The sequence below is a fragment of the Gymnodraco acuticeps genome, unplaced genomic scaffold (genome assembly GCF_902827175.1).
Source record: "Gymnodraco acuticeps unplaced genomic scaffold, fGymAcu1.1, whole genome shotgun sequence".
Classification (NCBI taxonomy): Eukaryota; Metazoa; Chordata; class Actinopteri; order Perciformes; family Bathydraconidae; genus Gymnodraco; species Gymnodraco acuticeps.
In genome coordinates, this window is record NW_022990266.1 from 1,532,619 (window position 1) to 1,604,707 (window position 72,089).

Below are 72,089 nucleotides of genomic sequence, written 5' to 3' on the forward strand. Positions count from 1 at the left end.
TAAAGAGGTTTTCTTCAGATGTTAACATTAACTAGAGTGTGTGATGTCACAGCTAGAGGGTAGAAAATCTTGACATTTGCCTTGATATATTATTTTAAAACTGCCATAATTCCCAAACCCTACATTCCTGAGACATAATTTTTCCTGACAAACGTAGGAAAACATCTCGTAGCTTGAAATGACAAATAATTAAGCAAAACATTTAAACAAAATGCCTCTTCAGGGCATGAAGTGACAAAAACATTCAACATTCCTCCATTAAAGCCCATTGTAATTTCAGGCTGATATTTCCTCACAGCAGCAGCCGCACACCTTTAGTTAAACTGCCAAAAAGGCCACATTATTAACCCGAAATTACACTTCAGATACTCAACTTCCTTGACATGCTTCACGTTTTGAAATTTCACAGATATCTGTTATGATTCTTCCACAAAACTTTCACATGTAAGAGGTTTATCTCTCATTCAGAACAATGGAAACCTTTGATCTCTACGGAGCTCGTTAGCTCAAATATAAACACCTGTGTAATGGAACACGATGATGTCATCACTCCAACTGACATGCTCAGAGCAGCAGACTTCAGATAGCAGTGTGCTAACAGTCCAGCCGTGAAGACATCGGGGTTGGCAGGACCCCAGGGAGAAGAGCAGTCGGCGGGACCCCCAACGGGACAGGACATAGGGTTTGCAGGACCCCCGGCAGAAGAGTAGTCGGCGGGACCCCCAACGGGACAGGACATAGGGTTTGCAGGACCCCCGGCAGAAGAGTAGTCGGCGGGACCCCCGACGGGACAGGACATAGGGTGCAGGACCCCCGGCAGAAGAGTAGTCGGCGGGGACTCCGACGGCACAGGAATTAGGGTTGGCAGGACCCCCGGCAGAGGAGCAGTCGGCGGGACCCGCGACGGGACAGGACATAGGGTTGGCAGGACCCCCGGCAGAAGAGCAGTCGGCGGGACCCCCAACGGGACAGGACATAGGGTTGGCAGAACCCCCAGCGGAACCTCCAACGGCACTTGAGTAGGGACTAGAGAAGGGACTCGAGAGGGAACACGAGAGGGGACTAGAGAGGAGACTCGAGAGGTGACTTGAGACGGTCGGTTCGCCGACAGAACACGGGGGGCTGGAGTCGGCCGGAGAGCCAACAGAAGACGAGGAGCTGGAGTCGGCCGGTACCCCGACAGGACACAGGGAGCTGGCGTCGGCCGGAGAGCCAGTAATGGAGCCGAAATCATGGCTGCTGGGACCGGTGTCGGTACCATATCTGCTCGGGGTACCATATCTGCTCGGGTGTATTTCCGTCGCATCCGTCATCCGTCATAGGACGTATTGTACGGCAACTCAAGAGGGCCATCATACACGGTCAAATTCCGAACATTTAAACATAGCCTACACTTCATTCTTTACTTTGTCCGTTATTAGAAGATTACACTTTTTCTCAGTCATGTTGTTTCCATAGCAACAACTTCAAACAGGCATAGCCTACACTTCATTCTTTGCTTTGTCCGTTATTATATGTAGAAGATATTACTTTTTTCTCCGTCATGTTGTTTCCATAGCAACAACTTCAAACAATAACAACTAGACGCAAAGCTAGCATCACAGCCACTGCTCCGTTTTCGGAGACTTTGCACACGTTTTTCACAAACATTTCCACACGCTAGGAGTACTTCCATTCGCTTCGTCTTGATCTGTAGATGTGATTTGATGTGTCGTGTGTCCACCAACTCCTCTCTAAAGTTCAGATATTTAATAAAATACTCATGGGAGTTTCCTGAGTTTTCATGCCCAAAGCCAAGCACTAGGCCCTGGGTAAATTAAGAGGCTGATCTCAGGCACTTTTGTCCACTTTCCCTGGTGGTAGAAACTCAAGCCAGACATCCCTGGAATCGTCTCAGAGAGTAGATGATCAGTGGGGCCTTGTTTTTACTGAATGATGTGTTTTTTTTATGGGGAATTCAAATATGAGCTTATTTTTTGGATTTTCGGAGACTTTGCACACGTTTTCACAACCATTTTCACGCTAGGAATATGGGAGTACTTCCATTCGCTTCGTCTTGATCTGTAGATGTGATTTGATGTGTCGTGTGTCTCCCAACTCCTCTCCAAAGTTCAGATACTATATAAAAATACTAAAAGGTAAATAAAACATAATGACAAAATAACAACCTGAAAGATATGTATTCTATCTACACATTTCGTAATTATCTAATCTAGTGACCTTATAAAAGTGTTGGCTAAAGTAACGCAGAATATATATATATTTTTTTTTTATTGTAAATAATTAGAAACATTATTTATGTGCACAAGTACATGGGACCCCACCATAGCACCCCACACATAACAAGCTGTCCCGAGTTCCTCCGGCTGCAGTTCTGCAGACGGCCGGTGTGTGGCAGCAGAGCGCTGGGAGCAGAGGGAGGTGAGTTGCGGTGAATTGCCGTACAATATAACGGATATGACGGATGGCGGATGCGACGGAAATATACCCGAGCAGATATGGCACCCCGAGCCGATATGGTACCTACACCGGTTCTGAAGCCGGAACCATGGCTGTTGGGCACGGAACAGAAGCATGGACCCTGGCTGTGTAAGCCAAGTAATGGAGCACGGAAGCATGGCTGTGTGGGCCGGTACTGGTGTACGGATCCATGGCTTTGTGGGCCGGTTCTGGAGCCGGAACCATGGTTACTGGGGCCAGGACTAAGGCTGGAACCATGGCTGCTGGGGCTGGAACCATGGCTGCTGGGGCCAGAACTGGGGCCGGAACCATGGCTGTGTGGGCCGGTACTGGAGCAGGAACCATGGCTTCTGGGCACGGAACCGGAACACGGAACCATGGCTGTGTAGGATGCTACTGGAGCACGGTACCATGGCTGTATGGGCCGGCACTGGAGCATGGAACCATGGCTGCTGGGGCCTGTACTGGAGCCCAAAGCATGGCTTCTGGGGATCGGGCTTCTAGCCTGGACTTGCGACTCCTTCTCTTAGGAGCCTTTTGGAGGCTCAGTGGACCTCCAAAAGCCAGACGAGTACCCGAGAACGGCTCCTGTACAGGAGCAGGAAATGGGGAAGAAGCAGGGGTTGACTCCAGACGGAACACACCGAGACGTATGGTGTCAGGTTGGGAATTGGGAGGCAGGGGGCTAGCATACCTGGAGCTAGCAGGCCGGGAATCACACATCTGGAGGAAGTCCATAATCCAGCCAGGTAAGAACTTCAACAACCATGGTTTCTCTGTTGCCAACCGGTGCGCCTCTACCAGAGTGGGGCCCTCTTCTGCCGAACACTGGACGCTCCCTTCCACCAATCAAAGCAGCAAGCCAAATAAAAGGTCAAATGTTGTAATTCTACCTCAAAAGGATCATCTGCTGGGTCCATTTGTGGTTGGTTCATTCTGTTAAGGTGAGTGAAGCAGGCAGGACCCAAATGCAGAATAAACAGAAACAATACCTTTATTTCAAGGTGTTTAAGGAACAAACAGAACACTACCTCGTGAACACAGTCAACAACAAACAATGAACCAACAATGACAGACAGAAAAACCAGAACTTAAATACACACAAGACTAATCACACAAACAAGACACAGGTGAGGAGGGAGGAGAAAACACAGGGGCACCAGGTGAACACAATCAGGTAGGAGGGAAAACAGACAGAAAGCGACAGGCAAGACATGGGGCGAAGACTCTTCAAAATAAAACAAGACAGAAAAAGACAAGACAAAACACAACACAGACAGATCGTGACATCCAGAGATGTACACAGTTTAATACTGGCAACTTCTTATTATGGGGAATACAAAAACGTCTTTTAAAACTACAATTCCCAGTAGAGACGTGCCATGGGACATGTTGTGAAACACACAATAGCCAGCATGTGTAGTTCTGGGAACGGGGTGGGGGACCCATTCGAATCCAGTTTTGGACAGTCTGCCGTGGTTTTCAAGTGCTGTTTGACGCTCGGCGTAACCCTCGGCGCACTGCCACTCAAACATCCAATCACAGAGCTTGAGGACTCATGACGGGGTTTGAACAAAGCGGAGAGAATACTTACTTCCGGGTGTAAAATTCTCTAAAGCAACTACTATGAGCTGCTCCGACCCTCGGTCCTGACGGACATGATATTGAGTTAGATTTATTTTAGATCTATTACCAACGTTCAGGGAGCTCTATGCAAGTCAATGAGACTCCCTGATAGTTGAAACTCGGCGCTAAATGGCCCCACCTTGCTTTGGAAAGTGACGACAAGGACCCTGACATAACGTCAACATAGGCCAAGTTGGAAGTGAGAATGGGTTGTCTTCCACCACAAAATAAACCAAAAGCAGCGAATAAGACCCCCCCGAGCATGGTTGCCCTTCTGGTTATTCTCCGCAGTGGATTTAGCAACATGTAGTTAATGTAGTTCTCCATGTCCACTTGTTGCTGATGGTTGTGGTAGAGGAGCTGTAGATTTTGCACTAACATCTGTATCATGGTCAGTAGCGTCTGGAGCACGAACGCAACCCTGTGATCCGCCATTGTTGTTGTTGGCGAAACAAATCAGCAATGACGCGGGTGACGTGGGGGTGAGCAGGAGAGGTACCCACTTACCCACTTTGGGAGTGGATTCGGGCTCCGAAACCGCGGCTCCGTAAACCAGGGGTCGGCAACAGGCGGACCGCGGTCCGGACGCCGACCTATACGGACCCTGACCTATAATCAATATATTAATAGGAGATTTCAATTTTGACGGGGCGATTCTATTTTAACCGCTGCCGACAGGGGGTGAAAGAGAAGAGTGAGCGATACAGGGAGAGAAACACAGAAGAAGAGACGAGAGCGCTGCAGAGAGAAGCGGAGAGGAAAGTGAGTGAAGAGAATAATTAGCGATACAGGGAGAGAAGCGGAGAGGAGAGTGAACAGGCGTGTTAGCGGCAGACAGGGAGAGACAAATAATTACACATGGCGCTCTCCAAAAAGAGGAAAGTGGATAGTGAGAACAGAGCTTTTAACCCTGAGTGGACTCATTCATGTTCCTCCTGCCCACTAGGAGCACAGAACCAGTGTGTCTCATTTGTTCAGAGACCGTGGCGCTCATTAAAAGTGCCAAAACGCCACTATGAGACAAAACACAAAGTGTTAGACCAAACATTCCAGTCAGAACTGAGGTCACAAAAAATAAATATCGTTCCAGCGCAGGCTAACCGAGGCTAACCAATGAGCACCTGCATGTGTGTATGAGAATGGCCCTGACACCATTTCAGCCCAGATTTAAACTCCTGGCAGGACAAGCTCCAGCTCAATTCTCGCACTGAATAAAAAAAGTGAGTGAGGGACTGCAATATACAGTGGTGACTGGTCATTAGGGGCAGCCCTACCTAGTGTCAGCAGAAAGTATTAAAATAATGATTACAACAAAATGCAAAAAATAAATTAAAATATTAAATATATTTTAAGATCATGTTTAATCATCTGATTCGTCTTTACATTGCTGATTTAGTATGTGTTCTTCTAATTAGTGTCTACAGTGTGTGCCTATTGAGCTGTTTGTTTTAGAGCCATGTGGGACAAAACCCGATCCTGCCCCTCCCTCTCACTGTCTAAGTGAACGGTGACTGTAAAAACTACACTGCGCATGCTCAGAGTATTTTCCTATTTAATGTGTGTGGCAAAAAATAATGACCATAGGGGCATAGAGCTGCCATCCCCACCATACGTCATCTCACATAATTCAGAGCTGATTGGCTGTAAGTACGTGTGCCGCGAAAAGTGTGGTGTGTGAAGAGCAGGTGAAGAGGAGGAGAGAGACTCGTCCTAAAACCAGGAAGTAAGCTGCGCATGGCTTCCCTCCACAAAAAAGCAATGAGATTTCTCCATAGGATTTTAGAAAATAGCTCAAAATAAGATCTGTGGGAAACGTAGCTGTTAGATAAATGTACGTTTTGTTCAGCCGGATAATATCCACATGTCCACCCTACTTTTATAATTTTCTAATCATAAATCCATCATTTAGATTTATGATAGACTTTTGAAACTACAAGAAGATAAGGAGGACTTTTACAAAAAAGTAATAGAGATTTTTGTCCAGAAGGATAGGCAAATGGACTTCAAGTCAAGGTAAGACCACAATTTTATTGAAAATGGGATCTTACTAAGAGAGAACAATTCAATATTTAAATGATACAATTACATTTTTTGGGTATCCTTCTGTTGAACTGTCTGTTTAAAATTAATTGAAGCATCAGACTAAAGAGGCTTTTGAAAATAATATTATATTTTGATTTAGGTCAAAATATAATATTTGTAAACCTGAAGAGTCAGTGCCAGTGCCTCACCAGCCATGAACCTCACTGCAGAAGCTTATAACACACTTAGAGTGGTTCAGGTCCTATCTGTCCAAGAGATCTTTCTCTGTTACGCTTGGTGACTTTACATCCTCTTCTGCCCCCTTATCCTGTGGAGTTCCCCAAGGTTCTATTTTGGGGCCTATTTTATTTTCCTTATACCTTCTCCCCCTTGGACTGATTTTTAGAAAATATGGCGTCTCCTACCACCTTTATGCGGACGACTCCCAATTATATCTACCCCTAAGAAAAAACACTAGCTCTCTGATGCCCCTGGTTGACTGTCTTAATGACATAAAGGCCTGGATGGCGCTAAACTTTTTAAATATAAATGAGAGCAAAACGGAGGTAATTGTGTTTGGACCAAATGGTGATGTCCGTTCCATTGACCTGGGTTCCCTGCAACAGTTTGCAAAACCCATGGTCACAAATCTGGGTGTCAAAATCGACAGTGCTTTTAAATTAGATAAACAGATGAACTCTGTGGTTAAATCCAGTTTTTATCACTTGAGGCTCCTGTCCAAAATTAAACCGGTTTTATCCTTTTTAAACTTTGAGCATGTAATTCATGCCTTTGTTTATTGTAATGCACTTTATGCCGGCCTAAATAAGATTTCGCTGGCCCGCCTGCAGCTTGTACAAAACGCTGCAGCGCGGCTGCTTACAGGAACCCGCAAGTTTGACCACATCACACCAGTTCTGGCTTCGCTCCACTGGCTTCCTGTCCATTTTAGAGTCCATTTTAAGATTTTATTGTTTGTTTTTAAATCTCTTAATGGGCTGGCCCCAGAGTACATCTCCGACCTCTTACAGGTGTACACCCCCTCAAGGGCTTTGAGGTCGGCTGATCAGCTGCTGCTTGTAGTCCCAAAAACAAAACAAAAGACCAGGGGAGACCGAGCGTTCTCATCGGTAGCCCCCAGGCTCTGGAACGACCTGCCCCCTCAGGTTAAATTGTCGCCCACTCTTGAAGTTTTTAAGTCCCGCCTAAAAACCCACCTCTTTTCCCTTGCTTACCAGTCAGTCTGAGCTATGTCTTACCTATTTGTATGCTTTTACTGTCTGTCCATAGCCTTTATGTGCCTTGTATTTATTCTTATGTGTGCTTTTTTATCTTTTCTTATGTGTGCTTTTTATCTATTCGTGTAATATATATTTTATTATAATGTTATGTTCATTGTGAAGCACTTTGGCAAACCCTCTGTTTTTAAACTGTGCTATATAAATAAAGTGGATTGGATTGGATATATATAGACATCGAAGTTTTTTGTGCCCCACCACTTTTGTACATATAGAAACGCCACTGGCAATATAAGAGGGAAAGAAAGAGAAACTTTAAAACTGTTCAATTGTTATGATGTGTAAAGACTGATATTGTTCTATCATCGTCTGAAACTAAGTCATGATGTGAAAATGTTTTCAAAGAAAAAGAGAAACTCAAGCTGCTGCTACATTTTATTTATCTAAAATTAAGCACTTTTAAGATGCACATATTTTCAAAAGCTATTTTATTTATTTTATTTTTAAATGCAGCCCGAGAGGAACATTACACATATCCACAGTATTTACTGTATATCTGTATAGTTCAATGTTAATTGACAAAAAATATTGTTGTTTATGAATTGTACTTTCTTTATTTGATTGGCAGTCAGTTGTTGATTACATGCAGACGTTGATAAAGCTCCAGCTACTTCAATATATATCACACTAATTCATAAAGCAAGTTAGACATTTTGAAGTTCCGGACCTTTGCATGGAGAGATTTTCTCTAACTGGACCTCGTTGAATTTTAGTTGAATACCCCTGGTCTAAACGATAGAGAACTGTAGCGGATACAACTGAAATCGTCTCTGTGTGGACGGTGCCTCAGTCAATTAAAAATAATCGAGTCAATTCAGACAGGAAGCTTCTTTTTTTTTTGTGCATAAATTCAGAATTTTTTTTTATATAGTACTAAGTTATAATATAATAAACAATATGCTAAAAAAGTACTAAGTTATAATATAATAAACAATATGCTAAAAAAAAGATAAAAAGTTACATAATTTTCAAAAATACAGATAAAAAACAAATCAAATCTACAAATCAAATCCTGTAGCAGTTCTTAGGATTTAGCAGCCCGGTATATATATTACAGTTATTAAAGATGGCATATGTATATAAAGTATATATTGCACATAAAGCACATACTGCACATAGTTTGACGGTATTTAACAGCAGCAAGTTACACAATGTTATAATCGGGAGATAAGTTTCCATTCATTTCGGCAAGCCTGGGCAACAACGATTAAAAGATTTCTTGCTCCCAAACCAATTGTGTATTTCATTACAAAAAGCAGTTATACCATACTATGTTTAGGTACTAATGAAGAAGTAGTGTGCGGTCTGGAACAGCAGTGCAACATTGTGGTTGCAGAGTGCTGTTCCAGCTACACAGGAACACTTTGCCACTGCAATCTCCACAGGTGTTCGAACAGTTCTTAAAACAAAATGTCAGTCATTTTACATTTAGGACACTGCTTCAATACAACACAGACAAATGAGAAAGCTGAGAGCAGGCTGATCAGGCAAGTAGTAGGTGTGAGAAAAGGCTAAACCATGTCAGGTTGTCAGTCACATCACAAACACAGAAGTTCTGCTGTTTGGAATACTGTAATTTGAGGACATTCAAACAGATACGCTTGTATAGCCCGTCTCAGCTCTCTCAATGTATTATCTTATATTATAACTACATAAAATAGTGTTAGTAGAACATTGAACAGCTTAACATAGATGTCGGGTACAAAACCAGAACTTACCTAACACTGGCCAATACAAATACCTGGACCCTACATGGATTATACTAACCATACAGTAAAGAACAGCAGCCGTCACAAACAGTTTCTGGGGTTTCCATGAAAGCAGAGACGGTTTTCAACCTCTCATTAAGAATATTTTATGAAAGCTAATGTGGCGGCACGCGGGGGGTGTTTGTTGGAAATCCTATTCAACTAAAAGCCAGACAACGCCACCTTGGGAATTGCACCCAAGGAAATAATTATTCCAAGTACCAACAAGGCACTCAGGTTCGTGATACTGAGGGGCAGGAGACGTGGTTCCAATTTATCAAACGTTTTATTTCTGGCATTAAAATATCATTAAAAACACCATAAGATCATTATACACACTGGAAATAAAGGGGGGGAACTCTTAATTCAGGGATGCTGAGGCTTACCAGTGGATGGAGGTGACGAGGGGTGAGAGGGATCCCAACAAAGTAAATTAAGGCACCCGTGATCACTACACACTCACACGAAGGAACACAAATCAGGGGGGAGCACAGGAAGCCACCACCGGGGACACCAGCACCACACCTTTGGCTCTCAGCAACTAAGAGGGGCAAACAATAAACAATTACTGGGATAAACAGTAAACACAAATTAATACACAGACCAACACATAAGATAAGTATAAGACAATAAAAAGTCAAGAATACTACAAAATACTGATTTCAAGTTACTGATATTAACTGAAATAAACAAAACAAATTTAAAGCAACAGGTTCGAAAAATAAACCAAAGAAACGGAAATCAACCTAACAGTCTACTTAATCTTGAATTAAATAAACAAAACAAACTTAACTCAATGAAATAACTAATCATGAACAGAGATTAATCGAACAGTCCGCGATAACAATGTTTAAAATATGGCCCTGTAATGAAGAGCAAAGGCACAGTGGTAAAAAATCGCGCTGAGCCGTGGATGCACTCCGGCATACTGACCGCCATGAAAACCAGAGACAAAAAATGCTCTGAGTTTCATAAAAGTCAGTCAATGCTTTCCAAAAGCACGAGCAGTGAACTCCAGGCCCACGTGACTGAACTCAAAATTGAAAGAAACAGACTAAGAAATGACGTAAGCTCCATGATCAAAACTGCCAAAAAGAATTTCATCAATGTCAAAACTGAGGAAACTAAAAATAAACCCCGTGAACTTTGGAAATTACTCAATAACCAGCTTGGCTGCAGTAAAAAACTCAAAACGAGATTTTCTAACTTAAACATAAAGACAGATAACAGGCTCATCACAGACAAACTGGATGTGGCCAAGTACTTGAAAATTGTTTTCACAAACATAGCCACAACTCTTGTAAATAAATTACCCTCCCACTCAGGGCTTTTTGGAGTAGATCACATCATGACCTACTACAAAAACCTAGGGGTACGCAAAGATGATTTCAGTCTAGCAAGGGTAACAACAGCAGAGGTACTCATTAAACTGAGCGCCCTCCAACCTAACAAGGCCACGACAATATCCCCTCCAAATTCCTCAGAGACACAGCAACCGCCATCTCACCAGTCATAGCTCACATAATTAACCTCTCCATAAAACAGGGAAAAGTACCCAAAGACTTCAAAATTGCAAGAGTAACCACCCTGCACAAAAAGGGCAGCAAATTGGACCCAGGCAACTACCGCCCTGTTTCTATACTTACCTCCATCTCGAAAGTCATGGAAAAAATAGTATATGAACAGGTCGAAAAGTACCTCGCGGAAAAGAAACTAATCTATGAATTTCAATCTGGCTTTAGAACATCCCACTCCACTGACACATGCCTTCTTTATTTGAGCGACCACATCAAACAAGAGGTGGACGAGGGCAAGTACTGCGGCATGGTGATGCTGGACCTACAAAAGGCTTTCGACACTGTCAATCACCCCATTCTGATTGACAAGCTAAAAGCAATTGGTTTTGATAAACTATCGGTGAGCTGGATGCAATCCTACCTGGAGGGGAGAGAACAGATGGTGGAGGTAAACGGTACTCTGTCCCCCCCCCTCCCAGTGAGCTGTGGTGTTCCACAAGGAAGCATATTAGGTCCGTTACTGTTCCTAATTTATGTAAATGACATATCAGCATGTGACTGCAACTTGTTCCTGTTCGCGGACGACTCAGCCCTGCTGGTCTCTGGCAGGAACAGGTTGCAGGTTGAAAAAACCCTCAGCTCCGAGCTCGGCAGAATCTGCACCTGGCTCGCCGATAATAAATTATCATTACACCTGGGTAAAACAGAGTCCATTCTCTTCGGTTCGAAACATAATCTCAGCAAATCCGACGACTTCTCAGTTGCAGTGGGCGACATTATTGTCACAAGTAAGAAGGAAATTACATACCTAGGATCTATTCTTGAGGCAAACCTCTCCTGTGACAAAATGGCATCCAATGTAATAAAAAAAGTCAATCAAAGAACTAGATTCCTATACCGGATCTCCTCTCTGGTAAACAAAAACACCCTGAAAACTCTGGCAGGAGCACTCATTCAAGGGTACTATGACTATGCTTGCACGTCATGGTACCATAGCACCTCCAAGGCGCTAAAAATAAAACTTCAAACATCGCTAAATAAACTGGTCAGACTACTGCTTGACCTCTCATCTAGAACCCACCTCACCTCTGCCCACTTTGACAACCTAGGATGGCTTAGAGTAGACGACAGAGTACAGCTACTTGCAATGGGCCTGGTCAACAAGATCCACTACACCTCTATGGTACCCATGTACATGTCAAAATTCTTCCCAAAGGTCAAGGAATACCATGATCATAACACCAGAGGGAGCTCCACCAATCATGTGAAACCCAGATTTGGCACAAAAAAGGGGGAATACACGTTTCGCAATTATGCCACATCAAGGTGGAACGCTCTTCCCACAACTGTAAAGGAAAGTAAAACTATACTTACCTTCAAAACCTCTCTTAAAGAGCACCTTCGGGGGAGAGCATTGCAAAACTGGCCCCGGTAATGGTACAAATCTCAACCTGTCGTTCAATGGACAGCTTCCCCCCCATCTATGTATATACTCGCATTTTAGACTCTGTTACGAACTGTATATCTGTAGACTTGGTATGTCTTAAATGTCCGGTTAGGATGTATTAGAACGAAATCTAAAATGAAAATTGTAAACAAGCAATCTGTATGTAAAAAAAAACCATCTGTATGTAAATTGTAAATAAGCCATCTGTATGTCAAATATGTCTTAAATGACATGATGAATTGGAAATGGGGGACCCTGATGTAAACAAGACGAAAGTCTTTCACTGGTCTGCATCCCCTTAACAATTGTATGTTTTGAGCTGTACTGTACTGTACTGTACCCAATATACAAGCTATCAATCAATCAATCAATACCAAGAGGCTGGTACAGACAATGTAGGCCAAGAGCAACACCCACCAGACAGTAGTGTAGCGGTGAAGCACAGTAGGGCAGGCAAGCCGGCTGTGCAGACAGACACAGACGTGGAGGGTAGACCAGCCGTCCAGGCAACAGTCAGGCAGGCAAGACACTCGTAAACTCAGAGCAGTCGTGAATGCAACACAGACGTGGAGGCAAAACAGCAGTCCTTTATCACGCTTCCAGCGCAGAGCCGATCAGGCCAAGTTCAGACAAACACACAGCAGGGGAGCTTCATTTACAGCGGCAGCAGACATGGGCTGCAAGGGTCGGTGCCAGCGGAGAAAGCATGTCAGCGGAACCCGGAAGTGGCCTTCGTGCCAAAGAGCAAGAGGGAGCAAGAGCGACACTGACCCCTCTTTATAAAGGTTGCCCCGTGTGGTGATAGGGCTGAACAGTCTATCCTGCTACACTAAGTTTGGGTTTAACTAATGTATTTATCATTTTACACCAGAGGGTTACAAAACGAAAATAAATCTGTAGCCCTTCATGCTACACACACAATGCTAGCTACCAGTTGATGTGAGCACATGTATAGTCACTATGTAATCTGTTGCAACACGTCAGCTAGCTGGGCTTATTTGAATCCTAAATCACAGGTTACCTACTCTTGTCACATCAAAACCCCAGAACATGAACCTGATTGAGGCTTTGAACCGATTAACACTTTTTATTTTCCTCCCTACTCTGAGATCGTGAGGCTTTTCATGCTTTCTCATGGACCTGTAACAGCTAGCCCTGACGCTCACTCTCCCTGAAGGTAGATCTTTGTTTGAAACTGGGGAATTGGATATCATTCATGTTATCCAAAAAAACGTAATAGTACATAATTAAAACGCTTTACACTGCATCAAGACTGTGAATTTGTCAAAGTTAGCCAGTAACTACAGCTTTGTTTGTCACTTACCTTCATAATTGTCGACGTACTGTAGCTACATCTTGAACCCTTTTTCTCTTTTGCTCCTCGGGGCTGAGCCTGCCGCTTGTACCAGCCGATGTACATCACTGATGTTAACCTTCGGTAGGTCTTGGAGACATCGAGTGTAAAATAGTGCCTATATAATAATATCTATACGCTATCTCTCTCGCTATCTATACGCTATATATCGCTCTACCTTCTACCGCTCTACTGTAGACCGGAAGTTTACAACCGCACACCCAGCCGCCGGAAGTTGATAGACGCCATCTTGTGCAACTAGCCCATAAGTACGTCATTTGGTAGAAATTGTAGAGGACCTAGACCATTTTTCTACTACATTTCCAATTAGCTCTATTTAATAGCACAACCAAAGTCTATAAGTCAATGCACAGCAGCTCAGATGAACATAGATGTGAAAACATATAAACCAGTGTCTACAGAGAATTTCCCCTCTCAAGTAGTTAAGTTCAGGTAAACAAATACACAAACAAAGAAAATTGGTTGTCTTCTCTTTACAAAATGGTTCAGATTGCTGTTGACAGGTTATATGAAGCCATACAGAAAGTAAATAGAAGCTTTATAAGAAACATTTCAGACGTTCTGGACACAACAACAAGTGCTTGCTTTGAGTGCTATGAACTGTATTTTAGTAATGCAGTACATCGTTGACATGTCTTCACAAAAGTAAAGAACTTAAAAAACTCCTTTTTATTGGTTTTAACATGGTTCATGTGATGTAAACTCGGCTGATAAGTTATTTGCTATGTTAGATTCTTATTCTTACTTAATTTCTCATCATACATTTGGAAACCCAACATGGAGTGAGAGGATGGGGGAAGCAGAGAAAAATGTAGGGACATAAACAGGTTTTATTTACAATTAAGAACATATGCTCATTATCTTTAAGGCTGTGTTATCACTGCAGGGTTGATTGTTTTTTAAACGATCACCTATACACTAGAGCAGGGGTATTGAACTAAAATTCAATGAGGTCCAGTTAGAGAAAATCTCCCCATGCAAAGGTGCGGAACATCAAAATGTATAATTTATGAATTAGTGTGATATATAGTGAAGTAGTCTGAAGCTTTATCAACGTCTGCATGTAATCAACAACTGACTGCCAATCAAATAAAGAAAGTACAATTCATAAACAACAATATTTATAGTCAATTAACATTGAACTACACAGATATACAGTAAATACTGTGGATATGTGTAATGTTCCTCTCGGGCTGCATTAAAATGAAATAGAGAAAATAAATAAAATAGCTTTTGAAAATATAAATATAAATATAAAAATATCTTAAAAGTGCTTAATTTTAGATAAATAAAATAAAGTGAGTTTCCCTTTTTCTTTGTTAACCATCATGACTTAACAGTTTCAGCCGATTATAGAACAATATCAGTCTTTACACATCATAACAATTGAACAGTTTTAAAGTTTCTCTTTCTTTCCCTCTTATATTGCAATCCCTCACTCACTTTTTTTTATTCAGTGAGAGAATTGAGCTGGAGCTCGTCCTGCCAGGAGTTTAAATCTGGGCTGAAATGGTGTCAGGGCCATTCTCATACACACATGCAGGTGCTCAGTGGTTAGCCTCGGTTAGCCTGCCCTGGAACGATATTTAGTTTTAATGTTGATCCTGGTGGACTGATCATATTGGGCTCTGAGACTGCTTCTTTTTTGTGACCTCAGTTCTGACTTGAGAGGGAATGTTTGGTCAAAGACTTTGTGTTTTGTCTCATAGTGGCGTTTTGGCACTTTTAATGAGCGCCACGGTCTCTGAACAAGTGAGACACACTGGTTCTGTGCTCCCAGTGGGCAGGATGAACATGAATGAGTCCACTCAGGGTTAAAAGCTCTGTTCTCACTGTCCACTTTCCTCTTCTTGGAGAGCGCCATGTGTAATTATTTGTCTCTCCCTGTCTGCCGCTAACATGCCTGTTCACTCTCCACTTCGCTTCTCTCCCTGTATCGCTAATTATTCTCTTCACTCACTTTCCTCTCCGCTTCTCTCTGCCGCGCTCGCGTCTCTTCTGTGTTTCTCTCCCTGTATCGCTCACTCGTCTCTTTCGCACCCTGTCGGCAGCAGTTAAAATAGAATCGCCCCGTCAAAATTGAAATCTCCTATTAATGTATTGATTATAGGTCATAGGTCGGCGTCTGGATCCGGACCGCGGTCCGCCTGTTGCCGACCCCTGCTCTAGAGTTTATATTGAGTTTTGAATGAATAACATGTGGGGTTTTATGACTTGATTACATTAAAAAACGTAACATTAAAAACATCAAACTGATGACTTCATTATGAGACCATCCACTGAACCTGTCTGAAAAAAGTTGGGTTTGCAAGTTATATTGAGCTGGCCAATTGAGCGAGGCTATATAATACATCTGTTTCTGTTAAGACAACCTCACGAAAAGCCAATGTTAATAAGCCAATTATAATTTTCTCGATAGTTATATTCTTAGTTGTTGTTAATATAAAAAGTTGTGAAATTAATTGTTTTCACGAAATGAGACATTTAGCCTTGTTGGCTGCATTAATATGCGCAGTGAAGATCTCTCTCTCTCTTTTGCACCTTTTAGTTAAAAGTAATACAACTCCCTATAGTATAGAAGTTACTGTCAAAAATACTTCTGCTTTATGAATGATCAATTAGAGCAGGAGTGTCCCACCTTCTCACATACTATTTGATCACATAAAGCCCTTAAAGAAATTGAACTATAACAGTTTTATAGCATGTAGTGAAACAAAATAATTATTTGTTATTATTATTATTAAAAAGTAGGTTAACATGCAACTGATTCACAATAACCCAAACCCTAACCCTAGGCTACTGCCATTCAACCATCTAAACATAAAATAATATTGGCAGTCAAGCAAAACTCACACAAGATTTTGTGAGGCACGCGTTATTATCAACTATATTTTAGATGGGCCTAGAACCTTTTTACTGTCCTCATTGGTGCTTTGTTAAATGAGAATAGCAAATTATCTGCTGAAGAGCAGTGCACAGTTTAGGAGCAAACAACCTGGAAACATGGGTACTTCTTTATGTGTAATCAAGTTACCATCCATGCTCAAAACCCTTAAAACAAATACTTATTACTAAATGTGCATTAGTCTATGTAATAATTTAGGAAATAACCATGACAGTTATTATGAGTTAAACACTGGGCATACATTCCGGCAGTGGCTCAGTCAATAGGGGCTTGTACTGTGAGCCGTAGGGTCGCCGGTTCAAGTCCCCGACCAGACCTAAATATGGAGTGTGCACTTCTACTTGGAGAGGTCCCAGTCCACCTCCTGCCCTGCCGTGGTGCCCTTGAGCAAGGCACCGGAAACCCTCCTTCCCCTTTGTTCCCCGTGCGCTGTACAATAGCTGCCCACTGCTCCTAGTGCTAGACTCCTGGTACTAGGATGGGTTAAATGCAGAGGCCAAATGTCACTGTGTGCTGTGTGCTCTGCATATGTGACCATTAAAGAGGGTCTCTTCTCTCAATGTCACAACTCTCACAGCATGATTAGATTATTGCCTTTTTCAAATGTAGTCCCGCCCACTTTAAACCAGTCAAGACTGCACAGTTAAACAAACAATACAGAAAATCTCCTTTAAAGAAGAATCGGGAACAGTTCAAACTTTGAACTGAAGATATTAGATGAGTATGAAAGAGTGAAAGTCCTCAGTATGTTGCCACTTTGTTGTACTTTCAAATTAAAGAAGCTTTGATACTGTTGGTAATCTGTCCATGAAAAGATCCTTGTCTCACTGTAATTTCCTTGTTCCCTTCTGGTCTTATTTTCTTTTCTTTTTTCTTTTTCTTCTTGTCTGTTCTCTTCTCTTTCTTCCATCCTTCTCATATTCATTTCCCCTTTCATCCAAGCCTTCTTCTTGTCCCAGAACTTCTTTCTCTTTTATTTGATTGTCGCTTCCCCTTACATTCTTTTCATTGTTGTCTTACTTTGTTCTTGTGAACTTCATAACTTTTTCTCTTCTCTTTTATCTATTCCTCAACCCATGTATTTTTCTCCACCCTCCCTCTGAACATACCCTTACCTGTTATGGATGAAGAGTAACATCAGAAGGGATTTACAAGGGTCTTGATCAATATTGTGCGTACTATCCTCTTGTACTTCTTCTCCCTTTGACTCTTACTTACCACTATATTTCCTGTTCTACCCTTCCCTTTGTGACGGGAAGAACCTTGGCCTATGTTTAATCTTAGTAGTTGCTGTAATGTAATCACTTTAAAGTAACTAAATTAAACTGACTTTACTCAAAAGCACGGAAGTAAGCAAGTGTGTTTTCCAAAGGGGAATACGTTTACCGCCGTTCAAGGAGAAGATAGTTGAAGTTGGTAGAAGCTGCTGCATGGAAGGTTACCTGATTTTGGAGTGAGAACAAGTTAGAACCTGTGATTGGGATCTGAATGAAGTTCACCTTTACATAGGCTATAATGTAAATTACACATCCTTGTATATACTTGTTATAATCCCATAAATAATCAGCCATCACAGTAAGTTTACAACATTTCTTTAGACATCAGTTTAGGTACATGTGAACTTCATCCTACAATAAAAAGTGGAAATTGTACACTTTCTCCACCAATATATGTCAGATGATGATGATGATGATGTTACTCATTGACTTTACTTCCCACAAGTTCAGATACATTTGCTTTCTTCTCTAAAAACCAATCTGAACTGAATCTGAATTTCTCTCTCCTCTTTTTACTTCTCTTCCTCCATCCCTCCTGTTTCTCCTCACCAATTATCTGTTTTCCCTCATTGTTCCAGTCTGATTTCTACATGCTGATGTTAAATAGGCGTTGCTGTTATTTTTAATGACTTGTGCATACTGTGCGGTGCCAGAGGCCTTTACCACACATGTAAATACTCCGAATAAAAAGGTTGGAACTTATGACTGTTGTCTGCACACTTTCATGATCACAGATCATAATGTGAAATATTCCTGGAATTGTTTATCTCTTCAAGATTCAAATCTGTTTATGTTTTCTTTGTTGCCCTTTTAAGTTCTTTAACATGTCGTCTCCTCATCTCATCTCACTTCTTATTTAACCCCGCAGGAACAGAAATGCATTTTTGCTTGACAGCGCTAAACAATTCATCACAGATATTTTTATTATCAAGTTTCAAATAAACTTCCCCAACAAAAAACAGCATGCTCCCACAATATTTTTCTACTGTTTTAATACATCTGTCAGACACTGACAGCAGTAAATCTTCCCAGCCCAGAATGCACTGCAGTAAGAGCCTGACAATCTCTCGGAGACGATGGCATGTCCATCTTTTCAAGAATATTTAATATTCAGCAGCTTGTTACCATGACTTTTAGTCACAATAATAAATACAAAACAAAATTGCAGGCAGACTCCTTTATTTGTCCTTCAGAATCGCAAAGCGGATCATGTAGAGAGCTGGATCCTGTTGCTCATACCTTTCCTGCAATTATAATATAAAGTTAACACATTTGTGGGATTTGTTGACTATAAGAAAAATACAATTACAAAAATACAAATAAACATCGGACTTATCTGTTCAGATCAGAAAAAAAGATCAGGGAACAGACCGTGATGTAATAATTTATCATAAATGGTTCTGCACCACAAACTCCTTGATACAGCAGAAATAGCATCAAACTCTTAAACTCTGCTCCAGAGTGAAGTGGTTCATTGTTTACCGATGCGGTTCAGCGGCATTTGCCAACTGCTGGAGCAACAAGTCCTTCAACTCATACGACCGGTGCAGGTTGCGGCCAGCGGGTCTGCGCTATGTTTAACCCGGCTACGCCAGGCGTTAACCCATGGCTGGCGTTCACCTAGGCCCGGCAGCGATTCTGGCATTCTCATCATGTTCCCGCGTTAATCTCTCATTTCATCCACAGATCTCCGCAGTCAGCCCGTAGGTAAGAAATGCTTCACATCTCAGTACTTCATACTTCACTTCTTTGGGGGTTCATCGGAGCGGTTTTCCCCTCCAGAATGATCATCCTGCAAACCGGGGCCTAATCGCCAAACATCATTTCATTCACTTGTTGTAATCCGTCAATCACTATTCCTTCATATTATTTGTCCCGGTAATAAACATGTATTTCATACATCACGTCTCTCCTGAGTGAAATGAAGCTTGGCGCAAGTTCAATCAGGGAGACCAATATCCTCTGGTGTTACACGTCATTTCAATACTCTCTCCTCTCCCAATAAGTGATCGGGGGCGTTACTCCCTAGCTAGCCAATCATCGCACCCGCTAACCCCTTTAAATCTGCTCTTCCCTCTCTGTCAGTTGTCATTTCAGGCGTCAACGCACAACCCTCCTCCACCACTTCGCCTCCTGTCTCCTAATACAGGGCCAAGCTAAAAACCTTCTCCCTTCAGACCAGACCGAACCACTTATCACCGCCACCAGTGTCTAGACCCCGGGGGGTTCATCGGAGCGGTTTTCCCCTCCTGAATGATCATCCTGCAAACCGGGGGCCTAATCGCCAAACATCATTTCATTCACTTGTTGTAATCTGTCAATCACTATTCCCTCATATCATGTGTCCCAGTAATAAAAATGTATTTCATACATCACGTCTCTCCTGATTGAACTTTACATGTACGCTGCCGTCAATAGAAATGAATAGGGGAAAGACGTAATGGATACACGTTCTCCTGGCGAGACCTCAAATAATCTTCGTAATATCTATCAAACTATAGATCCTACACATCCACTGGATCTGGATTCTAAAAGTACAATATACACTTCTCGCTAGAAATCTAATCAAAAAGCATTTTAATGGCCAAACTATTATACAATTTAGGATTTTCCAGAGAGGATTACTTGTAAATATACGACCCTCCGGAGAGTTTGCAATTGCCGCAAATTGTTGTTTCTTACGCGACCACTAGAGGTGCTAAACTTTAAAACGTGACTATAGGTCGTAATAAGCTGCTCGACCTATTTGGTTGTTTTTTGGAGGAGGACAGGCTGGCTGGAGTTATATGCTGCCCGCCACCGGAGCTTAGTCTACCGTTAACTCACGGCAATGTGGCAGTCTGAAGTGACACCGTTTACCATCATAATGCGGTTATTAAAATGTATCTGGTATTGGATGGGTTATGTTAGCATAACCACCGAAGCTTATCTGACATTAGCGACTGTTTGTTGTTGTGGCATAAGCAGGAAGAAGTGGTTTGCAATCAGGCACTAGATCCGAACTAGCTCCGAACTGGTTCAGTTCTCTCATATCAATAAAGGTATGTGTTTGGCACAAAATAAGGAAATAAGTTAAGGGGAGAAATAAGTAAAGTGGATTAGATGGTGGTGGGAGAGACAAGGAGAGACTGTAATGCAGCTGGAGTTGACCGAGAAAGGTTAGCTTGGCTCTGACCTTAATCCCCACAAAGTGAGTTATAAAGTACTAATCCCTCATCAACAGCACACTGCGCAATGCTGAAGTTTGCTTGCAGATGTTTTGCTTGCCATTCTTAAAGCCCTACTCCCCTCAAAAATGTGTTTACTCCATCTGAATGTTTGACCTTTTGTGTGCTGAATAATTTATGGAGCAGATTCTGATGTTTAATGTCTGCTTTCACATGCAACTGCTGGAAGGTGTTCATTTGAGAGCCAATATTCAACCTAAGTTATGTGTCCACATGGCATTGTTTTCTGGCAGGTATACGCGCTGGGCAGATCCTCCTCCAATTCATTTCAGCAGACAAAACATTACAGCACAACTTTTATTGTTTAGATGACAGCAATGTTGTATCTGAAACGTTGTATGAGTGAGATTCATCATCATCATGAGGACACATGTTGCTTTCCATCAGCAGCAGCAGAAAATATAAATCTCTGATTTGCTCCTGTGGGACTACTGCTGGATACCATCTACTTTTGTAACGTTTCCATAAAAATCTCAGGGCCACATGAGAATAAAAATTGTTTATTCATGTGAGAGCTTTTAAACACTGCCTTTTGGCAATCAACCTTAACACCAGCAAACATTCAGGCTTTTGAACTACTTAATGTATCGACTCAAATGTTGCTTTCTCTGAGCCTTTTAGACATTCCTTAGCTGATTTTGAAAATGTGAAGCACTTGTAATTAGATCGTAACCTTAACACCAAGGTTCAAGTTATGTGGGAGCCAATGGGAGCTGAGCTCCCATAAGGAGGGGTCTGAGCTCCTATGAAAGCTAATACATTACCAACAACCATTATTGTAATCATAAATAATGCATGTTTTAATGTAATGAGTATTATTTACATTAACGAGGTAAATAGGCTAAAAGAAAAACATGTTTTGATCCAGCAGTTCAATCAAGATAAGCTTGGAGAGAAAGATACCGTTCTTGTCACAGTTTATCATATATTCTCATGGATAGTTTTGGTTTGTTCCATAAATTATACTGGATATTGCCAAAAAACTTAGTTTTTTTTGTTTAATTTCTAGGACATTTATTGGCTCAACTTAAAGTGTCCTATAATGCAAAATTCCCTTTTTGATGTCTTTTATACATAAATATGTGTCAGGGAACTCACAAAGTGTCAGAAATTAAAACCCTCTCTTTTCCTCTGTACCCAAATCTCAAAAAACTGGGGTACAACGGAGCTGATCCAGATTTGCGTCCGATATGACGTAATATCGGAAATGTGGGCTGACTTTACACCCACGGCCCAATCAGAAACGTTGCTATCAGAAACAATATGCGACGTGTTTTGGACCTAATATGGTCTTTGTTTACATTAGCAAACATCGCTAACACTCAGAGCTATTGCTGTACTGGAGAGAGTATGTGTATAAAAAAGGAACTCACCTTGTATTAAACCCGCAAGAGAAAAAGTATTTGAGCTCCATACTGTTTCAGAAATAAACCTTGAAGTGCTTTGGAACATGATATGGTGTTTAATCACGGCATTTTTTAGCTGTATCTGAGCAGTGCAGACAGCTCGTCACAGAACTCACAGTGTGCCTGGTGCTCAAAAGGGGGCGGGGCCAGAAGCTACAGTCACAGAATCACCACTTCTCTAACAGGCCTGAAATAGAAGGATATGAGGGATGTTTAAATGCATGATCTGTTTGGTATTTTGAGCAAAAAACATCATAGACATGTTTTTTTAATATATTTTTCATATATCTGATTCCCATAATATATGCCTAAAAATAGCATGATAGGAGATCTTTAAAGACAACGATTCACTTGAATCTTAAACCGGGTTGTAAGACTGCTTTGTTCCAAACTCGATTCCGATGGTCAATTTGGTAAATTGCTACTGTCTGTTACGTCTATACAGCAGACAGTTGCTAAGGATGCTTTGACCAGAGGACTACATGCAGTCATATCAATCCGTGGAAAGAAATCCGGTACATTTTATATCAGCTGTGGCCAGAAAAACACTTTGTTGCCTTTACTCCATAGGAAAACACCAGGGAATACTTTTTTGAATATTCATTTTTATATCTGTGGAGAGCACATGCGCACTAGAATAAAATAGAATAGACTCTACGATAGACCAAGGTATATAAAAAGTAGCTCTATAGGAAAACTAAACTATAACTAAATTATAATAACAACAAATATATGTACAATATGTACAATATAAGTGTAAAATGCAGATAAGATTAAAAAACTTTCGGTAGTAGTGACAATGAATGAGTGTCGAAAATCGACACAAAATGATAGTTATTTGTAAAATTCACAACTCAAATGTATAGAACAGTGTATTGCATGTAAAGCTGAGGTTTCTGAAGAAGAGTCATGTAATTGTGGTGGTTCGCAAAGGAGGGCAGTGCTGAGGAGCCTCACAGGCAGTGTTGGGGTTAAAATGGTATTTTAGTCATTTGGGCGGTTGGTTTTGCCCTTGACTTCACGTGTCCCTCTCTGGATCTCTATACAATATAGTATAGAATAAAAAAAACTTTTGTACTTGTGATAATACCTTTATAGCTCTATTTTCTCAAGCCAAAGTTATGCTTTTGAACTTGAGAACATCTGTTGCCCACTCAGCCTTTGTAACTGTTTGCACCTTCACAGCCAGTGTGCGGCTCATTCCACCTTCATGACAGCTCATATCAGATAACCTAAACATGACAGAGATGTCCCAGTCATGGTCTGACTACTGCAAGCTGTGTTGTACATTATGTTCAAAACGGTTTGGTACAAATTCAAACTTTCAAGCGAAGATACTTAGTACTAAATATATATATATATATATAATACTTAGGATTAAAAGGTACATATCTGATCTTGTGGTGGCTTGAAACTTGATGGTGCATCTGGAAAGAATAAACTTTGGGATGCAACAATTAGCTCCTCATGAACTCTTTTTTTCAGGACATTCACCTTTTTCATATGGTGAATGTCCTTTTTATTAAAACGTTCTGCCTGTCTAATTGAATCTGAACAGATAATCTACCCAAATGATCCTGTTGTGTGAGGGGTTTGCAGATATTATCTTACAGTATTTTTCAGTTGCTAAACACACAAAAATCTCACATCAAGCATAATTATTTAAACTCACACTCAAAGAGCAAAACCTCAGCTCAAATCTCCAAAACTCTAAACACATTTTCAGCTCTGCACCCAATCTGCAATTCAACTTGGCACTTTTTGCAAAACACTGCACACAGTTCTCTAAGTAAAGGCCCTGATAAACCAGGCCGATTTCGGCCGTTTTCGGCTGTCGGAAGACGAAGCGTGTCCTGTCGCCCAAACTCAATTTGGTGTGTCCCGCACCGTCGGCCGTGACACGCCTTATTTGGACTGCCTGGCCCGATGCATGGCTGATTCAACATGTTGAATCGGCCATGCATCGGGTCAGGCAGTAGGACCAAGCAATCACTCTGATTGGCTGTTCAGCTAGCGAATCAGTGCATGAGAAGCGAAACGGAAGTGAGGGACGTAAACAAACGATTTAAGAAGGCACACACAGGCCCTTTCTCATTTCATCAAATTTCCCTTCCTCGACTCCTCGACTCCTCGGTCCTCCGGTAGTGACCCGGAAATGAATTTCAGCGCGCCATGTTGAAGGACATCTCATTTCTCTAAATGCACATCGAGCACCGAGGATCGAGCGTCGAGGAGGCTCTCTGGAGGAGCTATAACCGAGGATACACTGATGGGTCCTCCACGGCTCCTTCGTGGATGCATTTCCGGGAACAGAGATGTTTCAAAGAGTCGTGACACACGGCTGGACTTATCTCAGCCAATGACAGCTCTGCATGCATCCCCTGGATATTATTTTATTAACTGCTTTCATCGCGACGAGATGTTTACAGTAGAGGTTTCTCAATACTCTAATTTCCCCTCCTCGACTCCTTTCCTCGACTCCTATCCTCAATACTTAGTCGCGCCCACAGGAGATGCGAGCGGAGGACTGAGGAGGGGAACCGAGGAGAGAGGAGGGGAAGCAGCAGGCAGTTAGAGAAATGAGAACTCCTCTCCTCTGAGCGGTCATTTTAAAGAGACGTCCATCAATGATAACAGGAGGCACAGCAGCCCTCTGTCTGATGGACAGATGTGTTCATGACCACTTATATATTTACTTTTAATTCATTGACAGTGTGGTATAATGAGACAATAACAGGCTACAGATGCGGGGACACACATATATTTATATAAATATATACAATTTCAGAATCAAACAAGTATGAGAGCACTCTCATAATAACGTAACACAATCAGAGACTGGATATATCCCCCCCCCCTCTCTCTCTGGTCGCTGAAATGGGGAATTGAAATTACGGGCCAAAAGTTGTATTTACAAGTAAGCAGAGGACACCAAACCAACTGAGACCCCGTCTGTCCGCCACATCTACGCACTGTACAACACACACACACACCTACACACTGTACCACACACACCTACACGTTGAACCACACACACAGCTCCAAAGCATAATCAGGCTACAGCCGTTGTGTATTTTATTATGTGAAGCACTAAATGGTCTTAGAAAAATATCGACTCTTTGTTTGTAGTTATTGTAGTTTCATACGTGATGGTTTCTTCATTCTCAAACTGTTGTGGAGCAGAACTATACAGTTGCAGGATTAGTCTCAAGTACCTCAATATAATTATAGTATGCCTGCACTTTATGTGCTCATTTCATCATTCATTCATGTATTTTATATTCTACTAAAACTGAATCAAACCATAAACAAGGTGGCCTGTTGGGATTACTATATATGGCTGTCAGTAATGGCTACGCCTCTCTATTTGGACTGGTAGATCTCGGCAGATTGGCAGCTTTAAAAGTAGCTCTCGGTTCAAAAAAGGTTGGGCACCCCTTCTCTACGTTATGGCACACGAATGCATGCATAGATAGGATATGGGGGAGTACCCATAGAGTCCAGTAGAGGGTTCTGCTGTGCTTATATAACATGGGTTACCAAACGTAACCCTACGTTTCTTCCGCTCTACTACCGGCCTCATCAACAAGGCCAGGCCCCCCCACTAACACTTTACCTCAGCCACAACGCAGACTCTATGCATTACACAGGGTTCGTACGGTCATTGAAAACCTGGAAAAGTCATGGAAATTCAAAATGCAAATTCCAGGCCCTGGAAAAGTTATGGAAAACAATATTTTTCCCAAAGTTTTGGAAAAGTAATAGAAATGTAATTTTAATTTACATGTTATCTAATTGCCGAAATAATCCGCGGTCGCGAGCTGTTATGTGCCATCATGACGCGCATTGTGTTATTTTGTAATATATGAAGCGCGAGCTGTGTGCTCGAGTCTTCCTGCCTGTCGGCTGAACTCTGCTGCTCCGGGATGATGGTCAGCTACATTATCTACGGTAAGTTCGTTAACTGTGCACTGTGGCACAGACTGCACTGTGGCACAGACTGCACCGGTTCAGGTGTTCAGAGCATAGTGGCAGAGCGTGATGTAGCTAGCTCAACGATTGTCACTATCTGCTAACGTTAGCTTTAGCCTTCGTTTTCTAATAGTTTTTTTCATAGGCTATAAACAGAGGTGGTATAAGTATAGATATTGTACAAGAGTAAAAGTAGAAGTACTCAGATCTTGTACTTTAGTAGAAGTACTCAGATATTGTACTTAATAAAAGTAGAAGTACTCAGGTCTTGTTCTTGAGTAAAAGTAGAAGTACTCAGATCTTGTACTTGAGTAAAAGTAGAAGTACTCAGGTCTTGTACTTGAGTAAAAGTAGAAGTACTCAGATCTTGTACTTAAGTAAAAGTAGAAGTACTCAGATCTTGTAGTGAAAGTAGAAGTACTCAGATCTTGTACTTAAGTAAAAGTAGAAGTACTCAGATCTTGTACTTGAGTAAAAGTAGAAGTACTCAGATCTTTTACTTCAGTAAAAGTAGAAGTATCAGAGTGTAGGAATACTCTATCACAGTAAAAGTCCTGCATTCAAAATGTTCAAGTAAAAATAGAAAAGTATTCTCATCAAAATATAGTGAAAGTAGCAACAGTAAAAGTAGTCATTGTGCAGATTGATCCATTTCAGAATATTATATATGATTTGTTTTATAATGATTGATCATGAAAGTGTTCTCAAAGCTGGTAAAGGTGCAGCTAGTTTGACTGACTTTGTGTACTGCAGGGTAGCTTGTGAATTTACTCCAGGTGGAACTAAAGTCTGATTTAACACTTGATTATATTTCACATCATTCATCCACATCTGTGAAGTAACTAAAGGTATTAAATATATGTATTGGAGGAAAAGTACACCTTTTACCTCTGAACTGTAGAGGAGAAGAAGAACAAAGTAGCAAAACATTGAAATATAATAAAGTACAAGTATCTCAAAATTGTACCCACGTATAGTACTTGTTGAGTTTATGAACTTAGTTACTTTACACCAGTGGCTATAAAGATAGAAAGACTAAGCCTTGCACAGAGGCATGAAAATACATTTTCAAAATGCTCAACAGTCCTGCCAAAATTATAAACTGACTGCTACACGATTAAAATAAATGCTTTTATATATTTCTATTAGATGTGACTCTTTGGCGTTTCTGTTATTATTAACACTGCTGCTTTAGTTGTTCTGACTGCTAAAATCCTCTGTTATTCCTAAACCGATATTCCATGGGGTCGGGGGCTCGGATCCTTGTCACCTTTTTTCATACCTGATGAGTTTGCATCCCTGACTACAGTTGCTTCAGCGTGTAGAAGCTAGTAAGCCTACTATTTGATTTGTTTTAGATAGGTACAACATGTTTCATATGCAGACCTTATTTTCCTGTTCCATGTTCAAATAAACCATTTTCAGTGGTAATTTTTGTTTGGTCATGGAAAATGAGGTAAAGGTCATTGAGAAGTCTTGGAAAAGTCATTGCAAATCATTGGTGAAAAAGTGTATGAACCCTGATTACATTAATGCACACAATTACAACATTATTTAGTATTACAGCTGATTTTTATTACATATTTCATTCCATTGCAATGTAAATACTGTTATATTTTACTATATATTTTAATTATTTTCATATTTTTCTAGTTCTCTACCTGTGTTTTTAATTGTTGTTTTTATGCACCACGACACCAAGTCAAATTCCTCGTATGTGAAAACCTACCTGGTAATAAACCTGTTTCTGATTCTGATTGCTAAGGGAAATTCTACTTCAACATGTAGAGTGTTCTCAGCACAGCTCTAAGTTCCCCGCAGAGGTGTGGACTCGAGTCACATGACTTGGACTCGAGTCAGACTCGAGTCACCAATTTGATGACTTTGGACTCGACTTGACAAAATCACAAAACACTTGCGTCTCGACTTGGACTTGAACACCAATAACTCAGGACTTTACTTGGACTTGAGCCTTCTGACTTGAGGTGACTTGATACTTTAATTGAGGGGTCTCCAACACGTCGATCGCGAGCTACCGGTAGAAGAGCCCGTCGGGGAGAGCAGAATCTTCAGCCGCTCCTACTCTTGCTGAGAATCCATGCAGGCAGGGGCGGGACTTTATTTTGCTGGGCCACCATGCGGCCAATCATATGCGAGGACACACTAGGATCGTACCATTATGTGAAAGAAGGGTGGGGGGCAGACGCTCCAAAGACAGCAAGTGTAGTGGTACAGGCCAGCTACACAGAGCGTCAGATAGACGGGGAGCCGGCTTTAAATGCAAGCGCGTCGGAAAAAGTCAAGAAATTAGCGAAAACGGAAAAAATAAGCAGCATCTGGCTGCTTTTCAATGATATTGGAGAAAGCAAAGCTGAGTGCAAGATTTATAAAAATGAAAATAACCTTCAGAGCAGGGTTATTTTTTTGGTAACCACTCAGGATTTATTGTCAGAGGTGGGAGAAGTTCAGATCTTGTACTTGAGTACAAGTACCAGAGTGTAGGAATACTCGGTTACAATAAAAAGTCCTGCATTCAAAATGTTACTCAAGTAAAAGTACAAAAGTATTAGCATCAAAATATAGTTAAAGTACCACCTGCAGAGGGATCTAGATTCAGGTGTTCTTTTCCCCATAGAGACCGCCTCGCTGCACATTATCCCTTGCATAAAGATAGATTGTGGGTCCCTTATAACATGTTGTACACAGTGGAAATAAACATTCTGGTCACCTCAACATCAGGGATCTTATACATTAAACTCCTTCTGAATCAAACCGTCACGGTAGCATTACCTTACTGATCCCTCTTAAATTAGAAAAAAACACGTTACTTTACCAGCAGAGAGAAAATTGATTATTAAATTATTACTGTGACGAATAAAGAGCAGTTTGATTATTAAGTATTATTCTGTTGATGGATGTCATTGCATTTGGTGAAAAGCACATAATGACTTGTTTAAGACTCAGTTTTCAAAGTTTAGGACTTGGACTTGACTTGAACTTGCCCATCCTGACTTGAGATTTGACTCGGGATTTGCAAAACAATGACTTGGTCCCACCTCTGGTTCCCCGAACTTACACGACAGCTCCAAGTTCTTTGCATTAACAACATGGTTAAACAACAGTGCAGTTGTTATCTACAATTGAAGTTCATGAGGACCAAGATATGTATGACTAACTTAAACTGGACCATAAAATACATATGACTGAATCAAACTATACATGAGAGCAACCAATCCGAGTACTTTCTTTCTGCCCCGCCATTTTCAAGAGAGTTTTTCTTCAATCACATAAAAAAACTAAGAATACCGTGCAAATAGGATGGCCAGCAAGACAAACAATTAACCAATGTCATTGGAGATTGGTGGCGATACATAGTTTGTATTCAAATCAATATGATCGATGTATTGCAGGCAGCAAGCTAATATTAACAGTCAGTGTTTCATATTTCAATGCATATACAGTCACTAAAATGACTTTAACATTATAACTGTTTCCTTTGATGATTGACGTTAACTTTTTTTCCCTAATGTAGCTGTTAAATAAAATACATTTAAAAAATAATCTGCGATAAATTATCGATAACAATTGTTTTAATCCGCACATCTTCAATACAACAACTAGGGGGCAGCATGAGCGCCAGAGTGAGTGATTGACTTTGAATGAGATAGAGTTAGACGGAGACGGAGTGTAAACAAATCTAGATAGCGAATATGGAGAAGGAACATGATGTTTAATCACTTAAAGAAACGTCCTTTGAGAGGAGGACACTGGAGGGAAAGCTGAAAGTAAAAGAGCTCGGACCGGATCAGCCTGACATAGGCAGGAGTTAAGGACAGAGGAAGGCAGTATACGTGCTCTTTTTCAAGGAGCTGGTTTAGCAAGAAGGCTGGGGGCTAACTACCAACACCAGTGCTATATTTAGCTTCCCCGGTCTCCTTTTTCAAACGTCAGGATCAGACCAGTCTATGGACCAGACCCAGCATGGATCCAGACAGATGTGAGTGACTTAAAGCACATATCAGAAAAAACTAAAGTCCACATGGTTGATGCTATGCGACTAGCCATGTTTAGGAAAGTAAACACAGCTGTCCAATGAGGGTGACAGGATAGGGATCTGTAAGCATAATAAGGAGGTTGACAAAAACAGGCACTAAAATAATAGACTGTATCAAGTGCTGTGTGCCTTTGAGCTAGCCCTGCGTTGTAATATGTCATATGTTTTGAGTTTGCGTATAACTTTGCTTACATTTTGGTAGAGCCCCTCCTGGAGAAAAATGCACCATCCGCCACTGGTACAAGTATCAACCGACCGGGACCCATTGTTTATGTGTTTAGTTCTCTGTGTTGGTGTCCTGATGCAATAGATAGTTTCTTTTAACATCCCTTTTCCTAAGTGAAAGTAAAGAACATTGTAACTTTCAATATTTGTTCTTGTTTGACGTGCAATACACGAATCAGCAGCTTTTCAACTGTTTCCACCAATTGCTTGTTTTCACGGGAAAGGTGGTGGAGCCGTCATTTTGGAGTGCATCGTCTTTCAACCAGAAGGTTGTGGGTTCGATCCCAGCCTGTGCAGTCAACATGTCGATGTATCCTTGGGCAAGATACTTAATCCCAGTGGCGGACTGGCCATCGGGACGTTCAAGACGAATCCCGATTGGCCGGTACCGAAGTGGGCCAGTCAGACGATGTTGGCCGATCGGATAAGTCACGAGCGTTGACAATTTACTAGCAGTACCGAGGTGGGCCGGTCGAGAGTCCCGGGCTGATTTTTATTCCCAGTCCGCCCCTGCTTAATCCTGAGCAAGTTGTGATTGACTCGGAGTATGTAAAGCACTTTGAGGGGTCGTCAAGACCTTCAAAAGATATATAACTACAGTCCGTTAAGTCTATTTACAGCTACGTTGCACTGCTCTCATGTATGCTATAGCATCCATGAGTAAACTGTGAAACTGGTGGACACAGCGCTGGAAAAAAACGTATACAGCGCAGCAAAACATTGACGTACAAAGATCATTCCAGAACAACAGTGAGAGTGGAGCTTGCATTACCCTCTTGTGGTGACCCGTGCTGTGACCCTTACTGACCCTAACTTTAAAAGTTGTCTTTACAAACAACAACTACAAAGCCTAGTCGTTCTGCCTTTAAATTACTTGAGATTAAAGTAATTTTAAATTAATCACAGGGATGTACCGTTCGATGTAATCATCAAATCTTTCAATGTCCAAGCATTAAATGGCAGTGTGTTTTCCTTCAAAAACTATAGAGGATAAGTCCTGGAGCAGCTGCACAGGGAGGAATACAAACATGATCATTCATCTCCTGATTTAGTTTCTTTAAAATATATAACAGGCAATATGTTGTTCATATCAGGTCATAGAGTCACCTGCAACCATTTAGATCAGGGGTGTCCAAACTTACATGATGGATTATTTGTGGGGCAAAGTATGTCAAATAATGCTTTAGAAATTGAACTGCATATCTACTCATTTTAATAGTTTCTCTTCCGATGTATTTAATGTTACATTTTATTTATTTATTTATTTATTACTATTACTGGAAGTGTTTTATTGGACTCTGCTCTAGTTGCCAACCGATAGCCTTGGTTTGACTCATGAGATATTTGCAATAACAACAAACAACTTACAGGGGATTCCTTTCTTTAAATCTGGATGGACAGAATGTAGCCTTCACCTGTTGCCCTTATGTGAGCAAAAACGTTGCATGCACGATTTGAGGCCAGATTGACAGAATATTCTGATACTTAGAGTATTTGTGTGTTCTGAATTTATCCTTTCTTCTGTTGTTTTGTTCAGGAGATCAGTCGCCTATCAGAGATGCACTCCATTCACCCATGAGAGGTGAGTGTTTCTTATATCATATACGTAGCTTTTAAACACATAGACCAGTCCGTCTGTCTCTCTTTTAGACACATCGCAGTTTTGTTCCTGACACATTTTAGTAGGATTTTTTTTCATCTCTGGTTCCAAAAATATAATACTTGAACATTATGCAGTTGCAATTTTAAATCTCCTTTTGCAGTTTATTAACCAATAAAGAAAGCTCTAGCACTGCGGACTCTTTGAGGTCCTCTAGTAAAAACCTTACGGTGGATTTATCTGGCATTGTGTTAGTCTTTTTAACACCAGAGGTCTCGTGGAGGGCAAAGCAGGGATGTTCTTTTAACATTTATATCAAACCCATTTGGAATGATGAGGGGCTGCAGGCCTCATCATGTCTTGAACTCTGTCTGGTGCTTTGACGGGGGCCAAAATCTTCATCCACTTCAAGAATGGAGAAATATCAAACTAACATTTTTGTATTCGAAATGTTCAATATTTTCAAGCTTCCATAAAGCAGCAGATCAAACAGAGATACTTATTTTAAACTATATTTAACTATTGATTTACTTATAGGCTTCTTTATAAGGAACACTTTGATCAGTCTGAGCGTCTCCATTGGAGGCCATGCCCAATGTCAAACATTATGACACATCAAAAATGTGTTTTTTGGTTTCTGCTCATTTCCTGCTTCTCCTTACTAGTTTCATCACATCATATAGTTACCAAACTTTAGTGAGTCCTTAACTGTATTATTTCAAAAGTAAATATTCGGACACAATATTTTCTTTGCTGATCCTAACCAAATGAGAGTGCATGAGCCTGAGATGTTTCACTTATACAAAACCTTATTTGAATTTCGGTCCAAAAAGTAAACGAATCAGAATTGATCATTAACAGGTTATGAATTGGAACAATGTGGGACCGCTTCACAAAATTGGAAGGAAGTCTGCAATTTGTGCACGCTGAGGTAAAGAAGTTATGGAAACACACACACTCGCACACATAAACACGCACATATAAATACATACATAGGCTATAAGCATATGCGTACAAACGCATGCACGCACAGTCATATACATAATTTGGCTGGACAAACCACAAAAAGACAACGTTTGGGTTTGGAGTAGTGATGGCAGTTTGACACTGAAGCTTCGAACGGAGCTTCAACCCTGGACTTCCTATTCCATAGAAGCAGTGCTTCGAAGCTTGCTTCAAATCACGTGACATATGACGTCCGAAGCAGCAACTGCTTCAAATCACGTGACATGATGTGACGTCCGAAGCAGCAACTGCTTCATTTCCTGAATGAATCACTTGACTGGTTCGCGGTCCATTCACGCGATTCAATGCACTGCCTCGTCTCGATTCTGACAGGTGACAGGTTGAAACAGTTTCAAATTTGAGCGCTTCAACACTTTATAACTGCTCTAAACAATGCACAATGTGTGGGTTGTTGTCTTAGTTTGCATTGTTGCTGTTGAGTTGTTGTTGGTATTGCATTTTAATTGTAGTATCATCATAGAGCAAGCCAGGAAGAAAGATAGGTCGTTCTGGCTCGGGAAACACTTCGAAATGTGGAGAAATTGTGAACAAAAAGACAATTATCAGTAATATAAAAACAGTTCAATATTTCAAGGAATAGATAGCCAGCCCAGTGGGTAGAGCCGGCGGCCCGAATGCGGCAATGTCCTCCGCGCAGCTGGTTAAAAGCCCGGAATGGATGTATTTTATTCATTGCTTTTCAACTTTAATAACTGATAAAAGGCCCTCTCCGCCCAAAGACATGTCTAGCACTCTCTAGTCTCTTCTCAATAACCCAATACACACAATTATCAATCTTTAATTGCAAATAGAACATGATATTCAGTCTTAGTGTGTGTGTGCATCGAATATTTTTCAAGGCAAAGATACGTTAAACCCACTGCAGCCTTGCACTTCGCCAGGAGAGGTCGCTGTAACTGAAGCTTCGAGAAATGAACCTATTTCCGACACAATTGTCCAAGTGGTTCGATGCTTCATTCAAAGCTTCATTTTGCCATCACTAGTTTGGAGTGAGCTCAGATTGTCAGGGTGCGTGGAAAAGGTAGGACCCAAATACAGAATTTTAACAAAAAGCTAGCTTTATTAAATAATAAAATCTGTGTCAAAAGGCAGTATCCAAAATATCCAAAAACAAACGAGCAGCACAAGGAACATGGACCGTGGAATAACATGGAGGGAAAACAATGGACCGACATGGAACACAGGGGAAGACTAGACTAAATACACAGAAGGGTAATCACAGGACAAGACACAGCTGGGCAGGGGAGGGAGAAACACAAGGGCAACAGGTGAACACAATGAGACAATCAGACACACCAGGGAAACTAACGACAGGGAGGAGGACCAGACAAAACACAAGGAGGAAGACAAAAACACTGAATGAACAGACTTACAAAACCCATAACCAGACAGACAACACTAAAACCGTGACATAAACCTAGGAGTGTGACACAGATCCTTTTGATGTTACAGAAGAACGACGGCTTTTCTTCTCTGTGTTTCTCTACATACATCATGTCATTTTAATTGTGATTCACATGTGTGGCCAATTGTTGTCCATAGGTTCAGGAACAAAATTATAGCTTGTAGGATTTAAATTAACTCCACATTTGTTAGGTATTCATTTTTGGTGATCTTATTACTAGTATTGAGTTTTGAAGATGCATGTTTTGTTGCTTTTCATGAAAATAAAGATAACCTTAGATTAGTTTGCTGTCAAGTGTTATTTCATTTTTTAGAGACATAGGGGCAGCAGTCTAAGCAGGAGACCTTGGTAAGGAAATGAGGCTCTGTTTATGAACAGATACTATCAGATCATCTCTGTATCTGATCATCTAAGTGAAACAAAGAGGCAAATTGCTTTGGAAATGAAGAAAAACTTGGCCTCTGCGTTTCTGTACAGCAGACCAAGTCCCTCCATAAACATAGATTTGATTACAGCTGATGAACTTGATGCACCTCTCAAAATGAATGAAGTATAATAAATGAAACTCCAACTCATTTATTTTCTCTGCCAATATTTTGCAACCACACCCAAGTTAACATTTTGGAAAACATCTGTAACAGTGGCCCTGGACTCTGACCCAGCCAAGACCACAACAATGACAATGTTTTCTTAGTAGCAAACATGTTTCTAAACAAAAGCTCTGTAAAAACTCTCTGCAGCTGTTAAAGCGGCTAATATTTGATCAAGTGGTGATCAGCTGGGCTGTCATCACAAATGAAAAGAGACAATGGTTGAGGTGCACATAGAGAAGGAGTGTTTTGACTTACTTTATATAGACTCAGCAAGAGTCCTTAGATACATTAATCCTTCTGTTTTGTTTATAAGTTGTGATCAAAGTTTGTTATGGTTGTGGGAAGACTGAAATACCGAGATTAAGTTGGAAGTCATTTCATTCACCCCACCCATTCCTCCAGTTGAAGATCCTTATCCTTTCGAGACATCACAATGCACACAGTTGAGGCTGGTTTCAAATGTAACATACTGTAACCACTCTCAATTAATACACAACATAGCAAGATCGTGAGTTAACCAGTCTACATTAACATATGACTGAATGTGGGTTTAGTATTTGATTCCTACAGCTGCTTTAGAGTATAAAAAAGCTCCTTAATTTCATGAAATCACTGCAGCATGTGAAGGCAGGAACAATGATAAACCTGCAGCCTCTGGGATGGGATGTGCTGTTTCTCCACTTCATTTTGAGATCTTCGTGAATAACTCGGTTTACACTTGCAGTAATGACATTTAGCTCTGAACATGTTTCGCAGCTAGGTGTGGTAGCAGTGGCGTCGTTAGACCTGGGCATTCGGGGCTACAGCCCCGGAGGTTTTTTGCAAAGCCCCGGATCTCAATTTTTTTTAACAATAATTGAAAAAATAGTCCAGGATCTATGCATCTGTCATTCCGATCTTGCATGAAAGCCAGGGTTGTAGTGCTGCCGGAACGCACCAGAACGCCACTCCGGCACTTCAGAAATTGCAGTACACATAAGGAGCTGTACAGTGGCATTGCCTGGCCTGGGCCAGCCCCGGACAATTCTCCCTCAATAATATAATACCTCATCATGACACTAGAGAGGACGGCAGGATTGTAATTTCCCGTGTTCAGTGAATGCAACAGAGGCAAGACACCAGAGAGAGAGAGAGCGCACCGGTGCCAGCAGGGACCGTGTTGTTAGCATCTGGTTAGCTGGCCGCACTAACATTACATTGCATTTAGCTGACACTTTTATCCAAAGCGACTTACAATAAGTGCGTTCGACCAACAAAATACAAACTTGAAGAAAACAGAATCATATAAGTACATCAGGTTTCATAGAGCAAAAACATTTCAAGTGCTACTCAACTGGCTTTAGATAAGCCAGTCCTTTATTAGTATATAAGTGCTTTGTTAACAGTTCTATCGCTCAAAGTGGAGTCGAAAGAGATGAGTTTTCAGTCTGCGCAGGAAGGTGTGTAAGCTATCTGCTGTCCTGACTTCAATGGGGAGCTCATTCCACCATTTTAGAGCCAGGATAGCAAACCCACGTGTTTTTGCTGATGGGAACTTGGGTCCCCCTCGCAGTGCGGTTGCAGCGAGCAGTTTGGCTGATGCAGAGCGGAGTGCACGTGCTGGGGTGTACAGTTTAACCATGTCCTGGATGTAGGAAGGGCCAGATTCATTTGCAGCATGGTATGCAAGTACCATTGTCTTGATGTGGATTCTAGCAGTTACCGGAAGCCAGTGGAGGGAGCGGAGGAGCGGCGTGGTGTGGGAACATTTAGGACCGTTTTATTTTGAAAAGGTTTATTTTGAAGAAAACCGGATGTTTACATATTACGTCATTTCCGGTTTCACGTAGTCTTTGTTTTTAGCCGTTAGAATGTAGCAAACAGAATGTTATGAATGAGAATGTAATGATTAAAGACTTGTGGAGTTATAAAATAAGCACACAATGTCTAAATCCTCTTATTTGACATGATATTAAGGCGAGACACCCCAGGTGAATAGGGTAATTTTTTTAACTTAAAGGTATCAGCTAGAAATTTCTCCAGTTAATTACTTACAATAAGGCAATTGTCTTTTGTATTACAAGTTTTTCTGAAATAGCATGTTTAAATATGCAAATTATCCATTATCTCATTAAATATGCACATATTTTAACACATTTCAGGAATCGAAATCTGAACTTTGGATAAAGCCAGATTCAAAATTATTGTTTCATTTTGTAGTCATATTAGTATCTAAGGCTTTTACAGAAGGGATTTTGGATATCTCTTTTTATCACTCCATAAATCAGAAAATACTGTCAACAGCCCTAAAATATCCATTTTCGCCATGTTTTTAGGTATACAATGTTGTATAATTCAGGCTATGAATTATATATGAACAAACCCTTCTGTAAAAGCCTTCATAATATTGATAGGAATATAACTGGAAGGTTTGGTGTATGTACGTGCTACTGAAGTTGACATTTCGAACTCAGAGTAGGAGAAAAAACTCAATTTGAGAAAACGACCTTTAAAGATTGCAGTGAGGCGCTAGCTAAACCCTCCTGTTCTTTGGATGACAGCTTGTACATCGACGCACTCCGTGAAGGTATTTCATGTTCAGGGTCATTTTTTTTATATAACCTTGCTTCGTGCAAGTGACAATTGTTGTCGTCTTCTCTGTGAACGTTTTTTTCGCCGTTCTTTTGGCATTTTGAGATTTCAATTTCTAGCTGAAAGCTAACCAGGAAGTGTTTTAGTACACCACGTGACGCATCTGAACGAATCACGTTGTCAGAAATTGACACCAGCCAATGAGATTTCGTTTCTTGTTTTAAGACCCCTTTGTGCTTTCACGATTGGTTGCTGATACAAAGGAAATGACCATATTTGGATCCGATGAGATTGTGCAGGAGAGACACAGCTTTCCAGCGATACCTCTGTTGACATGGTGCACACAGCGGTCGCGGTACTTTATGTTACGTTAGAATGCTAACTTTTGGTGAATTTAGGAGAAATCTACAGACGCAAATAGACAAACTATAGTAAAATAAACACTTAAATGTGTATTTTGTACGTTTTCCTTCCAAAAGCCTGAAAGAAAACATGTTATGGAATCAAAATAGCACAAAATCTCAAAATTGACCAGTACTTGAAAAACGATGTTTTTGCCTGCCGTGTCTCGCCTTAATCACAAACGTATGGAGCCGGGAGGAAGACACGCCCCTCGTCGAAGCAGTCAATAAGAAGAAGAGGACAGAATCAGATATACTTGAATGTACGGGGGACTATAGTCTCTCTCTTCTCCTGCACAGCTGTGTGACTTTTCTGCTTGATCCAATACAACGCTACTTCATTAAATATTCCTTTAAACTTCCTGAGACCCCATTTGTCTCCTTATTTAAACGTACTCCTGGACTTGGAACAAAGAACAATCTACACTGTAGATTGTTCTTTGTTCAATATTTCTCGCTATTCAGATGGTCTGCTGCCTGGTGCTGCTGTTGCGCAATGTGCAGTAGTGTCCTCTTTTCGCACCATGACTATCAGTTATGAATTTGTTTTTCACTGCTTGAGAAAATGGACTTGTGGCTGAGAGCGTGTGAAAAATGTCAATTGTGTGAGAGTTGGCAGCCCTGTGAACTCGCTTGACATTATTATGTATGAAACTGTGTGTGTGTGTGTGTGTGTGTGTGTGTGTGTGTGTGTGTGTGTGTGTGTGTGTGTGTGTGTGTGTGTGTGTGTGTGTGTGTGTGTGTGTGTGTGTGTGTGTGGGGTCCTTGGCTGAAAAACAATTGAGAACCTCTGATCTACAGTACCTTAATTTCAAACCTTTATTTAACCAGGTGGTCCCATTGAGATAATCGATCTCTTTTTCAAGGGAGACCTGCAGATGGGAAACCCTACATGTGTGAGCACCCGCTATGAAATGTCAAGCTCCAGCACCCCCAAAAGAAAATCTATGGCGCCGCCACTGTGGGCTAAGCCCCTAATGTTTCCAGGCCCAAGATACGCCCCTGGAGCTGGACCATGAGCTGTACACATGCTGCGTTTTTTGCGTAACTGTGTCTTTAGTTAAACCCAGTGGCGGTCTGTTCATCTGTCATATGATCATACAATAAAGCCATCGAAGTAGTAAAAGTTCTTCTGGGTCTTTGTGTGTCATTCAAGCTCGGCCCTGTGTGTGTGGCACGAGCGCATTTTGTGTGAGTAAGCTAGCGAGCGAGAGAGCGCACCAATACTGGGGATTGTTGTTGTTAGCATTTGGTTAGATAGCTAAGCTAACGGATATAAACAGCTGTTTCTACAACAAGGTGGAGGAGAGTCCTCTCTTGTCAGACTAAGAGGCTCAGATAACTACAGCTCAGTGAAGTAAAGCACTCTCTGAGTGTTTAGATAGTTCACTTTAGTCTAATGCCCCTTTTCCACCAAACCGGTTCTGGTTCAAGGTCCGTTTTTGTGCTTTTCTGGTGCTTAACTGGTTCTTTTCTGTAGCACCACTTGTGTTTCCACCGCTCAGAGCCCGACTGGTGCTGCCGCTGCTGCATCATGACATCACCACCGTTTACGTAGCTGATTTTCTCCCCAACGCCGCTCACAACAATAGGGGACTGCGTCGGGTCGATGATCGTGTTGCTTTTAATCATACGAAGCCAGATTAAATTAAATAACTACTTCTCAACTCTTATACTTTTCTCCAGAGTGCCGTGGTTCATTGTTTATTAATGTGGTTCAGCGGCATTTACTGACAGCTGCAGTGCTGCTCGTCCACCGGAGTTTAGTCTACCATTAACTCACAGCAGAGTTTATTCTACCGTTAACTCACGGCAGCGGCCGCTGTAAAGTATTCACTGTCTGACTGTCACACAAGCAGCTGATACATATCCCCAATTCCCCATAAGTTAATGTGTTTCAGTCTGAATTGACGCTGTTTGGCATCAAAACGCTGTTATGAAAGTTTCTCTGGTATAAAAGGAGTGATGTTAGCATAGCAACCGAAGCTAATCTGACTATCTTGACTACTTGTTGCTATCCTATTGTCAAGTCTCCTCTGATTTTGGTGTAGAGTTCCCCACTTGAAAGGGACTTGAGGCATCTACCGGACTTTCAAACAGGATTTCACTCCAATGACACAGCTTTTTATTTTCATACTTTTTATTTCAGCAGTTTACTTAAACCAAATGTCCAATTGCTGAATGGGCCATTTTGTGTAGGTGAAAAACCTTTGAAAACAAGAAAGATGCATTTAGAACTTGCAGGTTATCAAAATAAATAAAGCATGTAAACAATACACTTGTTTGGCAACTGCTGCCTTAATTGTGAATATGTTTCAAATAAACTGGGCAGACTAAGCACATAAATATCCATTTTAAACATGAAATAGTTTCTTTAAACCCAAGCTCTTTTAAAATCTCAGCAGATTTAATTAACTGGACTTTACTAGAAATGTTTTTAACAAATCAAATTCATTATATTTAAACAAGAAAATATTCTTTCCTCCATTTTAACTGAAGTATTCAACCAATTAAACAAGATTTTATTAGAAATGTTTTTAATAAATCAAATTAATTATTTGTAACAAGTGTAAGGAAAATGTCTGTCTTATGGACAGAGTTAACATGGGACTTGTCCTTCAAATGTACTGATGTCCGCACAATGGAAATGTGATGTCAACTACCAATGCAAATTCCCTGCCACCGGACACATTGCAGGACACATTTGACCAACTATGCCTACACACATGCAACACTTGGGGGTTCTCTATGTATGTGTCTGAGGGTAAAATAATCATCATTCTGTATATAAATATGTTTGTCAATATCATGGACATTTCCTTTTAAATTGGGGTCCAAAAAGCTGACACAAGATACCCGCAGATAAGCACTCATCTCGGACTAAAATCCTCAATGCATAGCAGTTTTAATGGCATGCCCCCATTTTTTTTTTTATTCAGTGTTACCAAGGGCACGAACTTCTGACCGGTGTTCCCTCTTGGTTTAGTCCGTGGGGGAGTGATGTCAACTTCCAATGCAAAGTCCCTGCCACCGGCAGGACACATTTTACCAACTATGCCTACACACATGCAACACTTGGGGGTTCTCTATGCATGTGTCTGAGGGTAACATAATCATCATTCTGTATATAAATATGTTTGTCAATATCATGGACATCTCCTGCTAAATTGGGGTCCACACCCTGCTGACACAGCAGTGACTCTGCTGTACATTTCATGAGTCAAATGTGGATGAAATGGACAGGTTTCAAGCTTCTTTCCTGGGTTACATAGTGCTGTGAAGCAGCCTGTCCTCTGGGTGGTGGGAGAGCGAGGTGCTGGAAGGAGCTCTCTGGGTCACATCCTGCTGCTGCTGCTGCTGCTGCTGCTGCTGCTGCTGCTGCTGCTGCTGCTGCTGCTGCTCTCTCTCCCTCTCTGTATTCACAGCACTTTTACCCAGCATTCACACACTCATTCCTGGGTAAGAAAGCCATGTGCATCACCCTGGATCTCTGCCTGTGAGTGTGGGACCCTGCTTACAGCAGTGAACCTGCTGCCAGCATTACAAACATATTAATCAGGCATTTTAACACTTTTTTCCCATGAAAATGATTTGTATTCACTATCATGGGGCTATATAAATCAAATTGCGGGTAATTAGGAGCACAATTGTACCTTTTACTATTTAAATGTATTTGTATTATATATTTTTTGGCTATTAAAGTGACATTTCTGGGTGACTTTGTCAGTTTATGGAGCTTAGCCCACAATTCCCGGAGGTTCCAGGCCGAATTTGGGAGCTCATCGGCGGCCTGCCATGCGCCCCCACCCGTGGAAAGCAAAACAAAGTAAAGAAAACGGTCAATGATATCTTAAAATAATCAAAAATGAAGTTCCTGTCCATTTCATGTACATTTGGTCGTGTCCATTTCATGTACATTTGGTCGTGTCCATTTCATGTACATTTGGTCGTGTCTATTTCATGTACATTTAATGGGTAGTCAAATGTGGATGAAATGGACACAATTCCCGGAGGTTCCAGGCCAAATTTGGGAGCTCATATGCGGCCTGCCATGCGCCCCCACCCGTGGAAAGCAAAACAAATGAAATAAAACGGTCAATTATATCTTAAAATAATCTAAAATGAAGTTTTAAAAAATTCTCCAACGGAGGAGGGGATCACAAAAGCTCAAGTCTTCGGCGCTTCCGGCGGAAGCCCCGGAGACATTTGCACTACCCCGTTGCATTTTAAAACGGAGAGGGGAATCGAGACCTCCCTTCCTCCGTCCAAAAAATTAATTCATCTTTTCCAAGCTACCATCTGCACGAAATCAGAAACCCGGTTTTTGAGAGCACTTAGAAAAAAACGGGCTATTTCACATGATGGGGAAATCATGGAGGAATGCATCCGCTACATGAGCACTTTGGATCGGATACAATTGTTGCCTGGAGAACCCCCAATCATGGTTCTTACAAAACTTTAAGTTTTTGAACTGGTCTCTGGAGGAATGCGAGGGGAGTTTGGGCATATTCTCCCCGCATATGGAGCACTATTTTCGGATACATTTTTTCCATTTTCACCCCTTTTTATGGTTCTTCCAAAAGTTAACTTAGACTTTTTCTGACTCTGGAGGAATGTAAGGAGAGTTGTCAGGGGACTCTACCCGCCTTATGGAACACTATTTTCGAATACAATTTATCCATTTTCACCATTTTCTCTGGTTCTTCCAAAAGTTAACTTAGACTTTTTCTGACTCTGGAGGAATGTAAGGAGAGTTGTCAAGGGACTCTACCCGCCTTATGGAACACTATTTTCGGATACAATTTATCCATTTTCACCATTTTCTCTGGTTCTTCCAAAAGTTAACTTAGACTTTTTCTGACTCTGGAGGAATGTAAGGAGAGTTGTCAGGGGACTCTACCCGCCTTATGGAACACTATATTCGGATACAATTTATCCATTTTCACCATTTTCTCTGGTTCTTCCAAAAGTTAACATAGACTTTTTCTGACTCTGGAGGAATGTAAGGAGAGTTGTCAGGGGACTCTACCTGCCTTATTGAACACTATTTTCGGATACAATTTATCCATTTTCACCATTTTCTCTGGTTCTTCCAAAAGTTAACTTAGACTTTTTCTTACTCTGGAGGAATGTAAGGAGAGTTGTCAGGGGACTCTACCCGCCTTATGGAACACTATTTTCGGATACAATTTATCCATTTTCACCATTTTCTCTGGTTCTTCCAAAAGTTAAGTCAGACTTTTTCCTGATTTCTCACTGATCGAATGGCAAACGTGACCCGTCATCGGAGGGCCTCCGCCGGCCCGGCCTCGTGCCTGTGCTCTGGCGGTCGGTTCCTCCGAACTGCGGGTTCGACTCTGATGGCAGGGAGGGTGTGCTGCGTGGGGGTAACCCTGCGTGTCTCTTCCCTCCCAGGACGCCCAATATGAATCGTGACCGAGACGAACCGTCTGACTCAGGGGTCCCACCACGGGTCCCGCGGCGGGATGGAGTCTCCAGCCCGGAACCTCCATCCCTACCTACGCCGCGGTGCGCCCGGCACACACTGTAGTTTCTCGAACCCTCCACTGTTGCTTAGCGGCCTTTGTCGGCTGCGGCATTCAGTAATCAGCCTTGCTCCGGGCACCGGTTCCCCCGGGGACCAACGTTCGGTGGCTTCACATGATATAGGGTCGACCCTACTTCATCACAGGCTACCTGGTTGATCCTGCCAGTAGCATATGCTTGTCTCAAAGATTAAGCCCTGCAAGTCCAAGTACACACGGCCGGTACAGTGAAACTGCGAATGGCCCATTAAATCAGTTATGGTTCCTTTGATCGCTCTAACGTTACTTGGATAACTGTGGCAATTCTAGAGCTAATACATGCCAACGAACGCTGACCTTCGGGGATGCGTGCATTTATCAGACCCAAAACCCAGGCGGGGTGCCCCGGCCGCTTTGGTGACTCTAGATAACCTCGAGCCGATCGCTGGCCCTCGTGGCGGCGACGTCTCATTCGAATGTCTGCCCTATCAACTTTCGATGGTACTTTCTGTGCCTACCATGGTGACAACGGGGAATCAGGGTTCGATTCCGGAGAGGGAGACTGAGAAACCATGATATAGGATTTACCCTACTTCATCACAGGCTACCTGTATGATCCTGCGTAACAACCATATATGCTTGTCTGACCCGCCATCGGAGGGCCTCCGCCGGCCCGGCCTCGTGCCGGTGCTCTGGCGGTCGGTTCCTCCGAACTGCGGGTTCGACTCTGATGGCAGGGAGGGTGTGCTGCGTGGGGGTAACCCTGCGTGTCTCTTCCCTCCCGGGCCGCCCGATATGAAGCGTGACCTAGACGAACCGTCTGACTCAGGGTCCCCACCACGGGTCCCACGGCGGGATGCTTGTCATATATGCTTGTCTGCAAAGAGTGAACTGCCTGGTCCTGCCCTGGTGTTCCTCTACGGCTAGTGTCCAGCCGTCAGCTGTGCTATCAGCAAATTTGACCCACCATCGGAGGGCCTCCTTCCCGGGTCCACATGCCGGTGCTTGGCGGTCCGAATAATAATATTTTACAGGGCTCAGGGGTCTGCACTTTGAAGCTCCTGGAGTGGACAAATATGTGTGTATTTACCTGAATGATGGAAATAAACAAAAAATGCTATTTTACAGGACATGACTGATATAGGTGTATTTTCACAGCTTTTTGGAAATACACCAAATGTGATTTTGCAGGGCAACACGAAGCTCATTTTACCCATGTGATGTTGTGCAGAACATTACGGAGCTCTCGTTTAACCACATGGCGTACCAGGGGCACTAAGGGGCACTAATGTCTTACTTGGATGTACTTATGTGTTTAGTCAGAGTGAGAGTGCTTGAGTTTGGGTACACATCTTTGCCAGACGCAAGGTGAATAGGGGCATAGGGGCGTTATTAACACGTTAACTTGACAGCCCTAATAATAACATATTTTAATGTTGATTAACTGCAGACTGTTCATTCACAATCTGATTATCTTTGTAGTACAAAGTGATGAATTTAAAAAACATATTAAAATAAAAATAAATACATTATTTCTACAGCTGCTAAATAATCAAACCTCTTTTTATAAATAACACACTTGCTCTGCAATAATGTCATAGGTTTGATTTTTCTTGTCATTTCTGTTAGGAAAGGACATACCTGAAGGACACAACTGCCTCACCGTTTTCTCAGAGGGGCAAGAAGAAAATGAAAAGCTGATGTCAGATTAAAGACCAATACAGGACATTCACTAAGAAACTACTCTTTTATTGTGAACACAAAGTTAAACAGGACCATCATTTGTTTGTGACAGCTGTGCCCAGTATGGGCTCACAGATGCAGTTAGGGGGTTTCTTCATCAGGCCTGGTCCTCCTCCATCAGGCCTGGTCCTCCTCCCAGAGAAAGACCTCTCCACCTCAGTCCTCTCCAGCCAAACCCACAGACAGGACATCCGTCACACTGAGGTTTCTCCCAAAGTCTCTGCAGCTCTCTGGACACCACGCTGTCTCAGTTGAACCACACTGTGAATATGAGAGGGGAAAACGTGTGTATATCAATAAATGTAGTTGATTTTGTCTTTTTAATTGTTTAAAGTAATATAACTGGTGCTTAAGAGTTTTAATACAGTCTGGTTGCGGAGGAGGCACACAGGTAAGAGCACTCACTAGCTACCATATGTAACTAAGCTTGACTTGAATTTATTAAAAGTATAATTAAGTGACAGCAACAAATCAATAGCTAAAATAATGCACATATTTTAATCTTTGCTGGATCCACTGTTGAATTTACCACATATTATATATTTTAGAAACCTGAAGGTATTTATAGATTTGTATGCAAGTAATATCCCAAAACTCAATACCTTAGATTATTATATAAAGTTTTGCTGAATAGTTTCATGTTGACTTACCTTAAGCAACGTAAAACGTGCAGATCGGGAGCAACAGATGTAGGTTAGCCGGCTAGCTGGAGTACATACATAGGTTAGTCTTATATTTACTTACTGTTAACTGACTAATACATAATACATAACTGTTGGCTAGAAGTACACAGCTTAATCAACCATATTTAACAGGCCATTGTCCTCTCAGCCTGAAATATCAATCACTTAATTAAATGGTAAAACAAAAAAAGGAAAGGTTCTGGCTCAATTTCGGCTTATGGCACATTTCCACTGCAGCGGGGTAGCCCCGTTTAAGCGTCCTCGCTCAGGCCTCAGTCTGCCTCGCTGGCCGTCCGAGGCCGTGGCGTATTTCCATTACAGTTTAGGACCTGGGGTAGCAACGCAGTGTAGGCGGGGCTCCCGTTGAGCTCCCGCTGGATTTTATCATCCCCAATGAGATGTAGGAACGTCGTCACCTCCTCGGTCGACCACGGTGTGCTTTTCTTTGACGTTGCCATTTTTGTAGCTCCTCCGTTTACAAAAATGCTGTGTATAAAAATGCTGCAAGCTTGCTTCTAGATATATATGCGACGCTAGGGATGATCTCGCGCGCAATCTTGTGACGATTCTCTCTGACCAATCAGCAGTCGAGAGTGTTGACGTCACTAGTTCAGCCCTGACCCTGGCCTGATAGAACCACCATTTTATGGGGCCGGAAAAAGAGGGAAAAAGTACCCGCTAGCCGGTGCTACGCTATATGGAAAGGCCACCAAAAACTGTCCTGGTCGCTTGAGGACGAATAAGGACGCTTAAACGGGGCTACCCACTGCAGTGGAAATGCGCCAATAGTTAGCTTGTTAGCTTATTGCAGCTGTGCATGATGCTAGCGGATTGCTAGGCCACCTCACGAGCTGCGCCAGGTGATGTAAACAAGAACAACTCCATAGACCAGACCGTCTCAGTTTGTTGACCGCTCGGCCCGGGGTCCAGCCTACGGCTGCGGTGCCGTTTCTCTAAAAATCCATGCTGTAAATAAATAATAAATAATATAAATACATTCTTCTGTTTCGTTCTTCTTCTTCTTCATCTTCTTTAACACTAGAACCGCCAACGGGTACATTTCACCCACAGCTGTTTTTTTATTGTATGTAACTTTATTTCAATAACATATTAAAGTCTCCCAGTCCGTGACTTTTCCTGAAAGTGTGTTATGTAGCACCCTCTGTTGTTAACAATTGTCAATATGAAGTCAGATTGAAAAAATCGCCAAAAAAAATGCCATTTTTACCTATATCCGTCAGCGGGTAATATTTACCTCATAGAAAATGCAGTGTAAACATGACGTGTTGCTATAGCAATGCCTTTTGTCTACTGCGGTTCCTTATAGATAGAGAGATAGATTGAGAGAGAAGGATAGATAGATAGATAGATAGATAGTTATAGATAGTGTAACATCTTGGAGAATACAAGATCTTGGATGACTGAGCTCACGTTGAGGATGTAATGCATGTGTGCAGGTTACGTGCCAGTTGAATAAAGATGGACACTCGGAATGAGAGAAGTAGTCCGCGTCGTCTGTTTATGTAGACAATTATATGTCCATAGAACAGAACATTACGGATAGATCGATAGATAGTTATAGATAGATAGAGAGATTTGTACCTAAACAAAACACAAGTCTAACACCAAGCGTTTAAATCAGCACTCTTAGCGATATTTTATACTTCATGCTATCTGCACAAACTATATCACATGAAAAGCTGAGAGTCCACAGATTCTATTGGTATAAGTTTCATCCCTGTGCGATCAAAACTCACTGTTCTGTATGATAAATAAAAGAACATTGTACCTTGAAAATCAATAGCGGGTACATTTTACCCGTTGGCAGTTTTAGGTATACAGCGACCTCTGGCGGTTCTAGTGTTAATTTGCAACCAGGCGAGCATTATCGCCACCTAGGCTGCAACAAGTCCTCCAACTCATACGACCAAATGGGTCGATTGTTTAAGCCCTTATTACGACCAAATATGTCGTTTGTTCAAGCGCTTAATACGACCTATAATTACGTTTTAAAGTTGTCGGCCTCTAGTGCTCCCGTTGAATGCAAACGTTACAGATGGTCGTTTATTCACAAATAACCCTCTCTGTAAAATCCTAAATTGTAGGATAATTTGGCCATTAAAACGCTTTATGATTAGATTTCTAGCGAGAAGTAAATATTGTACTTTTAGAATTCACGTCCAGTCGTTATATAGGATCTATAGTTTGATAGATATTACGAAGATGATTTGAGGTTTCGTCAGGAGAACGTGTATATGCGGCAAGCTTCCATGTAAAGTTACGGGTTGAAAACAGTATTTCCGGTCTCGACGTTTTCATAATAAAACCAATGATCAAATGATTTAACAGTGATATCTGCAGTACTCATCCACTAAAAAACATCAGTTTATCCTAGTTAATTATACGACATTAATTGGTTTAAATTGTGTACAATGATTTTGTGTTTTTCCCATAGGGTTTTCTCTTTTGATTCTGAGAGACACATTTCTTTTTTCAGAGGTTTTGATAGGCTAAAATCACGCCGCAATGCACGTCGGGATATGGTGTTTATGTGATATGAAATCGGAAAACATTTAAAAAAATAATAATAATACTTTATTCCGAGTGTTCTTGCTTTTCTCTTTGAAAGTCATCACATAACGGCATTGTAATACACGGTTCGGCTGCATTAAATATTACATATCTGCCCTAGATATTTATTTATAGAGCCCTGATCAGAAGACTTCTGGACAAACTGGAAGAGATGCCGCCAAAACTGAATACGTGACGTGGACCATAAAATATCAACAATTAAACAACATCTTCCATTTATTTTCACACAATACGTCTCCTTGCAGTATCAACACTAATTCGGCTGACTTTTATATTTGATCCAATAAGTAGATAGTCTGTATTTACACCATAACGGTGCACAGCTGATAGAAAGGGATTTTTTTGTAGTTTTTAAAGATATTACTGATTTTCTGAACTACCTTTCCAACTCCTCATGCAGTTGACTGTTACAGGTCTATACAAGTTTATGGTACAATGCATAAGCTTCACATTGAGAGACTGAAACTGTATTTTCCTTTACCGTTCTGTTTTAATTTCACAATAAAGTGAATAGTCATATTATGTTTGATATCATTATGTTTTATTAACTAGACCACTGGTCTAAACCGTACCTCCTAGTGGTTAAAGCACGTTATTGAATTTAGTTGTTGAATAAGTTTAATTTTTATGAAAACATTTAAATATTAAGAGTAGCCTACATACAAAATAGGGGTCAATGATAGAAATATAGAATAGAAAATATCAAGAAGATACTGTAGTGATCTCTACAATAAAACAGTTTAGTGCAGGACGTCCAAAGATATTAACAGGTGGATGTGCAAAACAGACAAACTGATAAGGCTGAATTTTACTCAGGTGTAACTAAAGTCTGATTTAAGGGTTGTTTATATTTCACATCATTAATCAGAATCTGCAAAGTAACAAAAATAAATGTAGTAGAGTAAAAATACCAGGTTGACCTCTGAATTGTAGTGGAGTAGAACAAAGTAGTACATGCTGCTGTAACAAAAACATTTCCCAAATTGGGATCAATAAAGTATCTTATCTTAAGATGATCGATGGCTACTGCCATATTTGCTAAATGTGCATCTGAACCTTGACAAGTGCATGTTTCAGGCTTATCAATTAACAACAGGAGGGGTCACAGACATAAGACCAGCTGTTAAATAAAGCTCTTCTGACCTTAGCTGTCATGTGGGTATATTAATGCTGCCCATTATGGGCACAAGCAATTTTCACCCATGTATTAATTATATCTTTTAAATTTGATAACACCAATGTGTTTCGTATCCCCTAAACCTCCAGGGATGTATACAGTTTAATACTGGCAACTTCTAATTGTGGGAAATACGAAAACGTCTTATAAAACTACAATTCCCAGTAGAGACGTGCCATAGAACATATTGCGAAACACACAATAGCCAGCATGTGTAATTCTGTGGGGGGGGGAGGGCTGGGCTGGACCCGTCCAAGTCCAATTTTGGATAGTCTGGCGTGGTTCCATTCCATTTCAAAGAGCTGTTTGACATTCGGCGTAACCTTCTCGCACTGCCACTTCAACATCCAATCACAGAGCTTGAGGGCAAATCACGGGGTTTGTAAAGCAAGGCGGATGTTGTAGTCCCAAACGATAGCTGGGGATTCTGGGTAGTGTAGTGTCTTCGGAAACTCTGTAGTGTCTAAACTCCGAAAAAATTATTTGTTTCTCCGAATCGAAGGTTTAAAAACACAAAAGCATTGTACACAATTTAAACCAATCAATATTGTGTAATTAACAAGGATAAACTGATGTTTTTAAGTGGATGAGTAATGGAGATCATTTGACAGTGTGGGGAATACTTCCGGTTTTATTATGAAAACTTCGAGACCGGAAATACTGTTTTCACCCATGCTAACTTTACATGGAAGCTGCCCCATATACAGTACACGTTCTCCTGGCGAGACCTCAAATCATCTTCGTTTATCTATCAAACTGTAGATCCTACACATCCACTGGACGTAGATTATAAAAGTACAATATACACTTCTCGCTAGAAATCTAATAAAAAAGCATTTTAATGGCCAAACTATTCCACAATTTAGGATTTTCCAGAGGGTAATTTGTGAATAAACGACCCTCCGGAGCGTTTGCAATCGACAGGAGCATGTTGTTTCTTACACGACCACTAGAGGTGCTACACTTTAAAACGTGACTCTGGGTCGTATTTAGCTGCTGAACAATCTACCTATATGGTCGTTTTTTGTAGGAGGACAGGCTGCTACTGTATCACTGCAGCATTGTTCTTTGTTAGTTCCGTTTCATTACAATGACTTCCGTTACAGCAAGAATCTCCCTTTCACACATATAGGTGAAACACATGCACATTCCCTACTAAGAACCTTTCAGTAAAATGTTTTCAGTTGTGTGTGTGTGAGGTTAATTGTCAGTAGTGTGTGTGTGAGGTGTTCAGTAGTGAATGTGAGAAGATTTCAATAGTGTGTGTGAGGCTTAATTTTCAGTTGTGTGTGAGGTGTTCAGTAATGAATGTGAGAGAATTTCAATAGTGTGTGTGAGGCTTAATTTTCGGTGGTGTGTGTGTGAGGTGTTCAGTAGTGAATGTGAGAGGATTTCAATAGTGTGTGTGTGAGGCTTAATTTTCAGTTGTGTGTGTGTGAGGTGTTCAGTAGTGAATGTGAGAGGATTTCAGTAGTGTGTGTGCAAGGCCAGATGTTTTCAGTAGTGTGTGTGCGAGGTGAGTTTGAATTTTGGCCTACACAGCCCCTCGTATGTATCAATCTCTCCCTCAGAACCAGGCTCTTGGCCTCAGGATCGCAGGTTTGAATCCTGTGAGGAGGAAGTTAGAGAATATTGAGGATGTTACTTCTGAATAGATATGACTAGAGTACGTGTACTTCAGTGCAATATAGTTTTTAAAGTATTTTTGTTTTACACTGAAAAAACTGAAGCGTTGACTTTAATTCAATGTTTTATGTCAACAGATTTCCCATAAATAAAATGTTGTTAAAATAAAAGATAGTAGGTTCAACTTAATATTATTGCTCTCAACTAACCTAAACGAAGGGAAATATCATTCATATCAGTTGTTCTCCTGTGTGTCTCTCTGTACTGCAACTTATAAGTACTTATTGCTCTTACCTCAGGCTGCAGTTTCCAGTCAGATGCGCACATGCGTGCACACACACACACACACACACATACATACATACATACACACACACACACATACATACATACATACACACACACACACACACACACACACACACACACACACACACACACACACACACACACACACACACACACATACACACACACACCCCTGGGGTGAAGATGGCTGAATGCTCACTCAAGTAAGAAGCAAGGGTGAGACCTCACTGTCTCTCACTTCTGTTCCAAATTATTTCTTACTCTCTTCTTTCTCTCCTAAACACAGTGTCTCTTTGTACTTATGTGCAGTGTTTTGGAAGCATTTTATTAACTTCCTTAAGGAGTATTTCACTCTTTACTGCATTGCATTTTTTTAACATCACCACGTTTTTGATCAGCAGACATTCATCTACTTTTTAAATATGATTTGTGTTAATGTATTTTAAAGGGGCTCTATTATGTTAATGTTCAGGTGTACTGTATACCAGTATGTAGTGTCTCTACTTTAAAGAGTCCTCTCCTGCTGATGTTCAGGTGTATATCAGTATGTAGTGTCTCTACTTTAAAGAGTCCTCTCCTGCTGATGTTCAGGTGTATATCAGTAGGTAGTGTCTCTACTTTAAAGAGTCCTCTCCTGCTGATGTTCAGGTGTATATCAGTATGTAGTGTCTCTACTTTAAAGAGTCCTCTCCTGCTGATGTTCAGGTGTATATCAGTAGGTAGTGTCTCTACTTTAAAGAGTCCTCTCCTGCTGATGTTCAGGTGTATATCAGTATGTAGTGTCTTTACTTTAAAGAGTCCTCTCCTGCTGATGTTCAGGTGTATATCAGTATGTCGTGTCTCTACTTTAAAGAGTCCTCTCCTGCTGATGTTCAGGTGTATATCAGTATGTAGTGTCTCTACTTTAAAGAGTCCTCTCCTGCTGATGTTCAGGTGTATATCAGTATGTAGTGTCTCTACTTTAAAGAGTCCTCTCCTGCTGATGTTCAGGTGTATATCAGTATGTAGTGTCTCTACTTTAAAGAGTCCTCTCCTGCTGATGTTCAGGTGTATATCAGTATGTAGTGTCTCTACTTTAAAGAGTCCTCTCCTGCTGATGTTCAGGTGTATATCAGTATGTAGTGTCTCTACTTTAAAGAGTCCTCTCCTGCTGATGTTCAGGTGTATATCAGTATGTAGTGTCTCTACTTTAAAGAGTCCTCTCCTGCTGATGTTCAGGTGTATATCAGTATGTAGTGTCTCTACTTTAAAGAGTCCTCTCCTGCTGATGTTCAGGTGTATATCAGTATGTAGTGTCTCTACTTTAAAGAGTCCTCTCCTGCTGATGTTCAGGTGTATATCAGTATGCAGTGTCTCTACTTTAAAGAGTCCTCTCCTGCTGATGTTCAGGTGTATATCAGTATGTAGTGTCTCTACTTTAAAGAGTCCTCTCCTGCTGATGTTCAGGTGTATATCAGTATGTAGTGTCTCTACATGTCTCCATGCTTTAATGTTCAAAAAGCTCTTTATTTTTCTCATACTGCCTGTGCTGCAGCACCTCTTTTCACCCTCTGTCTGAAACCAGAGCCCAGTCTGCTCAGATTGGTTAGCTGGCTGGCTCTGTTGTGATTGGTCAACCACGTAGAGATGTCCCGCCCCTTAGGAAATAATGTACAATGTGTGATCGCTAGCCAATAGAAACACGACTGTTACATAGTGATGTCACTATGGTAGAAACTAAACAAAGGAGTCCAATGGAGGCGTTTCAGGGAGGGGGGGGGGAAGTGTGTGAGAGAAACTCTCTCTGGAGGGAACACAGGGATGTTAGCCTTTGCAGACCATTTACATGCAAACTAACCAATAGAACACACTACAGGAGAGGGAAAACCCCCAAAGCATAAAAGGGGCTCTATCAAATATATATGATAAGCAGGATATGAGTCATTCTTTGCTATTTTTAGAAGACAGGATGCAGATATCTTTTTTAACCATTCATCTTCCAGTTTGTCATTCAATTCCTTTATCAGTCTGACATTTATACTATCTCTATTCCTCTCTTATTGATCTTTTAAGTTTTGTCTTTGACCTTTAAGTTACTTTTTGCCATCTCACACACACACACACACACACACACACACACACACACACACACACACACACACACACACACACACACACACACACACACACACACACACACACACACACACACACACACACACACACACACACACACACACACACAGAGCCCTGGGGTGAAGGTGGCTGGATGCTCAGTCATGTGAGAAACAAGGGTGAGACCTCTCTGTCTTCCACCTTTTATCCAAAAACACAGACTCACCTCTTTTTCTAACTCACCTTTGTCATTATTTTCCTTTTCACCTTCTTCTCAATTGTACTATCTGTCACTTTTTTCGCTTTAAAAACAATTAATATGGCAGTACAAAAATGAAAACAAAGCTACAGAATTCACCAGCAATACTCTCTAGGAACAGAAAAACCAATCCAACTGTAATCCTATAGTTGTGTGCTGCAGCCATTCATTTCTGCACTGTGCATTCTCATGCATGGAAATACAAACAGCATCATATTAATGAAAAGTTGGACCTGTTCCGTCTGATTTGGATATTAATCTGTCAGCGGGGCTGGAGAGGCTGCGGCTTTTTGTAATATCTGTGTCATGCTGCTGATAGTTGGTGATATTTATTCAAACTAAAGCTTTATGTGATTCCAGTTTACAAAACCAAACAGACAACCTTGAATAATTAATAAATCAAAGGCAGAACAGACAAGAAAACACATGTGACATTTAATAAGTAGGACATTGTTTTAAAACATTGTAAACATATTCTGTGTTTTTTACTGTGTATTTCATAGAGATACTCAATGTTAATTCACTGTTGATATGTATATTTTTATATATTTCTATTTGAATGTATTTTGTATTCATGTGCAATGAAAAAACTGAGCCGTTGACTTGATTTAAATGTAATAGGTCAACAAATTATAAAACAAAAATGTTTTAGGTCCAACCTAATACAGTTATGTGTAATTTGCTGACATAAATTAATTAAAGTCAACGTTTCAGTGTTTTTAGTGTATGCAAAACACGGTCCCAAATTGGCATACAAAAAGTAAATCTAATATAATTGTGACACCTTGAGGCTAATGATAAATTCACTCCAGAAAATAATGAACTGACTGATATTTCTACTCAATTGACATGCGTAAATGGGTGGCTTCCCTTCCAGTACTCATATGATGGGGTGTATACAAAAGGCTCACCTAATGTAAAGAAGCATGAGCAGGGATACTAAAGCCGTAGCTAGGCCACGCCCCTTTGAGTTTGTGTTTGTTGGTTCGTAGAAAGCAGATGGCAGTGAAGTCTCACATTTGTTTTAAAACAGTTTCGTTCGTGTGAGTCCTTGATTCCAATTAAATGATGTGTTTGCAATTTTTTGTTACTTCTGTGCACTGAACTGAAAAGTTGAACTGGACTCGAACGCCCCCCAGAACTACACATGCTGGCTATTGTGTTTCGCAACATGTTCTCTATGGCACGTCTCTACTGGTAAACGTTGACTTTAATTAATTGTATTATGTCAACAGATTTCACATATCTGTATTAGGTTAGTTGAAAGCAATACGTTTAAATACATTTAATATTATGGCTTTCAGCTAAGCAAAAAACAGTAATGATTCAATGATGTATTGTCATGTCATATAAACAACTAGAGTTTACTGTAGTTATGCAATAATGAAAAACGTAGGTCACAGGTTTCTGAACGGCACAAATACATTTTTATAAAAAGAAAATAGTCCAAAAAATAAATAAAGTTAGTGCAAGCTCAGGAGTTTAATAATGAATAATGTGGAATAATGTGAAATCTGTATAATACAATTAATTAAAGTCAACGTTTACATATTTTCCGCGTGTGCATTTATATCCGTATTAATATTTGGTTTCTAATAACCGAAAAAGGAGATCCTTACCAAAGATTACCAAAAACGTTATTCTCATAAGCTATGATTATTTTTTTCCATGACAAAAAACAGCCATCCACCAGACACCCTCACACCTTTGAATTTATTTTAAAAGCAGTCCGTTAGTCCTCAACAAAAAAGATAAGAAATATTTTTAAGCTGTTGTTTTTTCTAGCCTCTCTGTTTTATACATCTAACACATACAAATTAATTATGTCTCCCCCTCACTCACAGAGGTTGTGTTTAAAAGGATTAGCACCATACAGTCCCGAGCCTTCCTAAATACAGACCTGACTTAATACTTTAATGAGGTAATTGGATGCAAAGTCATAACACTTTCCATGCACTCACACACACAAACACACACACTGCTTGTGCAAGCGTATTTCCACATTTATAAATCCTGTTTTATGCCAAAATGTAAATTCAGGGTAAAGACAGAAAGTAGCTGCATGCATGCATGCAAACGCGCACGCACACACACACACACACACACACACACACACACACACACACACACCACACACACACACACACACACAACACACAACACACACACACACACACACATCACACACACACACACACACACACCACACACACACACACACACACAACACACACACACACACACACACACACACACACCACAGTTACTTAAAGAAGATATTATGACAGAATTAGAATTTTCAGAGTGGTATTGGATATAGAAGAATAAATTAGAATAAAAGTATAGGTTATGGACTGAAGAAGAGGGCGGGAAGGATAAAAAACAAGTGAAGTGGCTTTTAATCTTCTCAAGCCACCTGAGGTTAGGAACTTAAGCCACCTGAGGTTAGGAGAAGATGTCCGACCCACATTCCTAAAAGCACGCACAGAGAAGGCTCAAAACAATTATTGTGATAAGGCAATTTACTGTCAAAAATAATGTGTAAAAAATGCACCAAATACAGAAATGTGTAACATATTGTGGTGGGGAAACTGCCTTTCCATAATCTAACCCAAGAATAAACATTGTCTACTTTGTCTATTTAAAGATTGTCAGTCACCAAATTTAGGTATTTAGGTATTCTTATTTTCAAAGCGAACTCTTCAAACGGCTCCAGCCAGGAGAGAGGAGAACAGAGAGGCGAGGTAGAAGGAAGTGAATAAAGAGAGTTGCCGATGACTGAGGAAGAAGAGAGCATTCAGACGGCCTGACTGACATTTTACGCTCAGTTGACGTCTTCTGACATTTTGACACGGCAGCCGGTAACCATGGATACAAGATAAACTACAGACAAGGAAGATTGAAGCAGTAACACCATTAAATATATTATATTTCATAAAAATATTACGGTAATACAGGATGCAAATATAACTACAGTATTGCTCTTGGTGGAGAAGGAGAGCAGTAAATTACATTTAGTAATTACATGTTTTAAATGTGTACACACCAATTTGTTTCCTATCGCCTAAACCTCCAGGGCTGTACACAGTTTAATACTGTCAACTTCTAATTTTGGGGAAAACGTCTTTTAAAACTACAGTTCCCAGTAGAGACGTGCCATAGAGAACATGTTGCGAAACACAATAGCCAGCATGTGTAGTTCTCGGGGGCGTTCGAGTCCAGTTTTGAATAGTCTGCCGTGGTTTCGTTCCATTTCGAAGAGCTTGACGCTCGGCGTAACCTTGGCGCACTGCCACTCCAACATCCAATCCCAGAGCTTGAAGATTAATCACGGGGTTTGTCAACGGGACTGTAGTCCCAAACGATAGCTGGGGATTATGGGTAGTGTGTAGTGTCTTCGGCCATCCTAAACTCTGAATTTTTTTCGGATTACAATTGTCACTACCCGATCCGTCCAGCCTGTCCTCCTACAAAAAACGACCAAATAGGTTGATTGTTCAGCAGCTAAATACGACCCAGAGTCACGTTTTAAAGTGTAGCACCTCTAGTGGTCGTGTAAGAAACAACATGCAATAGTTTGGCCATTAAAATGCTTTTTTATTAGATTTCTAGCGAGAAGTGTATTTTGTACTTTTATAATCTACGTCCAGTGGATGTGTAGGATCTACAGTTTGATAGATATACGAAGATGATTTGAGGTCTCGCCAGGAGAACGTGTATATGGGGCAGCTTCCATGTAAAGTTAGCGTGGGTGAAAACAGTTTTTCCGGTCTCGAAGTTTCATAATAAAACCGGAAGTATTCCCCTCACTGTCAAATGATTACACAGTGATATCTCCATTACTCATCCACTAAAAAACATCAGTTTATCTTTGTTAATTACACAATATTGATTGGTTTAAATTGTGTACAATGCTTTTGTGTTTTTAACCTTCGATTCGGAGAAACAAATTGTTTTTTCAGAGTTTAGACACTACAGAGTTTTCGAAGACACTACACTACCCAGAATCCCCAGCTATCGTTTGGGACTACAAACATCCGCCTTGCTTTACAAACCCCGTGATTAGCCCTCAAGCTCTGTGATTGGATGTTGGAGTGGCAGTGCGACAAGGTTACGCCGAGTGTCAAACAGCTCTTTGGAATGGAACCACGCCAGACTATCCAAAACTGGACTTGGACGGGTCCAGTCCCCAGCTCCAGCCCCCCCCCCCCCCCCAGAATTACACATGCTGGCTATTGTGTGTTTCGCAACATGTTCTATGGCACATCTCCACTGGGAATTGTAGTTTTAAAAGACGTTTTCGTATTTCCCACAATTAGAAGTTGCCAGTATTAAACTGTATACATCCCTGGAGGTTTAGGGGATACGAAACACATTGGTGTTATCAAATGTAAAACATATAATTAATACATGGGTGAAAATTGCTTGTGTTCATAATGGGCAGCATTAATATACCCACATGACAGCTAAGGTCAGAAGAGCTTTATTTAACAGCTGGTCTTATGTCTGTGACCCCTCCTGTTGTTAATTGATAAGCCTGAAACATGCACTTGTATAGGTTCAGATGCACATTTAGCAAATATGGCAGAAGCCATCGATCATCTTAAGATAAGATAAGATAAAATACTGTATTGATCCCAAGTTGGGAAATGTTTTTGTTACAGCAGCATGTACTACTTTGTTCTACTCCACTACAATTCAGAGGTTAACCTGGTATTTTTACTCCACTACATTTATTTGTGTTACTTTGCAGATTCTGATTAATGATGTGAAATATAAACAACCCTTAAATCAGACTTTAGTTACACCTGAGTAAAATTCAGCCTTATCAGTTTGTCTGTTTTGCACATCCTCCTGTTAATATCTTTGGACATCCTGCACTAAACCTATTTTGTTTGTAGGCTACTCTTAAAGGTCCCATTGCATGGTCCTTTCTACTGATCATAATACCATTGTTGAGGGATATTACAATAGAAAAATACTGTGCAATTTTCGAAACTCAGATTGGTTTCTCATACATTATCTCTGTATAGTATGAGTTTTCACTCCCTGTGCTAAACGGCTCGATGGAGTTCCTGCCCCCCACCCTCCTGTGCGTCCAGTGTGCTCTGATTGGTCAGCTCTGCCAATCTGTTCTGATTAGTCAACCACCAGAGAGGCTCTGCCCCTGTTGACATCTGCCGTAAAGTGGTTTAGCGGGTACTTAGCAACATAGCAATACTAGATTTGAGAATCGATAGATAGATAGAGAGTTATATAGATAAATAGATAGCTTACATATAGCATACAATGGCGTATGGAGCATACAATTTCGAACCTCCGTTCGATCCTAGAATAGACCAAATCGCGAGTCTTGCCTCGCCGTTCACTAGAGCAGACCAAACAGTGTCATTGTGGTACGTTTTTATCTAGTATATGTCTTACATTTCAGATGTCATCAGATGTACCTACAACTGTTGTTATTTAGGTGCCGTTGTGGAAACTGCGCTTTGATGCCAAGTGACGGAGAAAACGTGTGCTGCAATAGCATAAGAAAGGTAGCCTAGCTTAGTTACATTATGTCGGCAGCTAGCTGAAAACACCAACAGTAGCACACATATACCGAGATATACAGCATACATATTTTTCAAGTCAATAGACTATTATATGTACTTGTATTACTTCCTTAGTAATTTAATGTTTATTTTGTAAACCTTTCCCATAGTTGGTTTAATTGCTAAACGTGTTTTGTAACACAACCTTCATAGGTTGTAACACGCATGCTGCAAGTTCCAGAACCCATTAACTGCATGGTTGACCACCCAGGACTAGAGCCTAACTGCTTGAACCCATACACCCTGCAGAATCTCCACATATTTATAAATACAGTTTCGGACCTTTGACAAATACAACGGAAGAAGAGTAAGTTATTGTTACCTGTAATAAAACTACTACCGTTTGATGAAAAATCAAATCATGGTTTGCTATATATGAATGATATGTTATAGGAGCAAATAATTCAGGAAAGAAAGGCTACTAAGTATTTCCATCAAACTTTATTTTTACAAATGTACAAAATGTGTGAATGTATATTTATACACTGTACATCATCCATTCCTCTCCTGATAGGCGTTTTCGATATCTTGCGTATCGCAGCTTTGTAAGCTGGTGCTGGGGATATTTGGTGCGAGGCATCAGAGTGGTGATTCCGTCGTGTGTTGTGCTCCGGATCCGCCAGGAGTTTCCAGATCTGGCTGGACAATATGTAGGATTTCGACCTCCTTTGGGGGGAAACGGGAGAAACGGCTGACAATCATTTCCTCCTTGGGGGGCCTGTCAAATTGAGTTGACAGGTCCTCTGGGACGTGGATTCGTTTCAGCTCGTCCACAAAGGGTGTAGGGTCCAGAAAGACTTTGTGAAACACAAGCCTCCTCAGCTCATCCACATAGACTGAAAAATAAAGCATTGTATAAATTATTTGTTATTGTTATTCACTTTTTGTATTTAATGTAATACTTTTATTGTTCATTGTATCTTTAATCATTTGAAATGTAAGTTCTGTTAATAATAATAAAAATAAAAACAAATATTTCACAACTTACTGTATGTAGGGTCGTTCTTAACAGACTAGACCGTACACTCTCCCCTCTTCGATTTTGGATAAGCCAATTTGAAGACAAGTTTTCCTGCAGCAGTTGTCGCTTGGTCACGCCCAGCATTCTCGTTGTGATGCATTGCTGCTAGACACAACCTATAGAATAGCAAAAATAAAATGAGACTTTGTGTTATGACAGAATAAAACCCTCATGCCACTAAACAGTGACTGTGTTATAAAATGCTACAGAATAAAGTATACAGTGTATTACCTGCACAACATTCCAATGAAGGGGAAAACCACATTTTTTGGGGTAAAACGCAGAATTAAGTTGTGGAAGGACTCCAGGGATGAGGTCTGGTAGTGATGGCTTAGCTTTAGCACATCTTTGAGAACTCTCTTGTTGGTGAGTATCGTTTCAACTCTGGCGAGTGTTATTGAGCCTTGAGTAAAATGACAAAGACATTAGGTAAATCATCAGCACATTAGAACATTACAACAATAATTTGCCATAACAACAATGTTATAAATTTACATTCTATATTGTTGATCTTATGAAGGAAGTGAAATATTGAACTTACCACCTTTTAGGTAAGGTTTATTTGCATCGCTTGCGGCTCCTACAGGATGTGTGCACTTGGGGAACAGGGGGTCATCATGCACGTGAACGTTTTGTAGGTGGTTGACCAGTGACGTCTCCGGCCCAGAGGTTGTGCTCGTCGCACTAGAGTAGACATGGTTTTTTATGCTGCGCAGCCACCTCTTCAACTTCGTGTCACAGTCCTTGTTCTGTGTAAGTTTCAGAAGTTTCTTGGACAAACCTGATAAAAAAAAAGCACATGCACAAGTTAATATTCAAGCCATAGTGTGGAAATGACGTGCTGTGATGGACAACATTCAAGGGTGTGGTGGAAATTCCACACATATGCTAACCTAATATGCAGTTTAACAGCTAGTCTAGGCTTAGCAAGAACATCTTACAATTGCAATATTATACAGTTAGTCTGCTACGTTCGGTCATTCATTGTAGCTGGCATGAAAACAATGTTTTTCATAACATCTCTAGGTTAGAGTTTCTAGCTTAGCTTATTAATGGTAGCTCGGTAGAATACACGAACGGCAACTGTAATTACTGACCGTACGGTTAAATCACCCGGAGTATACTGTCTATGAGTATTTCGTGTGTGTTTAAAGACATTCTCCTGCTATGAGATACATGTAAGGCCATGTGCTAACATCGGTGTTGAGGTCTGGGAATGCTCGTTAGCCCTCGTGTTTACCTCGGTAGCATATCATTAGCATAGCATAGCATTTACACAGTCGTGGTAGATACATTGTTTGTTTTAAGGCGAGACACCCCAGGTGAATAGGGTAATTTTTTTAACTTAAAGGTATCAGCTAGAAATGTCTCCAGTTAATTACTTACAATAAGGCAATTGTGTTTTGTATTACAAGTTTTCTGAAATAGCATGTTTAAATATGCAAATGATCCATTATCTCATTAAATATGGACATATTTAAACACATTTCATGAATCGAAATCTGAACTTTGGATATAGCCAGATTAAAAATTATTGTTTCATTTTGTAGTCATATTAGTATCTAAGGCTTTTACAGAAGGGATTTTGGATATCTCTTTTTATCACTCCATAAATCAGAAAATACTGTCAACAGCCCTAAAATATCAATTTTCGCCATGTTTTTAGGTATACAATGTTGTATAATTCAGGCTATGAATGATATATGAACAAACCCTTCTGTAAAAGCCTTCATAATATTGATAGGAATATAACTGGAAGGTTTGGTGTATGTACGTGCTACTGAAGTTGACATTTCGAACTCAGAGTAGGAGAAAAAACTCATTTTGAAAAAACGACCTTTAAAGATTGCAGTGAGGCGCTAGCTAAACCCTCCTGTTCTTTGGATGACAGCTTGCGCATCGACGCACTCCGTGAAGGTATTTCATGTTCAGGGTCATTTTTTTTTTTATAACCTTGCTTCGTGCAAGTGACAATTGTTGTCGTCTTCTCTGTGAACGTTTTTTTCGCCGTTCTTTTGGCATTTTGAGATTTCAATTTCTAGCTGAAAGCTAACCAGGAAGTGTTTTAGTACACCACGTGACGCATCTGAACGAATCACGTTGTCAGAAATTTACACCAGCCAATGAGATTTCGTTTCTTGGTTTAAGACCCCTTTGTGCTTTCACGATTGGTTGCTGATACAAAGGAAATGACCATATTTGGATCCGATGAGATTGTGCAGGAGAGACACAGCTTTCCAGCGATACCTCTGTTGACATGGTGCACACAGCGGTCGCGGTACTTTGTTACGTTAGAATGCTAACTTTTGGTGAATTTAGGAGAAATCTACAGACGCAAATAGACAAACTATAGTAAAATAAACACTTAAATGTGTATTTTGTACGTTTTCCTTCCAAAAGCCTGAAAGAAAACATGTTATGGAATCAAAATAGCACAAAATCTCAAAATTGACCAGTACTTGAAAAAACGATGTTTTTGCCTGCCGTGTCTCGCCTTAAACAGAATAAATACACAAACCACAATGAATACTTACAGGTTGTGTACCCGAATCTCCCGCTGGTCCAAACAAAGTAGGAACAGCATCGTCCTCCAATATCAGCTTTGCGAGTCCGAAGCTAAACATTGTTAGTTTGTTAAGCTTTGGTCCGTGAAATGCCGCGCACACACAACAGTACCGGCTGGTAAATCAGCTGGAACAGTGTTAAAAAGGAATGTCAACCACTGACTTCGTCGTGGTTCTGCCTTCGGTACTGCAAACATGTGGATTTCTCCACACAGACAGGCAACATGACTGGATAGAGCTTTGAAAAGAAGCAGGTTTTACGACACTTAATATGGTCGGCTGGCAGTGTTGCCAACTCCATAGTAAGGAAAGTAGCTATTGGCTGTCCGAAAAGTCGCCAGAAGTAGCTAAATGACGTCATCGCCTAATTTGCATATCATGTAATGGCGGCTGTAGGCAAAAAACGTTTCCAACCCTTCAAGGATCAAAACTTGAAACCACCGGAGTTAAATCCAGACGACAGTAGATCAGAAATGTCTTTTTCTTTTTTTAGTATGTTTTGGGGTTTTAACATGACAGTTTGGCATAGAAATCCCCCTTACAATAAAGGCAGTATGCCCGTGTGTCATCTCCAATAAATGGCTTCAACCATCCTTTATACTCAGGGTTTGATTCCCACTCCTTTCTGTATTTTTGAGAATACAATTTAGACTGTGCCATGATGTTTAGCTTGTCACAGAGAGGCACACACACAGTGGACGAGGTGATTGAGTGACTGAGGCTGTGTGAGGCAAAGCAAAGCAAAGGCAGTTATTTATTATAGTGTGAAAGTGAGTGAAGAAACATTTACATTCAACATTTAAATCCCGCTCAAAACCAGGACGGCTTGGCAGTTGGCGCATGCGCAATTCATTTGCAGTCTCGACGCGGGGGAGTGTGGTTGTCTCCTCTCTGCTCTGACTACAGCAGCAGCTCTGCTGCGGCCAGGCAACTGTCAGTCTGAGCGCCTGTGAGTACTATGGGAGGGAGGCGGGGCTCACGGCAGCACCCGCGGCTCGTTAACTGCAGAACAATGTGAGTCTCCAAACACCAGAAAAGTCGCTAATAACACCATTATAAATCGCTAGATTAGTCGTTAGTCGCTTTTGACACAAATAAGTCGCCGGAAGGTTTGGAAATCCGCCAAATTTAACGAGAAAATCGCCAAGTTGGCAACACTGTCGGCTGGCAGAGGAAGTGATGTCACGCGGTGCAGCTACGTCACGCAGGGCAGGAAGTAAACAATGGAAACTGAGAAATCTCCAACGAGGCTTTTGGGGGAGGTCTTTTCTGTGTTAGAGTTTTACTCCCTACAGGGTGTACTTTGAGGGTTTTTGACTTTGCAGACTGTTTACATGCATGGACACCTTCATAACACACAAGGAGACGGGTAATAACCGGAAAAGCATGCAATGGGCCCTTTAATATTTAAATGTTTTCATCAAATATAACTTATTCAACAACTAAATTCAATAACGTGCTTTAACCACTAGGCGGTGCGGTTTAAAAAACCAGTAGTCTAGTTAATAAAACATAATAATATCAAACATAATATGACTATTCACTTTATTGTGAAATTAAAACAGAACGGTAAAGGAAAATACAGTTTCAGTCTCTCGATGTGAAGCTTATGCATTGTACCATGAACCTGTATAGACAACTGCATGAGGAGTTCAGTAAATAATATCTTTAAAAACTACAAAAAAAGTCCCTTTATATCAGCTGTGCACCGTTATGGTGTAAATACAGACTATCTACTAATTGGATCAAATATAAAAGTCAGCCGAATTAGTGTTGATACTGCAAGGAGACGTATTGTGTGAAAATAAATGGAAGATGTTGTTTAATTGTTGATATATTTATGATCCACGTCACGTATTCAGTTTTGGCGGCATCTCTTCCAGTTTGTCCAGAAGTCTTCTGATCAGGGCTAGATATAAATAAATATCTAGGGCAGATATGTAATATTTAATGCAGCCGAACCGTGTATTACAATGCCGTTATGTGATGACTTTCAAAGAGAAAAGCAAGAACACTCGGAATAAAGTATTATTTTATTTTTTAAAAATGTTTTCCGATTTCATATCACATAAACACCATATCCCGCCGTGCATTGCGGCGTGATTTTAGCCTATCAAAACCTCTGAAAAAATAAATGTGTCTCTCAGAATCGAAAGAGAAAAAGCCTATGGGAAAAAACACAAAAGCATTGTACACAATTTAAAACCAATTAATGTCGTATAATTAACTAGGATAAACTGATGTTTTTTAGTGGATGAGTAACTGCAGATATCACTGTTAAATCATTTGATCATTGGTTTTATTATGAAAACGTTGAGACCGGAAATACTGTTTTCAAACCCGTAACTTTACATGGAGGCTGCCGCATATACACGTTCTCCTGACGAAACCTCAAATCATCTTCGTAATATCTATCAAACTATAGATCCTACATATCGACTGGACGTGGATTCTAAAAGTACAATATATACTTATCGCTAGAAATATAATCAAAAAGCGTTTTAATGGCCAAACTATCCTACAATTTAGGACTTTACAGAGAGGGTTATTTGTGAATAAACGACCCTCTGTAACATTTGCATTCAACGGGAGCACTAGAGGCCGACAACTTTAAAACGTAATTATAGGTCGTATTAAGCGCTTGAACAAACGACATATTTGGTCGTAATAAGGGCCTGAACAATCGGCCCATTTGGTCGTATGAGTTGGAGGACTTGTTGGATCCGTCCCCCTGCCTGATCTGCAGTGCGCATGTGCGAGATGGTCCGCCATATTGGACAACTCCGGACGGCAACCCAAGTAGGACACTTGACACAGTGGCTTTTGGCAAAGCTCAAAAAGAAAACTCGAGAGAGATGAGTTATTGTTATTACAACGTGACTTCACTATTATTTAACAACTCTTTTTATTGGGTTCTTTTATTTGGGGTTAAGTACATTGTCAGAATAAGTGAGGAATGGATTTAACTTCTGTTAGACAGCTATCATACTGAATAAATATTACTGTGAATGTATGCAAAAATGTATCAAAAGTTCAATTCATTTCTCACTTATTCTGACAATGTACTTAACCCCAAATAAAATAACCCAATAAAAAGAGTTGTTAAATAATAGTGAAGTCACGTTGTAATAACAATAACTCAACAAAAACTCTCTCGAGTTTTATTTTTGAGCTTTGCTAAAAGCCACTGTGTCAAGTGTCCTACTTGGGTTGCCGTCCGGAGTTGTCCAATATGGCGGACCATCTCGCACATGGTCCGCCATATTGGCGGACCATCGGGCAGGGGGACAGATCGGGTAGTGACAATCATATCGCATTAACACCATATCCCAACGTGCATTGTGGCTAAAACATCCAATCAGCGAACATGAAAACATTCCCAGTTAAACATGCAAAAACAAATCGCTAAATAAAAAGATAAAACACTGGCATGTAATTTACGTTAGAATAAATAGAATGGTTTTAAATAATAGATGAGAGTAAAATCTATGTCACTTTACAGCCCCGCCCACTTTTGGGGAAACCAACGCTGTCATTTGAACGGCGATCAAGCCTGAAGCACAGAGCTCTTCTGTTACCGTCCTTTCTTCTTAGAGGAAGTACAGAAACATTAACTCTGGATTTGTTTTAATGTTGAGGTGCAATAAACGACCACAGCATCTTTTTGGCATGTTAAAAACTATTATTTTCTGCCTCGCTCATGAGAGTAACAGCTGGCGAAATTACAGCCTCGCCTACTGATTTCAAATGTCTGCTCTAAAATGATATTTGTAAATGACTATTATCATTATTATAAGCAAGACAATAAATGGCAAAGATATGTAGAAAATAAACGTATTTAAGATACGTTCATAACTAACGTAACGTGGTAGAAAATACGTTTCTAGAAGATATGTAGAAAATAAACGTATTTGAGATACCTTCATAACGAACGTAACGTGGGAGAAAATACGTTTCTGGCTAAACGTAATTGAGAATGCAGTTTAGTTCTGTGGGAACGTCATTTTTAGGAGACAGGGTTATTCTTGGGACTATTTTCAGAGGTGGATTAATAACATCTTGTGTTACTTTGGCCTCTCTGTCAAATTAGAAAAGAATACAAACATGTTTGTCATTTATGAATCTATGAGACCGGGGAAATTAAAGCATCAGTGAGTAATGATATGCACACCTATTGGTTTTAAATTAGAACAAATAAACATGACTGATACAAACATTTATATTATATACCAAACCATTGCACCGGAGTCATTTATGGTTAAAGCAGAGTACTTACTTTTTTCTTGAGTTTAGACTTTACAGTTTTCATTTTCAAATCCAAAGTTCAATGTCAGACCTGTTGTCACCATAAGAAAGATTTCACAATCTGACAGTGAGAAATCTCATATTTTGGTTGATTGTTTCCTGCAGGATCCTTGCTGCTATAAATCCTCACACCCAGCAGCGCTGACATGAGGAAACCTTTTCTCCAGGTTCCTCTCTCAGATTATTTCAGTGTGTGGGATGTGTGTTCTCAGAAGGAAACACTGTGAGACTTCCTCTGTGTGCAGGAGCATCTCCGTAAATCTGTCAGCAATAATGAGCCTTATGTTTAATTATTGCATGTTCCTTTTACCGATGTCACACTCATAAAACCAGACAGTAATATGCTGTGTGCATGCTTTCATGCATTGTTAGTGCCAGAAGTAGAGTGTGTACGTATGACGCTCTCTATCAATGTGTTTTATGCTCAGTGCAATCACTTCTACTCATATAAAATCACAGCTGCTCTTATGTCTAGGGGTTTCATGTGTGTGTGTGTGTGTGTGTGTGTGTGTGTGTGTGTGTGTGTGTGTGTGTGTGTGTGTATGTGTGTGTGTATAGACACCTATTTTAGTGCCTCAGGACTTAATTATATTGGACCTGTGTGTGTTTATATGTTTATACAATGATAAATGGTGGCAATTTCATCAACAGGTCATAAACAAGATGTATTTATCTCTTTACACACACACACACACACACACACACACACGCACACACACACACACACACACACACACACACACACACACACACACACACACACACACACACACACACACACACACACACACACACACACACACACACAATAACTCTCTCGAACATACTTACACCCCAACTATAATTTGTGTATGTGTGTGTTGGGTTTGATTGCTCTGAATATCAGTATCTGACCATTGCATGTATCATATATGTGTAATGTGTGTATATGTAAAGCGCTTTGAGTCATTGATAAAGCGCTATAATAAATGTAAGGAATTATTATTATTAATTATTAACCTCACACACACTACTGCATGTGTGAGGTTTCATTTTCAGTTGTGTATGCGAGGTGTTCACTAGTGAATGTGAAAGTATTTCAATAGTGTGTGGCTGTGGCTCAGTGAGTAGTGTGCTGGACTTCGAATCAGGGGATAGCAATCTCGAGTCTCACTGCAGTCAGCATGTCGTTGTGTCCCTGAGACACTTCACCCCAAATTGCTCCTGTGGGGATTGTCCACAGTATTGACCAGAGGTGGGACCAAGTCATTGTTTTGCCAGTCCGAGTCAAGTCTCAAGTCTTTGCGCTCAAGTCCGAGTCAAGTCTCAAGTATTTGCGCTCAAGTCCGAGTCAAGTCTCAAGTCTTTGCGCTCAAGTCCGAGTCTCAAGTCTTTGCGCTCAAGTCCAAGTCAAGTCTCAAGTCAGGATGGGCAAGTTCAAGTCAAGTCCAAGTTCTAAACTTTGACAAAACGAGTCTTAAACAAGTCATTAAGTGCTTTTCACCAAATGTAATGTAACCACGCCGCTCCTCCGCTCCCTTCACTGGCTTCCGGTAACTGCTAGAATACACTTCAAGACACTGGTACTTGCTTACCATGCTGCGAATGGATCTGGCCCTTCCTACATCCAGGACATGGTTAAACCGTACACCCCAGCACGTGCACTCCGCTCTACATCAGCCAAACGACTCGCTGCACCCTCACTGCGAGGGGGACCCAAGTTCCCATCAGCAAAAACACGTGGGTTTGCTATCCTGGCTCCAAGATGGTGGAATGAGCTCCCCATTGACATCAGGAGAGCAGATAGCTTACACACCTTCCGGCGCAGACTGAAAACTCATCTCTTTCGACTCCACTTCGAGCGATAGAATTACGAACAAAGCACTTATATACTAATAAAGGACTGGCTTATCTAAAGCCAGTTGAGTAGCACTTGAAATGTTTTGGCTCGATGAAACCTGATGTACTTATATGATTCTGTTTTCTTCAAGGTTACTGTATATCTTCCTGGTCGAATGTACTTACGATTGGTCACTTTGGATAAAAGCGTCAGCTAAATGCAATGTAATGACATCGATCAACAGAATAATACTTAATAATTAAACTGCTCTTTATTAGTCACATTCATAATTTAATAATCAATTTTCTCTCTGCTGGTAAAGTAACGTGTGTTTTTCGAATTTAAGAAGGATCAGTAAGGTAATGCTACCGTGACGGTTTGATTCAGAAGGAGTTTAATGTATAAGATCCCTGATGTTGAGGTGACCAGAATGTTTATTTACACTGTGTACAACATGTTATAAGGGACCCACAATCTATCTTTATGTAAGGGATAATGTGCAGCGAGCCTCTTCTCTTTAACATCTACATGCTACCACTGGCTCAGATAATGAAGAACAACAAAATAAGTTACCATAGCTATGCAGATGACACACAAATGTACGTAACAATTTCACCAGGAGACTATGCTCCAATTCAAACACTGAGTAAACTTGTGCATTGAACAAATCAATGACTGGATGTGTCAGAACTTTCTCCAATTAAACAAAGATAAAACTGAGGTAATGGTTTTTGGAGCCAAAGCAGAACGTATAAAAGTTAGCGCTGAGCTTCAGTGTGCAATGTTCAAAACAACAGATAAAGCCAGAAATCTAGGTGTAGTCATGGACTCTGACCTGAGTTTCAACAGTCACATTAAAACAGTTACTAAATCAGCCTACTATCACCTAAAGAATATATCTAGGATTAAAAGACTAATGTCACAGCAGGATTTGGAAAAAACTTGTCCATGCTTTTATCTTCAGTAGACTGGACTACTGTAATGGTGTCTTCACAGGTCTCACTAAAAAATCTATTAGGAAGCTGCAGCTGATTCAGAACGCCGCTGCTCGAGTCCTCACTAACACTAAGAAAGTGGATCACATCACTCCTGTTCTGAAGTCTTTACACTGGCTTCCTGTGTGTCAAAGAATAGATTTCAAAATACTGCTGCTGGTTTATAAAGCTTTGAATGGTTTAGGCCCAAAATACATTTCTGACCTCCTGCTAAATTATGAACCATCCAGATCTCTCAGGTCTTCAGGGACTGGTCAGCTTTCTGTCCCCAGAGTCAGAACTAAACATGGTAGAGCAGCGTTCAGTTATTATGCTCCAAATATCTGGAACAAACTCCCAGAAACCTGCAGGTCCGCTACAACTCTGACTACTTTTAAATCCAGGCTGAAGACTTTTCTTGTTGTCGCTGCTTTTAATTGAACTATTCATATCTTAGACTGCACTGTAACTTTGATCCATGTACTTTTTTCTTTTAATGTTTATTTTATTAGCTTTTCTTTTTAATGACTGATTTTAAATGCCATTTTCTTAATGTCTTTCATTTTTTGTAAAGCACTTTGAATTGCCTTGTGTTGAAAAGTGCTATATAAATAAACTTGCCTTGCCCTTGCCTTGCCTACCTGGAGAAAGAATATACAAAAATGGAAAGCCAGCTAATATCGATGCAATCCAGATTGCATATAATGCATGTCAAGTTGATCAACAGATTGTATTATTCTCCAATGCAATAACAGTACTGAAATGAAGGCAATAAGGGCATTCATGGGAGCCCTTTTCTTAAGTAACTAAAAAGTAACTTTTTACAGTAACGCATTACTTTTTGGTGTAAGTAATCAGTAAAGTAACGGAGTTACTTTTTAAATGAAGTAACTAGTAATGGTAACTAGTTACTGGTTTTCAGTAACTAGCACAACACTGTATTTCACACACGCTAAATGGAGGAATTATTTCTGATTTGAGTTACATTTTTGAAAGAATAATCCAGTGAAGTAATCAAAGTAATTGTTTTTTCCACATTTGTTTTCACAGTGATGAAGACGAGTATCAAATGGCTTCTGGATCACAGCCATCAACATCTGCCTCATCCGAGCTACGACGTGCATCAGATCAGCATACAGTTGCCCCAGAGCCATCAACATCCAAGCTACACCGCCGGACGTCTGCACCAGTACTAACTCAGCCTCCCTCTGCATCTTCTGATTCATTGGACAGACTGTCAGGAGGAAAGTGAAACGGGCTGGTGTGTGGCAGACTAAGATTGTTACTGTTCCTGACACTGTGGTGGACTACAACAGAAGCATGGGCTGCGTGGATGTGTCCGATGCTTTGATTGGGTACTACAGCGTTCACCACAAAACCATGAAATGGTACAAGACTTGTTTTTACCATTTTCTGGACATTGCAGTGGTGAACAGCTTCCTTCTCCACAAGGAGCTGCACAAGATGAGGGGTGACCCCGGCAGGACGAAGCCACAAACCCAGAAGTCCTTCAGGGAGCAGCTTGCTGCAGACATGAGGGGTGAAGTCCCTGCAGCACCACCACCACTCCCCCCATCATCACTCGTATGCATTCCCAAGTATTATGGGGAAGATGCCACCGCGCTCAGGAGGTGCTCTGATGCTGGCAA

General features: G+C 40.8%; 1 long non-coding RNA gene across 1 annotated transcript; it reads left to right on the forward strand.

Annotated features, from left to right (window-relative positions):
* The first annotated feature begins 31,779 nt into the window (after nt 1–31,779).
* On the forward strand, nt 31,780–44,197 carry LOC117549123. Its single transcript, XR_004569420.1, has 3 exons — nt 31,780–31,791; nt 35,310–35,313; nt 44,076–44,197. It is a non-coding gene; the product is annotated as an uncharacterized LOC117549123 (long non-coding RNA).
* Nucleotides 44,198–72,089: the final 27,892 nt, after the last annotated feature.